The sequence below is a fragment of the Suncus etruscus genome, chromosome 10 (assembly GCF_024139225.1).
Source record: "Suncus etruscus isolate mSunEtr1 chromosome 10, mSunEtr1.pri.cur, whole genome shotgun sequence".
Taxonomy (NCBI): Eukaryota; Metazoa; Chordata; class Mammalia; order Eulipotyphla; family Soricidae; genus Suncus; species Suncus etruscus.
In genome coordinates, this window is record NC_064857.1 from 103,256,511 (window position 1) to 103,327,744 (window position 71,234).

The 71,234-nt window shown below is 42.3% G+C and overlaps 3 protein-coding genes across 7 annotated transcripts; 2 read left to right on the forward strand and 1 right to left on the reverse strand.

Moving 5' to 3' along the window:
- The first annotated feature begins 14,027 nt into the window (after positions 1 to 14,027).
- DBNL (drebrin like) lies at positions 14,028 to 28,537 on the forward strand. 5 transcript variants are annotated; one of them, XM_049781878.1, is made up of 13 exons: positions 14,034 to 14,153; positions 18,985 to 19,040; positions 20,779 to 20,891; positions 21,773 to 21,847; positions 23,195 to 23,341; positions 24,241 to 24,318; positions 25,096 to 25,247; positions 25,345 to 25,393; positions 25,774 to 25,867; positions 26,449 to 26,544; positions 26,650 to 26,762; positions 27,068 to 27,158; positions 27,565 to 28,537. In XM_049781878.1, exons 1-13 carry the CDS (start codon positions 14,071 to 14,073, stop codon positions 27,702 to 27,704), a joined length of 1,287 nt encoding a protein of 428 aa, XP_049637835.1. In that variant the 5' UTR covers positions 14,034 to 14,070; the 3' UTR covers positions 27,705 to 28,537. The 5 variants fall into 5 exon arrangements, with proteins under 5 accessions (XP_049637838.1, XP_049637840.1, XP_049637835.1 ...); XM_049781879.1 differs by having other exon boundaries at positions 25,348 to 25,393; XM_049781881.1 differs by lacking the exon at positions 20,779 to 20,891 and having other exon boundaries at positions 14,028 to 14,153.
- An 898-nt stretch (positions 28,538 to 29,435) lies between these two features.
- Positions 29,436 to 31,558, reverse strand: PGAM2 (phosphoglycerate mutase 2). Its single transcript, XM_049781891.1, has 3 exons — positions 31,142 to 31,558; positions 30,876 to 31,056; positions 29,436 to 29,637 (listed from the first exon to the last, which is right to left on the reverse strand). Exons 1-3 carry the CDS (start codon positions 31,553 to 31,555, stop codon positions 29,471 to 29,473), a joined length of 762 nt encoding a protein of 253 aa, XP_049637848.1. The 5' UTR covers positions 31,556 to 31,558; the 3' UTR covers positions 29,436 to 29,470.
- A 10,916-nt stretch (positions 31,559 to 42,474) lies between these two features.
- Positions 42,475 to 44,104, forward strand: LOC126020287 (40S ribosomal protein S15a-like). The gene is made up of 2 exons (XM_049781727.1): positions 42,475 to 42,838; positions 44,070 to 44,104. Exons 1-2 carry the CDS (start codon positions 42,475 to 42,477, stop codon positions 44,102 to 44,104), a joined length of 399 nt encoding a protein of 132 aa, XP_049637684.1.
- Positions 44,105 to 71,234: the final 27,130 nt, after the last annotated feature.

Genomic DNA, 71,234 nt, shown 5'->3' on the forward strand with positions numbered 1-71,234 from the left:
GGAGTAAGCCCTGAGCACTGTCAGTTGTGGCCCTCAAACAAATACAAACAAACAGCACATCTTTTAACTCTAAGTAAGGAGGGGCTAAAAGCAATTGATCCTCTGGATTAGCTTCAGTGACGGAACTCTAAAACATCATTAATAAACCATGCCCTTGAGGCTAGAAAAAGTAGTAGTTAGCCAAGAATAGATTTAGAGCAAGATTTCTGGGTTAAATTCTAAGATTTATCTCATAAGACACAGACATGTGTGCTTAAATACACCTGAGGTGGGGCGATGACAGACGTGGCAGGAAACGCAATTGTGGTCAATTTGCCAATTGAGGCTCAGAAGTCAACAGTGTGTTAAAATTTTATTAGCATAAGTACTGACTGTTACTCTGTTTAAATATTGATGAGTAGAATCAGAATTAGAGAAATTTGACTCATTTGTCCAGCACAACTGATAAGCTAAGCATGGGATTATGTTTGTGGTTGGTGAAAGCAGATAAGGCAAAAGACTCACCTCTGTATTGAAAGCACTTGAGAAAGCACCAGGGCCAATGCCCCAAATTAGTAAAAAGCAGTGGCCCTTCTCAGAATGGCTGGGGATAGATCCCTCTTTCCATTTTTTGTTATTGTTGGTTTTTTTGGGCCACACCCAGTGATGCTCAGGGGTTATTACTGGTTATGTCCTCAGAAATCGTTCCTGTCTTGGGGGATCATATGTACGGTGGGGATCAAGCGGTGGTCTGTCCAGGATTAGTTGCATACAAGGCAAACCACTATGATTGCGCCATCCATCCGGCTCTAGATTCCTCTTTCTGCATTAAACCAGAGCATCTTAGTGCCATGCCTTATACCAGGCATCCTCAAATGTTTTAAAAAGGGGGCCAATTCACTGTCCTTCAGACTATTGGAGAGCCAAACTAAATTAAAAAAAAACAAAAAAAACTAAAAACAAATTCCTATGCACACAGCTCATGTCTTATTTTGAAGTAAACAAAGAAACAAAATGGAAAAACAATATTTAAAATAAAGAACAAGTAAAGTTAAATCAACAAATTTTCCAGTATTTCAGAGGGAATTATGGACCTGCTTTTGGCTAATGAGGCAGTCAATGTCCAGTTCCATATTTGTCACTGCTAGTCATAACAAGTGATGCGAGTATGCATCAATTACTCTAGACTGGTTGGAGATTTCATATGTTTAATTCTGGGAAAAGTATGCTCACAGATAAAAAGATAGTTGCCTTTTTTTTTTTTTTTTTTTTTTTTTTAGTTTTTGGGCCACACCCAGCAGTCCTCAGGGGTTACTCCTGGCTGTCTGCTCAGAAATAGCTCCTGGTAGGCACGGGGGACCATATGGGACACTGGGATTCGAACCAACCACCTTTGGTCCTGTATCGGCTGCTTGCAAGGCAAACACCACTGTGCTATCTCTCTGGGCCTGATAGTTGCCATTTTGAGTGCATGGTTCCTGAGATTGTATGGGAATGCAATCAATGGTTTTCTGCTAACAGAATTTGAGTTGTGGAGAGATGACAAAAATTTTCCTCCACTTGTTTGATGAGGAGGCCCAATTCTACTTCAAATTCTACTTCTACTTCAAATTCTACTTTCATGTGTGATGGCATGTCACAGATGAGCTTTCCCTTTCCTTGAAGTTGCACATTGAAACTGTTGAATAGCTCTGTTACATCTGTAAGAAAGTCGAGATGCCATTTCCATTCTGCATCATTGAGCTCTGGTACTTGTTTGTTTTTTGAAACCAGAAAAGCTGAAATCTGTGAATGTAAGTCATAGAAATGTTTCAAAACTCTACCTTGACTCAGCCAATGAATTTCTGTGATCAGCTTTATAGGCAACATTTTGCTTAGACAGAAACTCCTGAAATTGTCTGTGGCTTAGTGTATTAGCTCTAATAAAGTTAACACAAGATTCCACAATTTTCATGAGTTCCACGTCCAGGGATTTACTACAAGTGCTTGTTGGTGCATAAAGCAGTGCATGGCAATTGGATGAGAATGATTATGCTTGTCTATCTCTTGGATAATGTGAACAATTAATCCTTTCTTAGCCACCCCCATACTCACACACCATGCTAGGAGCACCATCAGTTGTCACACTGGCTAATTTATCCCAGTCCAGCTCCATATCATTCAGTTTGGCAAACCTTTTCATAGATATCCCCTCCTGTATTTGTTCCTTTGATGCTTTGCAGTGCAGTAAGCTCTTCTGTGTCTTCAAAATAGTCATTTGTCCTACAAATAAAAATTAGAAGTTGTACAGAATCACAAGCATCATTATTTTCATAGGTGCCAAGGAAAAGTGTGTGTGTGTTTTTTTTTTTTGAGGAGTTTTAACAATTCTGATGCAAGTTGTTCCCATTTCTTCAATTCTTTGTGTAATTGTATATAACCAGTGGCTGGATAAATGTCCTCAATGGGCCATCCTGAACCATGAAACACTTCACATTTTTATACTAGTGCCAACCCAGAAGTATCACAGGAAAACTAATGGGAAAGTTATATAGAACTCTATCAAGCTCAGTGAGCCTAACAGTAACACAAAAGGCACAACTAGCACCAACCATAGCCAGTAAATTCTTTTTTGGGGATGGGTGGGTGCACATCTGGTGATGCTCAGGGGTTACTCTTGGCTATGCACTCAGAAATTGCTCCTGGCTTGGGGGACCTTATGGAAAGCCAGCAATTGAACCACGGTCTGTCCTGGGTCAGCCAAGTGCAAAGCAAGCGCCTTACCACTGCGCTACTGCTCTGGCCCCAGCACAGCCAGTAAATTCTTAGATATTGACTTTAGTAACACCATAGAGAGATATAACAATTATTTCAAATTGATCCTTGTTGATCTAAGTTTTCACAGAATTTGCCTCAATGTTGTAACAAACAATGTGAAGTAAATTTGTGCCTGTAAGGGGGCAGAAAAAGGTGATAGTTATGAACTAAAAAAGATGTGAATGAGGGGACCGGAGAGATAGCATGGAGGCAGGGTGTTTGCCTTGCATGTAGAAGGACGGTGGTTCAAATCCCGGCATCCCATATGGTCCCCCGACATATGGTCCCCCGAGCCTGCCAGGAGTGATTTCTGAGTGTAGAGCCAGGAGTAACCCCTGAACACTGCCGGGTGTAATGCAAAAAAATATGTAAATGAATTAATTTAAATGTGGGAAGGAAATTTCATAATACTAATGTTGTTACTAATGTTGGCTCTTATGTTGTGGGGGGGTCACAGAACCCACATCTGCTTTTCCCAGTTGCAAACTGAAGTGTGAAAGTGAAACAGCATTTTCTTCACTTTATTATTTCACTTGATAATCAATAAATTGTTTGTGACTTTATATAATTAACATTTTCAGTAGTTGTTTTATTTTTATAAGCTTGATTGATTGATTGATTGATTGGTTGGTTGTTGGGCTACACCCACTGGTGCTCAAAGGTTACTCCTGGCTCTCTGTGCTCAGAAATCACCCCTGGCAGGCTGGGGGACCAAATGGGATGTCAGAAATCGAACCTGGTTCCTTCCAAGTTGGCCACATGCAAAGCAAATGCCTACTGCTGTGCTATCTCTCCTGCCCCTCAGTAGTTGTTAATGTAGGATGTAGTATACTTCAATAATGACCCAAGGACAGGATAAAGAGACAATTATTATTCACAGTTTTGGAGGAAGCACTCAAGGCTCAGGGGACTGGAGGTAGACTGGTAAGATGCAGGAGGAGCTAGTATGGAAGGTGTTGGAGTAATGCCTTTGTTAGGGTCCACTTTGAACCATTTGGAAGATCTGAGACAGCCCAAATGGTCAAATCTGTAGATGAAAAATTCTAGAGGAATGTCTTACAGAGGTGAGAATTTATAATAGAGCCAGGTGGCATTCAGAAAGTATATTTCCCCCATCAGTCTTCATTCTAGACAAGAGATACATATATAATGAGACACATACTGAGAAAACACACTGACATTCTGAGAGAACCAGGCAGTAGTCAACAATATTTTGAGGTTTTATTGTTGTTGTTTTTAGAAAACTCAGAAGTCAGTGGTAACTTTGGTACCTGTTGTTGAGGAAAGTCATCTTGTGTTTTATTCTTTGATTGTCCTTTCTCTTATAACTATAATGTGACAACTCATCATGATTCACTAGGAAATATATATTTTGAGCTGGAAAGAGCTGAGACAATTTCTATTCTTGTGTTTCTTTTCCTAACCCTCATGTATTCATGTTATAGCTCAAGAAAGGAGAAGAGATTGGCCGCATCTTTCACAGAAGATGATTTTTAGAGCCATCATGACTTACCAAGGTATAGGCTTATGACCATGAAAGGCATGTTTTTGCTCAAGATAGTATTTATTTTGTTCATTAATCAGTCCCAGATGCTTGACCAGAAGCAATAGCATTTGCAGCATTTGCTGCATTTGTTTGGTCTCTTCTGCACTGAAATGAAGTGGCCATTGCTTTGAGGGAGATTGTTCCATTGTAAGACACAGATGTCATATGTCTTTACTGGAGCTATGTGTATGAGAAGTTAGGTCTCCACTAAAAGTGAGATACTCAGAGCATTATCTCATTTTATTTATTTTTTTTCTTTGGTTTCTGGGCCACACCCGGTGACACTCAGGAGTTACTCCTGAGCACTCAGAAATCTCTATGCACTCAGAAATCACTCTTGGCTTGGGGAACCATATGGGATGCCAAGCAATGGTACCTTGGTCCATCCTAGGTTACTACATGCAAGGCAAATCCCTACTGCTTGTGTCACCACTCCAGCCCCTCATTTGATATTTTTTGTTGTTTTGTTTTTGAGCCACAATTAGTAGGGCTCAGGTTTATTCCTGACTATGCACTCAGAAGTAACTCCCTATGGTTTTGGTGGACCATATCGGATACTAGGGATTGAACCCAGGTCTGCAATATGCAAGGCAAGCCCCCTACCTGCTTATTATATTTCTGATCTTGTATCATCTCATTTAAGAACTTGGCTCATAGTTTTCTTTACTCAACTCTTGGCCTCCATGACAATATAATGTCACATCTTTGATGCCTAGTCAGAAATCATTGTTATCTAGGAATACAAAAATACAATACAAAAATCTCTTCCTCACACTTATATTCATTGCAGCACTATTTACAATAGCCAGACTCTGGAAACAACCAAGATGTCCTTCAACAGATGAATGGCTAAAGAAACTGTGGTACATATACACAATGGAATATTATACATCAGTCAGGAGACATGAAGTCATGAAATTTTCCTATACATGGATGTACATGGAATCTATTATGCTGAGTGAAGTAAGTCAGAGGGAGAGAGATAGACACAGAACAGTCTTATTCATCTATGGGTTTTAAGAAAAATAAAAGACATTCTTACAATAATTTTTAGAGACAAAAGAGAGGAGGGCTAGAAGTTCCAGCTCACTACATGAAACTCACCACAAAGAGTGGTGAGTGCATTAAATAACTACATTGAGAACTATCATAACAATGTGAATGAATGAGGGAAGTAGAAAGCCTGTCTAGAGCACAGGCGGGGGTGGGGTGGGGAGGAGGAAGATTTGGAACATTGGTGATGGGAATGTTGCACTGGTGAAGGAGATGTTTTTTTTTTACGTGACTAAACCCCAACCACAATCATGTTTGTAATCAAGGTGTTTAAATAAAGATATTAAAAAAAAGAAATCATTGTTATGATCTACAACCTTCCTTGCTACTCTGGACTAGATCATTATGCCCAACTCAGTGCTCAATCTGGGGGCAAGGGAGGCAATCTAAGTTACCCCCCCCACAACTGTACTCATTCAGAATAGCATCTCTCTCACTGTGACCCCCATCAGGGGCTTCAGCCTGACTCTTCCATCTTATGTTTGATTTTAGAACTCAGTGTCATCATCATGGAAGCCCAGGGCAGGCTTCTTCACATTCTATTAGTAACTTCTGAGATGCTTCCAAAAATTGAAAACTTGACTCTGGAAAGCAGAGGCCTTTTCCAACTGCTCCTATCAAAAGTATAAAAGTAACTCAACTAAATGAAAACTATGATGATAACTGCTCCTATCAGTCTTTATCTATAGATTTATATATTGATACTACCCTGCAACATCAGAGGCAGCATGTGGAATGTTAGATATAAAGCACTTAATACCCTACAAGAGATGACTGTATCTTTAGGAACAAAGCAAGATTTTAATTATGGAGAGATTTGGGTTATGCTTTTCTGTGTTGAAATTTTGCACTCTGCCTATGTCCTCATTAAGCCCAAGTCTGAGTCATCTACAGACAAGGGCGAGGACATTTATATGTAAATCTAAAAAGTAATTCCCTCACAATTCTAAATGATAACATTTAAGAGTACTTTATTGTTTCAGGCAGAAGAGAAAAAAGTTTCTTCAGAACTTTGTTAGAATAATCTTTGGGTGAATGAATCCTCTCCTAGATTAATGATTCAGCACATTTTTATGATTGCCCAGAGAAATTAGAACTTTAAGTTTGGTTAAACTAGAAAAGGGATTATCTTAGTTAAGCCTATAAGAACAGTGTGAAATGAAAGATTCTTGAAATTCCTAAAGTGAAAATTGATCTGGTCATAGGTATTGTTTGTTTGTTTTGTTTTGGGGCCTTTCCTGGCAGTGCCAGATGTTACTACTGGCTCTGCACATAGAAATTACTCCTAGCAGGCGTGGGGGACCATATGGGTTGCTTTTTCCTGGATTCTCTTCCCCAGGAAACTTGACTTCTTCAGTCAAAAACCTTACATTAAGGTAAACTATGGTGCCAATAGCTCCTGTTCAGGAAGCTATTGCTCCTCATCAGCAACCAGATCCTAAGAGCCAATTGCTGGTGTTGAGAGAGCAAAGCAAAAAGATTCTTGTCTTGCAAGCAACCAACATGAATTTAATCTCCAGCACCTCATCTGATATCCTGTACCCTGCCAGGAATGATTTCTGAGCATAGGCAGGTGTGGCATTAACTCTCTTAAAAAAAAAAAAAGAGTCATTTGTGTTGTGGTGTGTTTTCTTTTTGTGGGCTAGAACCATTAGCAAGATATGTTCTTGTTAGTAACAGCTATACCATGAACAACTCTTTTTAGTTTTTTGTTTTGTTTTGTTTTGTTTTTGGGCCACACCCGGTGGTGCTCAGGGGTTACTCCTGGCTGTCTGCTCAGAAATAGCTCCTGGCAGGCACGGGGGACCCTATGGGACACTGAGATTCGAACCAACCACCTTTGGTCCTGGATTGGCTGCTTGCAAGGCAAACGCTGCTGTGCTATCTCTCCGGGCCCTAGTTTGTTTTCTTTTTATGGGCCACCACGATGGTGCTTAAGGGTTACTCCTGGCTGTAGTTGAGGACCATATGGAACGCTAGGATTGAACCTTAGTAGACTGCATGCAAGGCAAATGCCCTATTTGCCTTGTTATCACTCCAGCCCAACCATGAAGTGACCCAGAGCTTAATGTTTTTTTCCAAATAAGTAAAATATCCTAACAAAGGATAAATCTCCTAACAAGGGATAAAGTTTCAAAGGCCTGACAGCTCACATGCTACTGCATTTCACACTATTAATGAGACCCAACTACAGATTTCTATACAGAAAAGTAGGCCCTGAGATAAGTATGAACCATTTTATCTCTTTTCCTTGCCAGGCCTTCCTTCTTGTGTCTCAGTTATGACTGTGATATTGTCTGAGATATAGAGGACATAACTGTCAATGCCCCAGTCAGATGCACGGTGCCCCACAGGTATGGAATCTCATTTTCTTACCTACTGGTCTCCCTGTCTAATCTGTTTACCTCTTTCTCTCCACCATCTGGGTTTCTACCTTTGATAGATTTTTATTTGTAACAAAACCAAAATGCTATAAAGAACCTGCAAGATCCCCTATCACACCAATAATAGTTTGCTAATTTCCCTAAATATTACCTTCTTCCTACCCTGTCTCCAAAACTCCTTCTCCCCACCCTTTAGACAAGCTTCTTAAATTTGTATTCTACTTCCCTCAACAAGATGATCTTCAGTTGAAAGGGCTTGTCATACTCCAGGTGACAGCAGAGTTATAGGGTAAAAACCTGCTTCTCATACCACTAAGGTCTCAGGACACCCCCTGAGAATTGTTGGAGCACCTAAAATGTGTAATGGGGGTGGGCAGGGGAAGAGAATTGTGCAACAGAGAAATGATGTCACTGCCCCCTGGGATCCCACTGGAGTGATGTAAAAGCAGAGTTGCAAGGCTATTTAGGGCAGGAGAGAACAGAACTAAATTAAGGCTGAGAGGAGTTCTTTAGAAAAGCATAGGTAGAGAGACCTCAGAGAGGCAGGACTAGAGTGGGTTTGTAGATGCATGCATGTATGTAAGTATGGGCAGTGGGTGGAGAGGAGGATGGTCCTAAAGACAGAGTGAGACTTCAAGAAAGTATTGGGCTCTGGGAAAAGAACAGCATGTTCTAGAAGGTGACTGTGAATGAGAGAACACTCCCTCCTCTGATCTTTTCCAAAGAATCCCCTTCTGGGAGACATAAGATCACTGGGTAAATGAAAGATATCATTGATATCATTGAAGGTGGAAGAGAGGCATTGCCATATCTATTATGTTAATTGCCATATTAACATTGCTGTATCATATACTAGACTCTGAATCAAGCACTATTACTAGATAATATATCTTTTTACTGACATGGACACAAGTACAAAACTGCTTCTATCCTTCTTTCCAGGTGAGAAATGGAAAGATGTTTAATTATGCCTGGGCCTACCCTTACCTCAGAGTTTGTTCTCAGGAACAATAATGAGGGCTATGTTGATCCATAGCTCCAAAATCAGGAATGGAGTAGAGGCAGTGCTGGAACAACGGCAGAGTAAAGAGGTATAAGGCTGGCTATGCTTTTGAGGAAAGTTGGTCATTAACACATTTAGTACCCAATGTATCACAGTATAGTCTTCGAATGCTTTCATCCAGAAATAGGGGAGGCTGACAGAATCTGCCAAAATCCTTGGGTTAAAATGTTTGCAACATGGTGGTGAAACTCTAAAATTCTCGTTTATATCCCTCATTGCCTTTAAATATTGAAGAACTTTGGTTGGCTCATTTGTGAGGGTCTCATGTCTATACTGGGAACTTGGCTAATGTATGTTTCTAGGTCAGAAGGGAACCCTCTCTTTTTTTTTTTATTTAAACACCTTGATTACATACATGATTGTGTTTGGGTTTCAGTCAGAAGGGAACCCTCTTGACTGGAATTAGTGCCCTTATAAAACAGACCACACTGAACACCTCAATACTTTCTCACAAATAGGGCATGAACTAGTAAAAGTTCATCAAATAATGATGCTATGATTTTGAAATTCCAGCCTCCAGAACTGTGTAAAATAAAACATGGTTTATGTATCTCCTGATCTGTGATATTTTATTACAGCAGCCTAATTGTACTGAAATACTGGCTGTGTTGTGCTGGTCAGAGGGTTCTTTTATTTAATGCTCTTGATTTTTAGATGGTGGGCCCCAGAGAAAATGCAAAATAACTCCCCCAACACTTCAACTTGGATGCCATTAGGACATAACCAACCGTACTTAGACTTTGGGAGACACTTAACACTCAGGGATGTTGTTTGTACCTTGGCACCATTTTATATATTCATTTTCATAGTGGTTTACAGTATATTCTGGAGGGTGCAGCAATGTTTGAGGGCAGGAGGATAGCTTAGGGTACAATTACAGGGTACTTCTCACTTAATTAAAGAAAGCAGATTTCAAGGGTGGCATTGAGTAATTTATTTTTTCTAAAAAGGTCAAATAAGTATGAGAACCTCTGCATCCATCATAAAATTATCAGAAACAAAACATCTGAGTTTTTTTTTTACCTATAAAAAGGTCTGAAGACTTGAGAACATGCCAAAGAAGTGAATTAAGAGAGAAATCTCACACATTCTCACACCAAGATCAGCTAATGAGAGGAACAGAGAAAGGGAGGAGAGAGACAGAGAGACAGAGAAGGAGAGGAAAAGAGAGAGGGAGAAAGAGAGACAATTGATCACAAGAAAACAGAACAAGGGGCTGGAGAGATAGCATAAAGGTAGGGCATTTGACTTGCATTCAGAAGGACAGCGGTTAGAATCCCGGCATCCCATAATGTCCCCCTGAGCCTGCCAGGAGTGATTTCTGAGTGCAGAGCCAGGAGTAACCCCTGAGCACTGCCGGGTGTGACCAAAAACGAACAAATGAAACAGAAACAAGTGAAAAGCAGTGATAAACAGGAATAAGGCATGCAAACTGCATGGTAGCCATAGGAATCTTTGTAAAATATTATCAGGTTGAGTTGAATAGAATATGTGCTTTCCTTGCAGGTATCCTACCCTGTTTTATTTTTGGCACCAAATATGGTCCCCCAACTACTACCAGTAAGCCCCTAAGCACAGAGCTAGGAGTAAGTTCTGTAAGCTACTGGGTATGGCACAAAAAACCCACAATCCCCTCAAATAAAGGATACCAGATTATATCCTTTGTGAAGTCCACTAGGGTTCTATTACACTTAGAATAAAGCCCAGTAGATGTTTTCAACAGGCCAGCTCCACAGACTCTCTTCTCAAAAGAGATGCAAACCAAGCCATGAAAAATCATGGGTAAACCAGCCACACAGCAATCTCAGGAAGAGAGATCAGGCCATGTCCACACCCTGATGAAGCCACACCTGCTGCTTCTATCACTCACAATCACTACTTTGCCTATGGCCCTGCTTCACAACTTCTCTATGATTCTCAGAGACACCAATCTGACCAAACTCCACATATGCTGGTATTTGGGCTGATATCAAAGAGACTTTTTTTTTGGAATAACTGCAGGTACCCTCATGAGCCCCCTGCTTGTCTCCACATTGCCCTATTTCTTTTCAAATTCTGGACCGCACAGCTGCATTTGTGGCCACACGACAACTCCATTTATTTGATGCTGTCACTCCCATAGGAACACACCAATTTAGATGCAATGTGTAGCTGAGGTCACTTAATGTTTAGAAACAAATAACAAAATGGTCAGTTAGCAATAAGAGCTTACTGAACTTTCTGCCAATGTCTCAGGGACTTCATTGGCAGTACAATAATTTTTTACAAATTTTCTTGTCACTGTACTTATTTTTCTTTTTAATGCTTTTTTTTTGGGGGGGGGTTTGGGTCACATCTGGAAGTGCTCAGGGGTTACTCCTGGCTCTACGCTCAGAAATCATTCCTGGTAGGCTTGGGAGACCATATGGGATGCTGGGATTCGAACCACCATCCTTCTACATGCAAGACAAATGCTTTACCTCCATGCTATCTCTCTGGTCCTCTTTTTAATTCTTAAATTTTCTTTCTTCTATTTCATTTTCATTTATATTTCTGTTTTAAATATTTTTTCTCTCATTTATCTGGACATAAATGTATTACAGTCAATTAGTATGTGATGCATGTTCTTTAAATAAAGTAAATTTAAAATAAAAACAGCCGGGCCCGGAGAGATAGCACAGCGGCGTTTGCCTTGCAAGCAGCCGATCCAGGACCAAAGGTGGTTGGTTCGAATCCCGGTGTCCCATATGGTCCCCCGTGCCTGCCAGGAGCTATTTCTGAGCAGACAGCCAGGAGTAACCCCTGAGCACCGCCGGGTGTGACCCAAAAAAAAAAAAGCAAAAAAATAAAAACAGCCATTCTCTTTGCCCATGGGATACAGTCTTCTTTTTCCTTGGGTCACTTGCTTTGCATGTGACCAATTCTTTTTTAATCACTGTACCACATATGGCCTCCTGAGCACTTCTAGAAGTGATCACTGAGCACATTGCCAAGAGTAAGGCATGAGTACTCTTGAGTGTGACACCCTCCCAAAAAAACAACAACCAAAAAAACAATTTTCCCTCTGCTTCCATTGATCCCTAATACACTGTATTCTTCTGCCCAGGTTCTCAAAATTTATCTCTCCTAGTCCTGGGCCTCATATTAATACATGCTTCATTCCTTACCTGTAGACCTATACAAATTAGGGGTTAGGTTTTTTGAGAGTCAAGTAGAGAACAACTTTCCTTATTGTTAGGCTTTGGAGGATTACTTTTCTAGCGTCCTTTTTGTTTTATTTTGGGACCATACTTAGTTGTGCTCAGAGTTTACTCTTGGCTCTGTACTAAGGGATACCTTCTGGCAGAATTTAGGAGATCATATGTATCATAGAAGATTAAATCCAGGTCAGCCAGGTGCCAGGCAAACTCCTTATATTTTCCAGCTGTTTCCTGGTTTCTAATATTGAATTCGGCTCTTAATTTCTTTGGACTGGGTTAAAATTCATGGACATTGCAACAACAATAAAGGGAAAGGAAAGACTGATGGTGGTGGTGGAGGGTAAGGTAATTTCCTTGCGATTCAGGGACCCTGGAATGGGGACTGGCAGCTAAGTAGATGAATGAATGTGGTTAACTAGGTGTTTAAATAGGAACGTTTCCAGTGAAGAGAAAGCTTACCCATTGGTCCAAACAAAATCAAGTAGAAGCATGGAAGGCTGAATTCCTCCAAGATAGTAAGTCACTTGAGCATCAGGTCTGAGGGAAAAAAGAAAACAAAGGAGAGAGAGAGAGAGAGAGAGAGAGAGAGAGAGAGAGAGAGAGCGAGAGAGAGAGAGAGAGAGAGAGAGAGAGAGAGAGAGAGAGAGAGAGAGAGAGAGAGAGAGAGTGAGAGAGAGAGAGAGAGAGAGAGGAAATGTTAGTGAAGACAAAAACAGTATCTTAAAATTGGCATAGTTGGGAGACCCCATTTACTAGTTTATTTTTCTGATACATAGTAGGAAATTAAAGTGGTAAAGTGGTGAGAATTGCCTATTGTAGAAGAAAAGACCCAGAGTTGAATGGAGGGGAGAGAAGAAGGCTATAAACCAGAGTAGTTAAATTGTCTAGTGTTTGCCCAGGACTTAACCTTTGAGGCCACATCCATCAGAGAGAAGTTAACTTCTGCCTTGAAAGACAAGCAAGGACAGGAAACAACATGAGAACAGACATAGTAAGTGAAAAGGGCTTATGCTCATAGAAAGCTCGTGAGCCATTATCTGCCTCAACCAGATCCACTCCACCGCAAGACTTTGGCAATAAAGTACTGATCTGAAGTGCCATGTGACCACTTAATCTTGCTGTCATCTTCAGATTTTTCACCTCACAGGATTCCCTTCCTAGAATCTTCCTAGATTTTCACACACAGCACTGCAGAAAAAGAAATGTGTGATTGCCAGATGCTATTCTAAATCCTGTAAGGGAGAGGAGCTAGCTTGAGAATACTCCTCTGCACTGGGGAAGATGGAGGTCTGGGGCAGCTGCCTTCAACCTAGCCACTCTTTTCTTCCTTGGCTTCCTCCAGCTACCAGAGCTACACATGCAGGCAAATGGTTTCCATGAAGGACAGGTTGTCCCCATGTGCGGGTTCGAATGGTGACACAGCCAAGGCCCTGCAAGGGAGCTAGCTGACTGGGAAACAACCTATAAAAATGAAGATGCGCCAAGCTAGGTGAGGTCTTGGAGAAATGCTCACTTTGGTAGCTTTGACTTCAAAAGTTAGAGTGTTGTTCACAAACTCAAATAAAGTGTCTTAACTAAAAAGAATGAGAAAACAACAGCAACAGCAACAACAAAACACCCAGCCAACGACCAGGAGACACCAGGTACACGGAGGGAGGCCTAGGCTTCCATCCGGGTCATTAGCCACCTCAGGCAGCCGCTCAAGCTGCCCGACTGGGGGCGTGGCCTGCCCCATCCCGCCCCCGACCGTGCGGCTTCCGTCGCGGGGCGGGGCGGGGCTTCCGCCGCCTGCAGCCCAACTGGGGACTCGGCCTACTTCGTCCCGCCCCGACCGTGGGGCTTCCGTCGTCGCGGGGCGGGGCTTTAGTAAAGGGGCGGGGTTTCCGCCGGCTGCAGCCCAGTTGAGGGCGTGGCCTTCCCCGCCCCGCATCTCCCCGCGGCTCCTGTCGCCACAGGGCGGGGCTTCCGTCGTCAGGGCGGGGCTTCAAAGTGGGCGGGGCTTCCGCTGGTCGGGCGGGCTCGGCTTCCGGCCGTCGAGGCTCGCAGTGCCCGGAAGCGACTGGAGCTGTCATGGCTGTGAACCTGAGCCGGAACGGGACGGCCCTGCAGGAGGCCTACGCGCGGGTCGTCCGCGAGAAGTCCCCGACCGACTGGTGGGCGCCGAGGCGGGCCTCTGGGCGGGCTCGGGAGTGGGTTCGAGGGCCGCTGAGGAGCGGGCGGCGGTGCTTCTGATGCTGCCGGGGACCCCGGCGGGTCCGGGCGCGAGCTTCCATGCTGGCTCGGGGAGGCGGCGCAGCTGCTCCCGGGCCTCCCGTTCCCGGGGCGCCCTCGCTGGAGGAGCCCGCAGTGCCGCCCACATCCTGATGCTGCTCCAGCCTTGGACTCTGAGCCGGGCCTGCTCAGAGGCATCTGATGAGGAGCTCCGGGTTTAGGATGCTCTTGGTTCCCACTGCCCAAGAATGGCCCACCCTAACCTGACATGCTGGCCCCCCAAGTTGGAAGAAGTGCCCATCGCAGCTTTACCCTGGGACCCCGGGTTTGGCCACGTTTGAGTCAGGCAGTTTGATGGCTGACACTATTCTGGACCTCTGGGATTGCTCTCTCTGTTCTGCACTCACCGCATGCATGCCTTGCAAGCATGCTCTGTCACTCTCTCCCTGGGCTGACCCGTCTTACACTCCCAATTTTCAGATGTTGAACAGGTGGACTAAGGTGACCAAGGTTTAGGTCTTTGACCATTGCCAGGAGGCAGGGCCTGCTGTTATCGATGGGATATTAGAGGAAATTAGAAAATGAATTAGAATTATAGGGCCGGAGCAATAGTATAGAGGGCCTGACTTGCTGGCTGCCGACCCGAATTAGAATTAGATTCCTGGCATCCCATAAGGTCCCCCAGAATCTCCGGAGTGATCCCTGAGCACCGCAGGCTGTGGCTCCAAAGACACAAAGAAGAAAAATGATCTCCCAACTTTCCTTGGACCCCTATACTCTCTACCCAGAGGTTCCCAAACCGGCCAGTGTCTTTCTTCCCCCCAGAAAAGTCCCTTCTTGAAACAGGAAGCGACTCCCCGATTGCATCTGCTGCTACCCTCTCCCCATGGTCCCAGTGCCTCCTGGCAGGTGGCACTGCCCACTTTGAGAATGATTGTTGAGAATGTTTCTTGGCTGCTTTCTTCTTATTTCGCATCCATATGAAACTGCTTGACTGGAAACCAGAATGACTTTCAGCCCTCTCAATTTCTGACTAGTTACGTTCTATTTTCTTTTATGTTTGTCTGTTTGTTTGGGGGCCACACAGGTTACTTCTAACACTGACCATATGGGGGGATGCTGAGGATCAAGCCTGGTCGACTGTGTGCAAGGCATATGCCCTACCTGCTGTGTGCCGTGCTATCACTCTAGCCTTTGGTGGTTCTATTTTATTAATCACTTGATTTATTAATCTGTTTTATTAATCATTTAATTATTAGTCCTTGCTGCCTTCTCATGGGCCTCCTAATGAGTCCTCTTACAGGTTTCATCATCCTGTCTACTCAGAAACTGGTTTGGGGTTGAAGCCTGATATTCCAGTGACACAGCGACTTCTTTCATCAGGACTCAAGTCTTATTGTCTTTTTCCTAGGCTTTGTAGCAGAGCTTTCCCTCTCTTTAAGAAAAATGTTGGTCTGCCTTTTTCCTTTCAGGACCCACCCATTTCTCTGTCACCATATCCATTCCTAGGCTACTTTATTTTTAGTTTTAGGTCACATCTGACTGCGACCATGCAGAGCTAGAGATGAACCTAGATCTTCTGCATATGAAGCTCTGGCTCAGCCCTTTGAACTGTCTCCTCAAGACCCTCTCAGGATTCTGGACCCTTGCTGCCTTATTGTTTAGCCCTTCACATGCCTTTACCAGTTGTCTCTTTTTTTAACCATGAAGCATTTCAACAAATTCTGTTGGCAGTTGTATTTGTTAGCTGAGAAATGGTTTCTAGACCGTATTACTTCCCTGCAGCAGCTTCCCATTGCATCATTAAATATAGCTCAGACATCTTACCACAATGTCCTGCTGCCCTTTTGTTTACTGTACTCTGACCACACCTGCTTACCATCATGCTAACCTTTCTCTTCCTCAAACCTGGTAGCTAGTTCCTTAGAGTTGCTTGAGAGTCCTTGCTACTTCCTCTGCCAGGAGTAATCTACATTATTCCCAGAGTTCACCCAACTTTTATCTCTCAAGCCTGAGGTTGCCTTCTTGAAGACCATTGTTGATTCCTAACTCCCTGAATGTAGTCACATTTTCCAGTCCCTTTATTTGATTTCCTTTGGACATGTTGCCAGAAACCCTTTAGGATTTCTCGTCTTTCTTCACAGAATGGGTGGGGCAGGTTCTGTCTCTGATGCAGCTTATTAGACTTGTGGATACTCAGATGGAAGGATGGACTAAGAGATACTGAAAAGGTGAGGGACATTATGAGAGTGGGAAGTAGTTTTCGATTTGGTGTGTTTGGAAAGGTTTTATCTAAGCAGACCCTGAAGCCAGGTGTGATGTGGAACAACCACAACATCAGTTCCCAGGCTTGGGTCTTTGTCTTGACTCCTCTATGAGCTTTTAACCTTAAATCATGACATTTAGGCCCAGTCCACTGTCTGACAGAAGTTGTTCTTGTCTTGTAGGTAAGTTCCCTGGCTAACTCCTTTAAGGAATTATTTGTTCCATCACCACCAAGAAGCAGGTTCTTAGCATGTTTTGCGGAAAAGAATTCATGAATTATAAGGTTCACAGAGCCTTAGACTGCCAGGCATAACACACCATTTTTTTTAACCTGGTTTAAAAGAAGAATAGAACTTGACTGGGTATGGAAATGAGCCTCTGAACAGGGAAGTTCCAGAAAATGGACAGGGATGTTGGGGGGTGGGGTGGGTGGCAGGCTCAGAGCTTGGTTCTGGTTTGGTGCAGGACTCATTGGCAGTGCTAGATGGAGTGGCCATTTCTGTTGCATGCTGCTTGTCCAGTGTCTTCATCTTACATACCTAGGGCTTTGTAGATGTCAAAAGGAATGGACTTATATCCTCCGAGGGGTCAGGACAGGACCCTGATCACCACCACAAACTGATTGGCTACCATCTCCAAACTCTTCCCTTGTCCCCCACCTCCCTTCTAATTTTTTTTTTTTTTTGATTTTTGGTTTTTGGGTTATACCCGGCATCTCTCAGGGGTTACTCCTGGCTCTATGGTCAGAAATCGCTCCGGCAGGCTCGGGGGACCAAATGGGATGCCGGGATTTGAACCAATGACCTTCTGCATGAAACGCAAATGCCTCACCCTCCATGCTATCTTTCCGGCCCCTCCCTTCTCATACTTTATGAAGTTTTTTTTTTTCCCCAGTATTTCTCTTCCTTGAGGTCTCTTTTCCCAGGAAGCAATGTTCATTACTGGTGAACTGTTTTCCCTTATAGCCAGCTCTGCTGGTCTTGGATATTGTTTTCTTTTGGGGGCTATTTTCTTTCTGGATATACTTGGTTTTGGCAAGACCTTGGGAAAGCTGTTTCTGTCAACCTTTATCACAGGAACACCTGCCTAGTCAGTTGTGACTGGCCTCTGCTCTGGAATGTGGACCAACTTTGACTTTGCCTTGTTTGATTTGCCATAATGGGTCAGAACTTCCCTCTTTGCTGCCTGTAGCAGAGTTGGGGCAATACAGGTTCCATGCAGATGACTGGAAAGACAGCTTTTAAGATAGTTTTCCTGGGGCTGGCAAGGTGGCGCTAGAGGTAAGGTGTCTGCCTTGCAAGCGCTAGCCAAAGAAGGACTGTAGTTTGATCCCCCGGCGTCTCATATGGTCCCCCCAAGCCAGGGGCAATTTCTGAGCACTTGGCCAGGAGTAACCCCTGAGCATCAAACGGGTATGGCCCAAAAAACCAAAAAAAAAAAAAAAAAAAAAAAGTTTTCCTTAGTTCTGGTCAGGGAACCTTTTGAGGTCCATATTTAATAAAACTTGGTGTATTTTTCTTTCTTTTTTTGGGGGGTGGTGGGGTGGGGGGTCCACACTTGGTGGGTCTCAGGGGTTACTCCTGGAGAAATTGCCCCTGGCAGGCACAGAGGACCTTATGGGATGCCTTGGGTTGGCTGCATGCAAATGCCCTATTGCTGTGCTATCTTTCCAGCCCCAAAACTTGGTGTATTTCTCCAGTACCTCTGGGGTTACAAATTTATTAGCTTATTTTTGCAGAGGTTTTATAGATAATAAAAGAAGACATGAATAGTCTCACAGTCCTCTGTGTAGGCTAATTTTTTTGGAAGGGATGGTGAGGGAACTCGGAAAAAAGGTTTTCTTACTCCTAGGTAATCTGTGGATTGACTTGGAGTCAGTCACATGCAAGGCCTTAATCTTATGCCACATGGTATAGATAATCTAAAGCTCTGCTAGATAAACTTGTTAAACAAAGGAGCCTGTTTTTAGAGGGACATGGTTACATGTCAGATCATGTCTCCAGTAGTTTCTGTTACACTGTACATGCCCTACTAAAGTCCCAAGTTTGCCAGAGTCTGTTTCTGAGAGACCCGTTCCTGTGACATTCCATTAACTTTCTGGTCAAAGCAACAGATCTGCATATGGGTATTGGTGTGCCTGTTGTGCACGTTTCTCTTTTCCTCTGGCTGTGCCTTGGGTTCAGGAAATGTGTGAGTTTCTTTTGCCTTTTCAGATGCACATGCCTGTCTTCTGTACATGCGTAAGTGTGTTGAAACTTGCCATAAAGCTTGAACATTTACTTTTTTTTTTTTAGAGATATGTTCCTCCTAAATCCCTGTGTTAAGATAGGCCAGCATTGTTTCGTTTTATTCTGAGGATTATTCTGGGGCATTCCCCTGGACCACGTGTGGGGCCAGCAGTGCTACTCTCATACTCTGGTGATTAGCTCTCTGGGGTCCAGCATGAAGCCTTGGTGTCATGAGGGACCTAAGGCTGACCCTATAGGTCATTTGTAATATGTTTTCCAGGGCTCTCTTTACCTATGAAGGCAACAGCAATGACATCCGTGTGGCTGGCACTGGGGGTGAGTATGACCAAGTTGGGTTTTGGGGATATCAGAAGGTTGAAGATGGGGAAGAAGGGTAAAGTATATGAAAGAGAGGAACATCAGAGTCTCTGCAGGTGGTACAACTATTGAGACATCTCTGCTGGCTGAGAGTGGACCCACCTACATCATTAGTGTCCATGTTGGAAAATTACTTGATTCCTTCCTGAGGGCATTACTTGGTTCCTTCCACAGGCACATTGGCTGCAGCTGGTCAAGGCTAGAGGGACTCAACCAAGCATTGGGGTTGAGTGGGTAGAAGGAGCACTCAGGATAACCTTTGGGATTAGATCTAAGTAAAAATACTTATGTCTTTTCTTAACACCTGTATTGTAGTTGGGAGTAGCTGAGATGGGGCACAGACTCACTTCCTAGCAGGTAGACAGCCCAGCGTCTGGCTCACACTGCATTCTTAGTTGAGTTGCTGTTGGCAGGATGACAATGACAAATCCATAGAGCTGAGTATTGATGAAGGAGGAGAAGGTTTCTCTTGGTGCACTGAGTGTGCGGAAGTAGCATTGGTGTGCACAGTCAGTGGGGGCAGGAGTATCTCAAAAAGTACTGCTTAAATATGTCATGACAGGAAGTCTGCAGGAAGGGCTGTTTGAGCCGCACCAGGCAGAGACTTTTGTCGTTGATTGAACCAGAAGTAATGGTGGGATGTAAACTGCTTGACTCTAAGCTGATCCCCATTACTCTTCTCATGCGCAAGGTCCGCTCTTGGGGTTCAAGCCAGGCACTGCTTCATGACTCAGTGACTCAGCGACCTAAAGTTCCTTACTCTTAACAGTAGGAGTCATCAGCAACAGGATTGCAGAGCTCAGCAACCAGAGTTTCCCTACCATTATTCCCAGTTGCCTGTATAGAGCTCTGCTGTGAGTATCCAGACTAGGGTCTCAGGACTGCCCCTGTTTTTATGGACTCCTATAGCAGAAACATATGGTCCTCTTCCTCACAAACTGGAAAGGTGTGTGAAGACTTTGATGAAATGTAAAAGCTGGGGTAATGCCGGGGTCCATAGACTGTAATTGGAGAAAGCATGATGGTCTTACTTTCTTTCCCTCTTACACAGTTTAAGAGAAAAGCAAATACACAACTAGAACATTCTTGTCGATATAGAACAGGAATAGATGGGAGACTCCAGAGTCCTGAGCAGACACATAGATAACTCAGCAGGCCCTGTTATTCTAGGGTCCTTTCTGGGATCTGTGTCACTAATAGTATCAGAGTGGTTGTCTTTTTAGAATGGTACTTGGTTAATAGCAGAAAGAACATTTTTATTTCAAGGATTATGCATGATTTTAAACTAGTATAGATTTTTAAAATTCACCTGAGATAGTTGAAGATGCATATTCTAAGTACTTACAAACCTTCTTAGTGGAGGTGGGCCCAGGAATCTGATTTTTTGTTTTGTTTTGTTTTTGGGTCACACCTGGTTGTGCTCAGGGCTTACTCCTGTCTCTGTGCTCAGAAGTCTCCCCTGGCAGGCTCTGGGTGCCATACGGGATGTCGGGAATCAAATTGGGGTCCATTCCAGATTGGCTGTGTGCAAGGCAAATAAATGCCCTACCACTGTGCTATCATTTTGGCCTCAGGAATCTGATTTTAATGCAGGTAGAATGAGAACCTTGATGTAGACAGTTTCTGTTCTTGGACCAGGTGCTTAGGTGGGTAAGGGGTACTGGGTCATCTTTGATCCTCCTTGTGACTGCTACAGAAGGGGGCTTGGAGGAGATGGTGGAGGAGCTCAATAGCGGGAAGGTGATGTACGCCTTCTGCAGGGTGAAGGACCCCAACTCTGGCCTGCCTAAGTTCGTGCTTATCAACTGGGTATGTATAACTGTAGGACATTGAATTTTCATCTATATATGATATAGAACACATCCCTCCCTCCCTTTCTTATTTTCTTTCCCCCTCCATCTTTTTCCTCCTCTCTCACCTTCCCCCTATTCTTCTCCCTTCCCTCCTTTTTCTCTTTTCTCCTTTCCCTCTCCTCTTATTTCCCCACTTCCCTTCCTCTCTCCTTTCCTTTCTTCCCCTTTTGTGGTTGAAGCAGTGGGAGTCTTAAGGCTTGTGAAGGAACAATGCCTTCAGTAGATAAACTTACTATGGCCCAAAATATTCTTTTTTTTTTTTTTTTTGTGGTTTTTGGGTCACACCCGGCAGTGCTCAGGGGTTATTCCTGGCTCCATGCTCAGAAATTGCTCCTGGCAGGCATGGGGGACCATATGGGACGCTGGGATTCGAACTGATGACCTCCTGCATGAAAGGCAAACACCTTAACTCCATGCTATCTCTCCAGCCCCAAGCCCAAAATATTCTTAGTATAGAATTTACTCCTCAAGCACAAATAGACAGTAACTTCAAGAAATTCCTGTGCCCCCCCCCCCTTTTTTTCCTGCAGGGTAGTTTATTCTCGGGGACAGAGGGCATAGACAAGAGTAGGGTTCTATTCTAACCAAGTGCTTAGTGAGGACCAGGGGAATCTGAGGTAACTCTCCTTAGTGGGAGCTCTCTTGTAGTTTTTACTGCCACAGGAACCTTTCTGAGCTTGGAAGCGAGGGATCTTTCCTTCTTAGTTCGGGTTTCTGTCTGTCCTCTTCTAGGACATAGGAAAACTGCAAGGTTCATGGGGGAGGAAGTGGCTTTGTGGGGTACTTGGGTTATGCTGGGATGTTGCATGGAGGCTCATTTTATATATTATTACGCAGACTGGTGAAGGTGTGAATGACGCACGGAAGGGAGTATGTGCTAACCACGTCAGCACCATGGCCAGTTTTCTGAAGGTAAGGGCCACCTAATCCTGTCTGCTCCATAAAGGTTCTCACAGTCCCAAGTTTCCTAAGTGTGAGTGATTGGGAATTATACCCAAGATAGAAGTGTGTTCTGGATTCTATTGCTGAGTCTAGAATTTGTGCTGCCCCTCTTATTCTACAAATCTGGGGTAGTCAGGATACAGACAGAGTCTTCTGTAGGCTGTTCTTTGTGTCCTTTTTGACTGCATGGAACTCTGGGTTACTTTTATTAGCACCATGAATATATTCAGTTTTGTTTTTGTATCACACCAGCAGTGCTGGGAGGGACTACAATCAACTCCATGCTCTGGGGACCGTGTAGTGCAGGGATCAAACCTGGGCTCCTAGGTGCAAAGCCTTTGCTCTAAGCCTTTGAGTTGTCTCGCCCAGATACTGTTTCCCTGTCAGAAATTGGAAGAAAGTTGCTTGCCAGATTATGCACATTCACTTTGATGCATTTTATTTTGGGCCATATCTATGGTGGTCATCACATAATGAGCCATTCTTAGTTTCAAAGCATTTTATCAAAAAGCACTCCTTCACTTCCAGTTAATTTTCATTTTTTAACTGTCAAGTAAACTTAAGCCTTTGATTTCCTGTTCTGCCACCACTTCTTTAGCTATGCTTCAGTTTGGCCTTGTAAGCACTAAGAGAAAAGGCCTCATGTTTATTGGGATGTCTAATAACAGTGAGGGAGATCATGGTTTTGGTTTTAAAGGAAAAAATTGGGGGTTTACATTTGTATAAAGTATATTCATTTCCAGGTTTATTTAAAGTTATTTGGGAGGCCTGGAAGGAGTAGATAGTGTTTGCTGATAGGCCTGGCAGTGCTCAGGGCTTCCTGGCTTTGTGCTGAGGGATCACTCTTGGCTATGCTCGGGACCATATGGAGTGCTGGGGATTGGCTGTGGTAGGCTGTGTGTAAGGTGGCTGTATCATTTCTCTGATACCCCTTTAGGTTAATTTTCATTGATAGAACCATTTATTTCCTATGTGGCACCAGGTATGAAACCCAGGTCTTCACACATAAAATGCAAGTACTCTATGACTCAAGCAACATCTGCAGCCCCAGAATGAGGCCTTTTAACAGCTTTTCAAATGCCTGAGCTGTTCACTAAACTATAACAGGGAAGATACAGTGTCATAGAACAAGCCGGAGCACTGTAGAGCTTTGGGGCTTTGCACATGAGCTGGGACAAGGATGGAAATTCTCCTTAGTGTGGTTTGAGCTTTTCAGGAGACTTTGACCCTCAGTTCCTCACCCAAGAGCTGGGCAGCAGTGTTTAGTAATCTGCAGACTTGTGTGCAGCCTTTCATCAATGGTTGCTTCTGCTTTAGGGGGCCCATGTGACCATCAATGCGAGGGCTGAGGAGGATGTGGAACCCGAGTGCATCATGGAGAAGGTAGCCAGAGCCTCAGGTGCCAACTACACCTTCCACAAGGAAAGCAGCCGCTTTCAGGATACGGGCCCCCAGGCCCCAGTGGTGAGTGCTTCAGCAGGAATGAATGCAGTTTCCAGTGTCAAGAATTGGGAACCTTAGGCAGTTTGAGCAGTAGCACAGCACACATTGCCTTGCACATGCCAGCACAGGTTCAATTTCTGGTATCCCATATGGTCTCCCAAGCCTACCAGGAGTGATTCCTGAGTGCAGAGCCAGGAATAATCCCTGAGCATTGCCAGGTGTGGCTGCAAAAGAAAAATCTGGGAACCTTCCCTCTCTATGTTAGTCCCCAGAGGCTTGGGCTGGCTTCCCTGGCTTCCATTCCCTCAGCCGTATCCAGGCACCGCTGGCCCTGGGCCTAACATTGGCAATTGTTTTGTTGAGACAGGTAATAGGTACTTAATGAGCCTGAGGAGTGGTCTTTGACTTTGTCTCTTGTTCAGCTATGGAGTGGCTTAAATCAATGCTGTGTAGTTACAGGCCCATTGCAGGGCCGAGTGCTGCAAGGTCTCAGCATTGTGCTGAGAATTGTGGCCTGTGTTTACCCTAATCCCAGGTTGGGAGCCAGGTCCTCTTGAGTACATCTGTAGTGTGTGAAGAGTCCGTGAGCACTTCAATGGTGCTCTGTGATGGTAGTCCGTCCTCCTGAGTAAAACTCAACTCCTTTTGGACTTTTGGCTTCCAGGAACTTCATGGTCCTCAATAGAGGTCCTGTTTGCCCTGGCTTTGTACAGAGGGGCCTGATGCAGCTAGAGGCCCTCCAGTGTTGTCTGGAGGTGAGTGTTCCCCCTTTGCAGTTACTCAGGCCTTTCTAGACTCTGGCTTAGATAATAAGGATTAATTGGTCACACTACCTTCTAGCAGGAGTTGTGCAGTAGCAGTTCTAGATCTTGCTCTTCACTGCTCTTGATGACTCAACAGTGAATTCTCTGTTACTGCAGGGCTCTGTGTACCAGAAAACAAATGCTGTGTCTGAGATCAAAAGGGTTGGCAAAGACAGCTTTTGGGCCAAAGCTGAGGTGAGTGCTTCTCTGAATATAATAGTAATGATTGATATTTAAGGAGTGAATAATTTGCATCTTTATCTTATGTCTGAGGTACACAATGAGTATTTTACTTGTCCTCAGTTTATCTCACTCTTAAGTTTATGGAACAAATGTTCTTCTTTTTTGGGGGGGGGGGAGCCACACCTTGTGGCGCTCAAGGGTTACTCCTGGCTGTCTGCTCAGAAATAGCTCCTGGCTGGCACGGGGGACCATATGGGACACCGGGATTCGAACCAACCACCTTTGGTCCTGGATTGCCTGCTTGCAAGGCAAACGCTGCTGTGCTATCTCTCCGGGCCCCAAATGTTCTTCTTTTTTTTTTTTTTTTTTTTGGTTTTTGGGCCACACCCGGTGATGCTCAGGGGTTACTCCTGGCTATGCGCTCAGAAGTCGCTCCTGGCTTGGGGGACCATATGGGACGCTGGGGGATTGAACCGCGGTCCGTCCTAGGCTAGCGCAGGCAAGGCAGGCACCTTACCTCCAGCGCCACCGCCCGGCCCCCCCAAATGTTCTTCTTAACATCAAACTCAGATTTAGAGATTCAGGGGGTCAAGTAACACAGCTACTATCAGTATGTCAGCCACCAAACATCAGTCCCTGTGTCAGCTGTAGCTCCCCAGGTGGTTTATAATGCGGTACTGTTTGCTGAAGGCACCACTCACTAAGTTTATTTTGGGTGGGATTAAGAGGACTTTACCTTTCCAATAAGTGTGGGGCTGATCTTGGAGAACTGGTGATGGCTCTTGGCAGAAGGAAGAAGAGAACCGGAGACTGGAGGAGAAGCAGCGCTTAGAGGAGGAGAGGCAGCGCCTGGAGGAGGAGTGGCGGGAGCGGGAGCTGCGGGAGGCTGCCAGGCGGGAGCAGCACTACGAGGATCAGGGCAGGAAGGCTGCTTCACAGAGGTGAGCTTAGAGCAGGTGGGGCTGCCCCTGTTTCAAGGAAGCAGGTGGAGTCTTGAGTGAACTGGGCTCTAACTCTTTTCTTATCTCTTTACCCAAGCAGGAATTGTGGCCAGCAAGAAGTGGTCTCAAGGAACAGAGAAAACCAGGTCAGATTTGGTAGTATGAGGGTGTCCTCAATTGCTGAGGTCTTTTCCTGAAGTGTGGAGACTTCCTGCTGCAAAGCATGGGGGATGTGTGTATTGCATTTTGCAGACCTAGACTGCTTGATGTGGCCCACAGAGCTTAGGAGGGGGCTGAGGAGGATTCTGCTAGGGCAGATGAGAACCTGGGGCACCAGGTATGCCACTAATAGTGGAGAGAAGAGCAGATACCCTGGTGTGTACCTTAGCCTAGTCCCAGAAGATGCCCTGTGAGCCCTTCTACTGTGTATTTGACTTCCTAATGCCCGACACAGCTGTTATTAACTGGGAAGACCTGTGGGCTCCTGGATACTTATTCATGGCAGGCTCAATGTGTGCCCTTTCAGGAGCCTCTTTGCCAGCAGGCAGTGCACCCACGGGAGATTTTCAAGCAGAAGGAGAGGGCTATTTCCTCCTCATCTGTCTCCACTTCTCAGCCAGGTAAGACATTCCTCTAGGTCTAGCCATGAGACCCACGCAGAGTCTGGGCCCCTGTCCAGTGCTCCCTCAAAGTAGCAAAGGCATGACAGGTATGGGAGTGAGCATGAACCTGCATTTATAAAGGCTGGTTCTAGGAGAGATCATGCACCCACATAACCCCTTTAGCCTTTAGCTATGTCCTTTTGAGACATGGGGTTGGGGAGGAAGGAATGAGGGAGTAAGGAGGGGAGGATGTGGGGGAGAAAGAGAGAGGAGAGAAAGGAGAGAGAGAGGAGAGAGAGATCTAGGTAGGTGGGTGTCTGCCGCAAACACTGTTCTGTGCGTGTGCCTGGCAACCAACTCACCCATGTTTCTGGTGACTGAACAGTGCAAGTGTGTATTTGTGCATGTGTGTTGATTGCCCACCAGTTTGAGTTTTTGTGGTTTCCACCTGCCATGTAGCATGCTGTTGACTGTGCTCTCGTAGTCACCAGCCTAACCCAGGTCAGTCCTCTGCAGTGCAGGGCGTAGAAAAGGTGGCAAGCCAATAGGAACCCTCATCAGCTGTGATGCCGTTTGTGTTCTTCATTGTCGATTTGCAGGCAAGCTGAGGAGTCCCTTCCTTCAGCAGCAGCTCACTGAACCTGAGATCTCACTCAATAGAGAGCCCGCTCAGGCTGTTTCGAGGCTCAGGACAGGTAAGCTCATGGCAGCTATGGGGAGGACAGGGTTTGGAAATGTGTGGATGGAGATGGGGTGCCATCTTCCTCCCCTGGATTAGAGCAGATTGTTCTCCCTTGTAGATCTTCCTGAAGAGCCAGTGCCTAGCCCTGCTCAGAGTCTGGTGCAGGCAGAAGAGGAAGCCACGTACGAAGAACCCCCAGAACAGGAGGGATTCTATGAGGAGCCCCCATTGGTAGGTTCCCCACAGTGGGAGCAGGATTGGAAAGGGGTGTTGCCCCCTATACAACTTTCTTAGCCTTTTGGAGGTGGAACCCCTGACTTATGGGGATTATCTTGTTTATTGGGAAGAAGTTGTGTGCTCTTACGTTGTCTGGTATGACATTGGGGAAGGTGTGCTGAGAGGTGGCGTTGAAGGGCGGAAGTAAAAGAACTGTAACCATTGTCCTCTATATGCCAGTCCCTCTCCCCAAGCCCTACCTGACCCCAGGTCAGGACCTAGTCAGACATGCCCAGGACCTCTTTCTCACCCCTGAACAGGTACAGCAGCAGGATGTGGGTGCTGAGCAGGTCGATCACTACCTGAGCGGAAAAGGACTCTGTGCCCGTGCCCTTTATGACTACCAGGCAGGTATGTGCTGAGTCCTGGCCCCGTCAAATGAAAGAGCATCAGGAGAGGAGGTTTTAGGACCCTTTTGGGGACTAGCCCCTGAGGGATTGAAAGAGAGGAAACAGTGGATGAACAGAATGGGATGGAAACTCAGAATAAGAGGTGTCTTGCAGGGACTAGGCTTCCACTTACACTATCTCCTAGAACGAATTCCAGTTAACTTTGTTCTGGGCCAGAGCTGAATAGCAGGGCTTCGGCCCCCAGGGCAAAGGCCTCAGAAAGCACGCTCCCTGTAGCTGAGCACTCAGCCTAGAGTGAGGCTGTGTAGAAGGGGTGTAATAGGTAATTGTACTTACACAGAACACAGTCAGGACATGTGTCCAAGTCCCCTCAACCTCTAACAGCATCTGGACTGGACTCTTTGCAGCTGATGAGACAGAGATCTCCTTTGACCCTGAGAACCTCATCACTGGCATTGAGGTGATTGATGAAGGCTGGTGGCGTGGCTATGGGCCAGATGGCCACTTTGGCATGTTTCCTGCAAACTACGTGGAGCTCATTGAGTGAGGACCCCTCGCTGCTATTCAAGGCTGAGGTCCGCTCTTCCCTTCCTCACCCAGGCTTGGGTTCCTTACTGCTGGAAAAAGAGGTTTCGTAGATAAGGATGGCATTCTCCATGAGCGGGACCCAGATGAAGACAGACTTTGGACTCTATCTGGCTTGGACTCTATTACCTCAGATGCAGCAGCAGTAACTTGGTGATTCCTAAACATGCTTTTGGTTACTACTCAGATCTCCAGACCAGCCCTTCGATGGTTTTTATCCAAGGAGAATGGTGGTCCAGTTTTGAGCCTTGGCAGAGGCCTCTGCTCTAGCCCCTGCATTTGCCTTTTTTTTTTTTCCTTTTTCTCTTGGCTTCTAAGGGGTCACAACTGCAGATACTTAGTGACCTTGGGAACAGTAAACCTAGAGATTGATCACTAAAGTTATGCCAGTTTTGCAGCAATAGATTGTCTCTCTGGATCCTGCTGTTTCCCTTTGCTGTGTTCCACTGCTGGGGCAGTGGACAGAGGACCAAACCCCCACTTAAATGTGAAGGAAGGTGAAAACATAGACATGACTGGTCTTTCGTGTGCTTTACCTTTGTCTGCTTCCCTGGTGTGCACTTCCTGATTGAATCAAGTTCTGGAAAAGAAACCAGCGTGACCTTGGACTGCTTTTCTGGCCCATCTCTCTGCCTTTGGATGAAGAATTGCTCCACACTGGCCCCAGCTCTGATCCCTCATTGTAGCCTGTATGTCCTTGCGTGGAAACACCTTCCTAGTATTTTGGGTGCATACATGTGAGCTCACTCACTGTTAGGCATCTGGAAGAGGCATAAATGTTAAGATGCAAGTAAACTTCAGCATCCTGCATTTCAGTTCTTTCTGCTTCTGTCATGGGGAACCTCCACTTGTCTGTTCATAACATCTGTCTGTGCGTGTGGCACCCACCTCACTGTTACACCCTAGGATGTGCTAGGTACATACATCTTAGGGTGAAGGCTGCCCTGAGGATACTGCTTTCCTCTGCTATTGAAGCCCAATGCTTCCTCTGCCTGGTGGCATATTGCCTGTCTACCCTTTTGTCCAGGCATACCCTTGTTGAGGAGACCCTATGAATTTAATGTTTCTCATTTGGCATCTGGTTTGGACTTTGCTGATTCTCAGGGCTGGAATCTAAGGTACCTCCTTCCTGGAGATTGAGGAGATAAGCCCTTGGAGAGGAATCTGTGCAGCAGTGGCCTAGACCACTCCATCATTTACCCAAGCTCCTGATCTTAGAGCATATGATTAGTGAATTTGATGAGACTAGAGGATTCTTTTTTTTTTTGGCTGGGGTTGGGGTAGCTCACACCCAGCAGTGCTTAGGAGTTACTCCTGGCTCTGCACTCAGAAATCGCTCCTGGCAGGCTCGGGGATACCAGAGGTTGAATGCATGTCTGTCCTGGGTTGGCAGCATGCAAGGCAAATGCCCTATTGCTGTGCTAGCACTCCGGCCTTGAGACTAGAGGATTCTAAGAAGTTTAACTAGGTTAACTCTCCCTTGTTCCTCATATCTAATGTGCCTGGGCTGTGTGGGCAACCTGAGTCAGCGCCCCTGCCACTCCTCCTCCCAGCAGCACTACTGATGGGAACTTGGACTCCAGGAGTGGAGCCAGCCATGACAAGTTGTGGTGGGTACATGCTGGGGTGGGGAGAATCTACACCTGTTAGTTCACGAGCCAACCCTGCCCTGGCCAGACGTTTTCAAAGCAGCGGGAGGAGGTGTCTTTATTTGCCAAAACCCACCGGTCACTTGGCCTTGCCCTGGGCAGCAACAGCCTCCATGGCCTTCCGCACAGTTTCCTCATCACCGAGGAACCGCATGGGTTGGGTGGGCTTCAGATTCTGGTCCAGCTCATACACGATGGGGATCCCCGTGGGCAGGTTCAGCTCCATGATGGCGGCGTCTGACATTCCTGGACCAGATGGATGAGATCCTTAGCCCTTCCTGAGTGTTGACCGGGCAGCTGTGTGCTGACCCACAAGCTCTCTCTGCCCCCTACAGGCCTTAGAGCTGATCTACTGACTATGCAGCAAGACTCCTGCCCTTGCTAAGGCAGCGGAAAGAAATGTGGCTAGGGAAGGTAAGCAGAAATACAGCAGCTTGCAGGGAAAGCCAATGACAAATAGGTCCTTGGCTCTGCCCTGGATAACTGGCCTGGGGAAGTGCCATTGGATTCTCTGGCCTAGTGGCTGAAGCAGCAGATCCTTAGGCGCTATAATTCTAATTATAGCCATCCTGGTAGAAAAGGGATGGATGCCCCGAGAAGCTCTCGAGAGCAAGAATGCTTCTGTGCAAGGCGGACAAGGCAGCTGTACCAGATGGAAAGGGTGTTCTCTGGAAACCCAACTCTGCTGGCCTCAAGCCCCTGACTGGAATAGCAGCTCAACCTTTGGTATTTACAAAACTCCATCCTCATGGGACCTGGAAGCTTATTGTAACACATTATCTGTGCTTTGGACTATCTCCTAGATATGCAGGACTGAGGCACATGGGCTGCAGGAAAGGCCCCTGGAAGAGAGTGGGCAGAAAGTGGTCTCCTGTCTGCAGGGCTCAGCCTCGGTACAAGGCATCAGAGTAGATGGATTCTGGGGAGGTTAGAAGGGCTGACAAGGCCTCAGAAGCTTATGTTCTGCCAGACTGCCAGCTCATCCCTCAGGGATAAATTTGGTGTCCACCACTTTCTTCCTTGATCTCATTAAGCTTGAAGGCCATTTTAGGCACCCAAACAGCAGAGATAATCGAGGCCCAGTGAGTAAAGTGACCTGCCTTACTTCACTTGCAAGCTGACAGGGAGCCAGGCCGCCCTGCCTTCTGACTAGGTGACCTGGGCAAGATGCCAACAGCCACTTCTCTACTTCAGTGCTGTGTGTGTGAGAAGCCTGACTAGCCTGGGATCCTGGGTCAGCGTTGGCAGACATTTTCCCCAACAGTTTTCAGGATGGTTCATTTTATGGTGTTCTCAGAACATAGAAATGAAACATTTGATAAAGCTGTGTCTGTAAATAGTTTTCCAGTCTTCCCCCTTTCAGTGCAGCTTGAGGCCCCCCACCTCCATGCTGGATGCAAAGGCCCCACACATTGGCCACTTTAAGAAGTTTGTGACTGAATCAAGGGCAAATCACTGCCACCCCTGGGAGGGCCAGGCCTTACCTTCCAGGTGCTTGACAATGCCTCGGAGACTGTTTCCGTGGGCAGCAATGAGCACTCTCTTGCCAGCCTTGATCTGGGGGACAATCTCCTCATTCCAGAAGGGCAGGGCTCTGGCGATGGTGTCCTTGAGGCTCTCACAAGCAGGCAGCTCTCCCGGCTTCAGGCCTGCATAGCGGCGCTCCTGGAAGCACCAGGGCTGCTGTTTTCCCCACCCAGGCTCCCACTGAGGCCTCCACCCAAGCCTGTCTGCCCCTCACAGAACTCACCTTACTGATGGAATTGTAGTAGGGGTGCTGGTCGTCCATCGGGGGTGGCGGGATGTCAAAGGAACGCCTCCAGATCTTCACTTGCTCCTCCCCATGCTTTGCTGCTGTCTCTGCCTTGTTAAGACCCGTGAGACCACCGTAGTGTCTCTCGTTGAGGCGCCAGGTGCGGATTACAGGCAGCCACATCTGATCTGTACCGTCCAGGATGGTCCAAAGGGTGCGGATGGCCCGCTTGAGCACTGAAGTGTAGCAGATGTCAAACTCCATCTTGGCGTCCTTAATGGCCTTGGCCCCTCTCTTTGCTTCCTCTGTCCCCTTCTCACTCAGTTCTGCATCGAACCAGCCACAAAAGCGATTCTCTTGGTTCCAGGTGCTCTCTCCATGCCGAACCATCACAAGGCGGTAGGTGGACATGCTGGTGGCAGTGAGGCAGGCTCCTCCGGCAGGGCAAGGACAGATGCCACCCCGAGGCCCGGACTTTATAACAGTCTGTTTCCAGCCCCCCACACAGCCAACTGCCAATCAGCATTCTAGCCCTGACAGACAGGCAGCAGGTGGCCAGTAATAAGACTTGGGGGGAGGGCAGGTCAGGAGCTGGACTTAAAATAGCAGCTGCAGCCACTATTGGCCACATTTTCAGAATGCAGGCTGTTGGGGGTGGGGGTGGGAGTGGGGATGGGGAAGCAGAGGGTTGCTAGATATGAAGGGCAGAAGCAAGCCTAAAGTGGGGAAATTGGGGAGCTGTGTGTGTGGGGGGGGGAGAGGGAGAGGGAAAGAGAAGGGGGAAAAGGAAAGGGGAGAGAGAAACAGGTAGGCGCTGCAGGGGCCCATCGGAGGCCCATCGTGCTGTCATCCTCTCCTTAATTCCCAGGGGGCTGTGCTGTCAGGCAGAGGCATGAAAAACATCCTGACTCTCCTAGTCTTTTAGTCAAGAAAGTAAATAAACTGACCAAAGTGTGTGTGTTTGTGTACATGGGTGTGTGTCCATCCCTGTCCATGTATTTGTGCAGTGTGTAACCTGTATGTGTACATCTATGTTTATATGTTGTATTGACTAACTGCATTGGTGCGTGGGAGTGTATTTGTGTGGTTCTGTTGAATGCATTTATGTGAGGCTCAAGTGAGTTGACAGGAGAGTCTTCCAATGGCTGTATCGCTTCTCAGGAGAGGAGGGCTACTTATTGGTAGGGGGCATTAGAAAATAATATCAATAACTAATACAGGAAAACACCTGCACCTGTTCAGATGACTGAAATCAATAGATAGCACAGGATTGAGAGTGTTGACTGTGAAGACATGAGCAGTTTTCAGCGTCAGAAATTAGAAATAAACAAAATGAGATTGTCTGGACCTTTGCAGGTTTTATTAGAAAAAGAAAGGAAAAAAAGGCAGGAAAGCAGTATGGAAGAGGTTCAATGAGAAGGGGAATCTCATGAGAACGGCCTGCTCTTGTATCTCTTTTGCTTTTGTTTTTATTTTTGGGCCACACCAGGTCGTGTTCAGGGTTTACTTCTGGCTCTGAGCTCAGAAATTACTCCTGGAAGCTTGGGAAAATACATTCAGGATGCTGGAGATTGAACTCAGGTCAGCTGTGTGTAAGGTAGACGCCCTACCTGATGTGCTATTGCTCTGGTCCCTCTTTGTATGTTTTTAATAAGGGAGGTAACTAGGCATATTAAGCAATTTTTTTTTACAGTCCTGAGGCAGGCAGAATGTTTTAGGTGTTGTCACTTCAGCTGTGTATCAGGTCTGTGTTTGTGACATTCTACTTATTCCATTAAGTTTCTTTTTCTAATCTTATTCTGCCTATTTTTTTTCTTAGTCCCTAGTTATTTTCTATATCAAGAGTAGAGACTTACTGTTATGGACGCATGAATTAAGCTTCCCAGGGTGTTGCTAGGGTCAAGCCTGAGGGTATGTGATTTGCAACATCAATCTTTAGGCCTGTTACACAGTCATCTTTTACGGTTACTTCAGATTATAGATTACCAGTTATCCCTTGGGGATATGCCCCCCTGAGCAACACTGGGTATAGTCCTGGAAGCTCCAAATACCTTTAAGCTTTACATGTAATATGAACACCTCCTGAATTTCCCTGAGCTCCTGAGCACTGTCAGGAATGTTCCTCCTCACCAAAATTGAATTACAAAGGCAGATGGCTAACATTTTTCAATTTCAAAACATTTTTTCAGTGTTGCATAAGCCTAAATGACCTTAGCATTTTGATTAGTATAAGAATACATCTATACTATGCATATGTTTTCAAGGTAGTAGACTTAAGAATGCATGTATTAAACCTTTTACAGTAAATTGATCTTTCATATGGTGCCAAAATAATTCACCTGGGATAGAGTAAGAGCTTTAACAGATGTTATTGAAGCAACTAGATATTGACATGGAAAACAATAAAGTTAAGACACCTTGAGAGAGACAGGGAAAAATTAATTTCTCTGTCCCAGAGACAGGCAGGGGAGAGGATGGGGTTGGGAGGGGGACACTGTAGTTATAAATGCTCACTGGTGAAGGGTATTGCACATTGTATTACAAACTCAATCATAAATACTTAGTAACTGTACCTCGTGGTGATTGACTTAAAGAATTTATAAAAAATAAAAGACATGCCCTTTACATTGGATAAAACTTTAAAATAGGTTATGGCGATAGCTCAGAGGGCTGATACTAGGCTCTAAGTCTGACTATCCACTCTTCATGGCCCCTAAAAACTACTAGGCTCTTAGTTCTGCTGGATTCAAGCAGCACTACATCTATGGGTCTGTATATCTGGACTGAGTTTCTGGATCTGGCCTCTTGATATCTGAGCACTGCTTGGGAGACTCTCCTGCCATTAAAGTAGTTGACATAAATATACAAGTTAAAGCCATAACAGTCTTATAAGAAATCATAGGGACAAACTTCTACAATTTGGAAAAAATTTTTAAGTTTGACACCAAAATTACCAACCACAGGAAAAAATTTACTGAGTATTATGCAGCAATATAATGACTTTTAGGGCTGAGTGATAGCATAATGGGTGGGGACGTTTGCCTTACAGCTGACCTGGGTTTGATCCCTGGCATCCCATATGATCCCCTAAGCCTGCTAGGAGTGATTTCTGAGTGCAGAGCCAGGAGTAACCCCTGAGTGCTATGGGGTGTGGCCCCAAAACAAAAATAAAAATAAACCAAAAAGACTTTCAATGTGCTCACAACATGGAGGACTAGACCTCAATAGGGAAAAAATCTTAAAAATAGAAATCTTACACATTTATATTAGTTTACCAGTGGGGACCTCTGATCAATCCTAATACTTACATTTTCGTAACCATCTAGGGAAGATGAAAGGAGTTCAGGGGAGGGAGGAAGTTAGTACTGCCTTAACAGAATCTTATAGCCCAATTGCTTGACTCACCTGGGTAAGTACCTGAGCTGGGAGGTGGGGTGGAGGGTGGGGAAGTGGTCAGGACTGGCAGCCATGCATGACATGGACATTAGGGTGCGATCAGCCTCACAAGAAAGCTGTCAAGGTGCATGTGAGAGATGATAGGAGGGTAAGGAGTGGGCGGGGGGGGGGGAAGAAAAGGAAAGAAAGAAATAAGGAAGAGAGAAAGAAAAGAGACGGAGGGAAGAGAGAAAGAAAAGAGACGGAGGGAAGAAAGAAGGAAGAAAGGAAAGAGGAAATGTGGAGGGAGGTGGCCTCTAGAACACAGTGTTTCTGTTTATAAGGAAGCGAGTTTTCCTGTGTTAGTGTGTTCTTGAGAATTGTATGAAATATTGTCTACAAGACTGAGAAGATAAAGAAATTAGAGTTTACTGTACAGTTCAAATAAATGCATCTGGATCTCTGTCCAATGTCCAGACCTCACCTTTTTAACGGTGTTAAAAAACAGCACATCCTGTTCTTCATACTCTTCAATCATACACTGTTTTAGTTCAGTGTTTGACATCATAAGTTCCATTCCTCACCACCTGCACACCTGTAGTGTATATTAATCTGGTCTTTTTTGTTTGTTTTGGTTTTGGATTTTTTGGGGGTGGGGGAACATACCCATAAATGCTCAGGTTACTTCCAGCTCTGCACTCAGTAATTACTTCTAGTACTGCTTGGGGATCATATAGGATACCAGGGATTAAACTTGGGTTGGTTGCATTTGATGCAAACACTATCCATTATGCTATTTTCTGCCCCTGATTACTTTGTTTTATGCCAGTGCCACTTTATCCAGAGTATGTTTTCTAGTCTGAAACATTGTTACTGGGCATCTCTTGGATCTCATCTCTCAGCCTGATATCTCAGTTTTTCTTAACCTGGTCATGGTGCATGGGCAAGATCCCTGAGTCCAGTACCTTGTCTGGGCATTCAAAAGAAAGAAAGAAAGAATGAAAGAGAGAGAGAGAGGAGAGAGAGAGAGAGAGAGAGAGAGAGAGAGAGAGAGAGAGAGAGAGAGAGAGAGAGAGAGAGAGAAGAGCTTTTCATTTGTTGTCAACTCCCACCTCCCGTCATCTCATCTTATTTTTTGGGGGGCCACACCCGTTTGATGCTCAGGGGTTACTCCTGGCTAAGTGCTCAGAAATCGCCCCTGGCTTGGGGGGACCATATGGGATGCCGGGAGATCGAACCGCGGTCCTTCTTTGGCTAGCGCTTGCAAGGCAGACACCTTACCTCTAGCGCCACCTCACCGGCCCCTCATTATCTGTTTTGACTAGTTATTTTTGATTTGTGAGATTTAAACTAAACCAGTTGATTAGTTCACCTGCTGCGCTCTACTCTTCCTCCCACTATGTCATTTTCCATCTCTCTGCTTGACCTGTAAGGACAGATGGGCACATGCCAACCTCACATTCACAGACACTGACTGAGATGCCTGGCCGGTTAGGCACTAGAAGATGCTTTAACTATGCCTTACTGCTCATATACATTGCCAGAGGTCAGGCTGAAATGGGGAAATAGAGCCTATTACCCTTCCCAGAAGAAAAGAGGCACCGGGGACTCACAGAAACTGATACTGATAGATGCCTATGGTGCCCCTAACAGACCCAAATCAACCACTCTGTCATCCATGCTTGGTATTGGTCAGGATTGCTAAAGTCTGATGAGAGAACCCACCTAGAACACATGTTTATGTCTTCTCCCCAGCTCCCTAAAGCAGCCATCAAGTTGCATATAAAGTCCACTTGCTCTTCATGGCACAGGAACGGGTCCCTCCACCCATGGTCTCAAGCACCTGTGGAATCAGGTTGGAGCAAGGAATTGCTCTTTACGGGAAAGAAAGTCAGTGTTAATCTCTCCACAGGACTTCCAGGCCCATTACTTTTCTCTTGCAGACAAGAATTTCAGAAAGAAACTGCAGCAAAGTAGCTTTAATTAATTACTTAATAAATTAATTCAATTTTTTGGTTTATGCACCACACCTGGCAGCACTCAGGGATTACTTTTTGTTCTATACTCAGAAATAACTCCTGGTGAGATCAGGACCATATGGAGTGCTGGGGATCTAAGGCATGTCAGTCACATGCAAGGCAAGTGTCCTCCCTGGTCTGCGATTACTCTGGCCCCAGTAGCTTTTATTGACATAGATTTAAATAGAAAAGTGTGAGAAGACAGAAAGTGGAAGAATATGTATGTCCAACAGAATGTGGACTTTTCCAGGGTAGAAAAACAGAGAATATAGATTTTGTGAGAAGGTTATAAATAATTTCTTTGGATTCTCTTGGCATGGAGTTCTCTGTATACATAAAAATCAGAGAGCATTATCACAGGGAAAGCCTTGGACTCTTAACAGCCGTTTCATGTTCTTTTAATTTTTAATTTAAACATCATAGATACAAAGGTCATAATGCAGTGTTGTTTTCTCCCACAGATGTTTCTTATAGCTGTTCATGATTGAGCTACAGTCATACAATGTACAACTTTCACCAGTGCACATTTCTCAACACCAATGTCAACATTTCCCTCTACCCTCCCTGATGCTTTTTATCCTCCCCTGCCTGGTTTTGGGGCAGCATTTTACCTCTCTCTCTCTCTCTCTCTCTCTCTCTCTCTCTCTCTCTCTCTCTCTCTCTCTCTCTCTCTCTCTCTCTTTCTCTCTCTCTCTCCCCCCACCCTTTTCATTTTTGACACTGTGGTTTTTACAATTGTTAATGAAGGGGTACCATGAATGGCATTTTTTATTATATAATTTTTTATTGTAAGAATTTATTCAAGAGACAAAATTGATTAACATAATGAGGTAAACTAACATAACATAATATAGTGACATAACATAACATATAATATAATTGATATAATAATAGATGTAAGTCAAAGGATGTTTCTGATTAAAAACACAATTTTTTTTCATAATGGCTTACACATCTTTCACAGTAGTATTTTAGGAACATATTAACATTGAATCAGGGGAATACCCATCACCAACTATGTCCTCCCCCCATTCCAGTTCTCTTTATACAACCCATATACCCCACCATCACCCCCCAGGCTGCTAGAGTAGATGGATCCCTCTTTGTCTGGCTTACTATTAGTGATCACATATCTCTTTGGTCCTGGAACCCTCCCTTGTTTCCCTCTCTATTTAAGAGGCAGAGCTAGAAAAATCAAGGTATGTGGTTTAGTTTGAAGGAAAGAAAAGCAATAGATTGGGGTACAAAATAAGAGGAAAAAAGAAGTCAAAAGTCAAATACGCTGAAAATGGGCAGAGTCCCTCTAGAGGCTTCCAACCTCAGTTTGAGAGTAAACGTGAAAAAGGTAATTGAGATACCACAACAATACAGAAAAAAATATCGAATTAACCGGTGAGCACTACAGCAATAAAGACAGGCACCACACAATTGTCTCACTTCTGAAATCAAATCATGCTCGAGTGCTAAAATAAAGAGAAAGACAAGACAAAATAAAATAAAATAATGGAGACATCAACTGTAGTCTCCACACCAAAATAAAGACGTCAAAAAAATTGATCAATCAAAAAATAAACATGTGGAAAAATGATTGTTTTGTGCTTTTTTTCCCTCCTTTTCTTTATCCCCCTGCATAGGCACAGTAACTATTGGAGATATTGTAGAGGGAATTCCCTTGACCTAGGAGATACAGGGTTTCTCCACCCCTGAAGTTTACTGTCATGGGATTAACTCTAGACTCCTTGCATGATCATTTACTCTCCCCTTGCTGCTTTCGTGGTGTGTGGAAGACTTCTGCTTTGTCTTGGATGGTAAAATAAGACCTCTGTTTCTAGAGATCTTGGTGGCTGTGCAGTTCAGGGAATGGAGTTTGTGAAGTCTTTCTTTGTGGTTCTAGCAGTTATGTTTCTTCAGTGTCATTTTAATCCATCTTCTGTAGTTGGTGTTCTTGATCGTTATGTTGCTCCTAGACTGGAGCCTGGGATAAAGTCTTTCATTATGTTTCTGGAAGACCCGCATGAATGCCATTTTATATCCCTTTCAGCACCCAGTTCTTGTTCAGAGTAATCAGTTTCACCTATCACTTTCATAGTAATGAACTCTTTGTAAGAACCTTCCTACCATGGACTGGTTCTCCTTATCCTCATCTCTATTGTCCCTGAATATTATTCCCACACCATCTTTTACTTTCCATATATACCACAGATGAGTGATATTATTTTATGTTTATCCCTCTTTCCCTCTAACTCATTTTACACAATATAATAAGCTCCATGTCTATTTATGAATAAGCAGTTCCATGAATTCATTTTTCTGAACAGCTGCATAGTATTCCATTATGTAGATGTACCATAGTTTCTTTAGCCTCTCACCTGTTGTCAAGCACTTGGGTTGCTTCCAGATTCTGGCTATTGTAAATAGTGCTTCAATGAATATAGAGTGCAGAAGGCATTTTTTAATTGTGTTTTTGAGTTCCTAGGACATATCTCTAGGAATGGTATTGCTGGAACATAAGGAAACTCAGTTTCCAGTGATTTCTTTTTTAAAAATCTTTATTTAAACACCATGATTACAAATATGATTGTAGTTGTATGATTTCAGTCATGTAAAGAACACCCCCTTCACCAGTGCAACATTCCCACCATCAATGTCCCAAATATCCCTCCTCCCCACCCCACCCTCACCTGTACTCAAGACAGGCTTTCTACTTCCCTCATTTATTCACATTGTTAGGTTAGTTCTCAATGTAGTTATTTATCTAACAGCACTCACCACTCTTTGTGGTGAGATTTATGTCAAGAGCTGGACCTTCCAGCCCTCCACTTTTTTGTCTCTGAGAATTATTGCAAAAATGTCTTTCATTTTTCTTAAAACCCATAGATGAGTGAGACTATTCTGAATCTCTCTCTCTCCCTCTGACTTATTTCACTCAGCATGATAGATTCCATGTACATCCATGTATAGGAAAATTTTATGACTTCATCTCTCCTAACGGCTGCATAATATTCCATTGTGTATATATGCCACAGTTTCTTTAGCCATTCATCTGTTGAAGGGCATCTTGGTTGTTTCTACAGTCTTGCTATGGTAAATAGCGCTGCAATGAATATACGTGTGAGGAAGGGATTTTTGTATTGCATTTTTGTGTTCCTTGGGTATATCCCTAGTGGTATAGCTGGATCATATGGGAGCTCAATTTCCAGTTTTTGGAGGAAACTCCATATTGCTTTCCATAAAGGTTGGACTAGATGGCATTCCCATCAGCAGTGAAAAAGAGTCTCTTTCTCTTCACATCCCCACCAACACTGCCTGTTTTCCTTCTTTGTGATGTGTGCCAATCTCAGTGCTGTGAGATGGTACCTCATAGTTGTTTCGATTTGCTTCTCCCTTATGATTAGTGATGTGGAGCATTTTTTTATATGCCTTTTGGCCATTTGCATTTTTTCTTTGACAAAGTGTCTGTTCATTTCTTCTCCCCATTTTTTTTTTGATGGGATTAGATGTGTTTTTCTTGTAAAGTTCTGTCAGTACCTTGTATATTTTGGAAATTAGCACCTTATCTGATAAGTATTGGGTGAATAGTTTCTCCCACTCAGTGGGTGGCTCTTGTATTCTGGGTACTATTTCTTTTGAGGTGCAGAAGCTTATCAGCTTAATATATTCCCATATGTTTATCTCTGCTTCCACTTGTTTGGAGAGTGCTGTTTCCTTCTTAAAGATACCTTTAGTCTCAATGTCATGGAGTGTTTTACCTACTTGTTCTGTATACCGTATGGTTTCAGATCTGATATCAAAGTCTTTAATCCATTTGGATTTTACCTTCGTAAAATGGTGTTAGCTGGGACAGTAGCTTCTTTTTTAATAATTTAAACACAATAGTTACAAGATTGTTCATAAAACAGTATTATTTCACAGATTAAGTTGTTCATTATTCAGGTACAGTCATACAATGTGTAACAACTTTAACAAGTGCACATTTCCCACCACCAATGTCATCTGCTTCCCTCTTCGCCTAGTCCATCCTCACCTATCTGCCCCTGGGAATTTAAAAAAAAGAAAGGGAAAGGATGATGTGAATACTTACTGTGGACCATGACCCCCAGGAATCTAAAACTATAGCAGAACAGTGAGGAAAGGGATATCCACTTTGCCCTGTAAGGCTAGGTGTTATGACTGTGTCCTGAATGCCAATGTTGGCAGATGGGTGTTGAAGATAGAGCTCTATTCTCATGAATGCTGAGCTTTCAAGTCAGAGCCTCAGGCTGTAGCTTCTCACCTGGCAAAGATTGGGTTCATGGAGGTTGTATTTGTTTTTAATCTAAGCAGGGATCAGGACTAGACATTGAGAACACACAATTCTTTGAGCTGTTGAGAATACACAAGTCTTTGGGACGTGAGAGGATAGACTCCTTCACAAAGAGAATTCATGGTGGCTAAGGTGGATGATCTGTGATTATAGACAAAAACCCAGTGGTTTTATTTATTTATTTATTTATTTATTTATTTATTTATTTATTTATTTAGTTTTTGGGTCACACTCAGCAGTGCTCAGAGGTTACTCCTGGCTCTGTGCTCAGAAATCGCTTCTAGCAGGCTTGGGGACCTATGGGGCATTGGGTTCATCCTGGTCTCAGCTTGCAAAGCAAACACCCTACTACTGTGCTATCCCTCTGGTCCCAGTGGTTTTTAAATAAAAATTCTTTGGGGGTCACACCCAGCAGCTCTCATGGGTTACTCTTGTCTCTGAGCTCAGAAATTGCTTCTGCCAGGCTGGGGTACCATATGGGATGCCGGGATCAAACACTAGTTGGATCTAGGTTAGCCACATTTAAAACAAATGCTCTATCTGCTGTGCTATTGCTCTGGCCCCAAATAACATTTTTTTTTGTTTTTTTTTGTTTTTTTTGGGTCACACCCGGCGGTGCTCAGGGGTTACTCCTGGCTGTCTGCTCAGAAATAGCTCCTGGCAGGCACGGGGGACCATATGGGACACCGGGATTCGAACCAACCACCTTTGGTCCTGGATCGGCTGCTTGCAAGGCAAACACCGCTGTGCTATCTCTCCGGGTCCCAAATAACATTTTTTTTTTAAATTTAGACACTGATGTACAATTTTTTTGGGGGGTTTTGGGCCACACCCGGTGACACTCAGGGGTTACTCCTGGCTATGCGCTCAGAGTCCCTCCTGGCTTGGGGGACCATATGGGACACCGGGGGATCGAACCGCGGTCCGTCCAAGGCTAGTGCAGGCAAGGCAGGCACCTTACCTCTAGCGCCACCGCCCGGCCCCTGATGTACAAATTTGTTGACTAAAATTTCAGAAGTTTTCTCAGATTTATCCCAACAACCAGTGATTGCACCCCTTCACCAATAACTCCACAGATTTCTTTACAAACTGTCACCTTTATGGACACTTTTTAAGTTTAATGACTATAATTTGGTCTCATGCTTATAAGCATATCATGCAGGAGAAACCTTTTTCCATCTAATAATCACCTACTATTAAATCTTTAGACTATAGTGAATCCACTCTGAAGCTCAGGTCTAGCTGAGTAAGATCTACTAAAGCACAGAAGTTGAGATAGAGGTCTTCTAATTAAGGTTCCTCTCTTCACTGAAAATCCAGACAAGTCTATGTCCAGAGTATGCCACAGACAATAGCTCTCTCCCGAAAACTGAAAAAAAGTTCATTGACCTCCTTAGCAAAGAGGGGTTTCTTAACCAAGTTTTCCACCCAGAGCAGCCCTTCCTCCTCCCATTCCTCCAATTTTCAAACTAAGAGTGACAGAGCCTCCTACTGGAAAAAAAAAAAAAAGCAAAGCCCAGTCATGGAGGATATCTTTAGGACACAAGATCATGAAATGTCATGAGAAGTTGGGGAGTCTAACAATAAATTGAAAATAACTATGACTCTTTCTGCGGTCCCTATATACCACCACCATGGTGCACATGAACGTCCTGGTTGATGCCCTCAAAAGCATCAACAATGTCGAGAAGCGAGGCAAGTACCAGGTACTCATCAGGCCATTCTCCAAAGTCATCGTGAGGTTCCTGATGGTGATGATGAAGCACAGTTACATCAGTGAACTTGAAATCATCGATGATCACAGAGGCAGAAAAATTGTCGTGAACTTCTCAGGCAGATTGAACAAATGTGGTGTGATCAGCCTCAGATTTGACATGCAGCTCAAAAATTTAGAGAAGTGGCAGAACAACCTACTCACATCCCATCAGTTTGATTTCATTGAACTGACAACCTCAAAGGGAATAGTGCCTAGGATACAAAGCCACATACAGAATGCGAGTAACTATTCACCCAATGTCCATCAGATAAGAGGCTAATATTAAAGATATACTAGGTACTGACAGAACTTAACAAAAAATAATTCTAACCCAGTTAAAAAATGGGGAGAAGAAATGAACAGACACTTCTTCAAAGAAGAAATACAAATGATCAAAAGGCACATGAAATATGCTTCACATCACTAATCATTAGGGAGATGCAAATCAAAACAACAATGAGGTACAACCTCATGCCACAGAGACTGACACACATCACAAAGAACAAGAACAGTCAGTGCTGGCAGGGATGTGGAGAGAAAGGAACTTTCATTGACTGCTGGTAGGAATGTCATCTAGTCCAGCCTTTATTTAAAATAATTTGGAGATTCCTCAAAAAACTGGAAGGACCGGAGCAGTGGTGCAAGTGGTAAGGTGTCTGCCTTGCATGCGCTAGCCTAGAACAGACTGTGGTTCAATTCCCCGGCATCCCATATTGTCCCCCAAACCAGGAGTGATTTCTAAGTGCATAGCCAGGAGTAACCCCTGAGCATCACTGGGTGTGGCCAAAAACCAAATATCATCCAAAAATGTTCTTAATTCTTGACTGTTTCTTTTTTTTTTTTCTTTTGTTTTTTTTGGGCCACACCCATTTGATGTTCTGGGGTTACTCCTGGCTAAGAGCTCAGGAATTGCCCCTGGCTTGGGAGGACCATATGGGACGCTGCTGGGGGAACGAACCACGAACCACAGTCCTTCCTTGGCTTGCGCTTGCAGGGCAGACACCTTACCTCTAGCGCCACTTCGCTGCCCCCTATTTCTAAGAAAAAAAATGGAATGCCCTAGATTTGGAGGATAACATTCAAATAGGTCTCTAAAATCAGTGTATATGTAGATGTGACTTCCTATACAGTGGTCCTCTCTGACTGCCCCCAAGCCTAATCCATAAACAATTAATGCCTCTCTGATATATTGCCCCTCCCCCATACCAGAGTCCCTTCTACTCCCTCATCTCCTAATCTGGATTTGTTATCTTCCCCTTAATTAACCCTTTTTACCCACAGCTCATTATTACTCCTTAACTTTCTCACCCCCAACCATCAGTACCACACATTTACTCTTTTTAACTTCAGTACTGCACAGTCCTAATCACAGACCAAAGTCGTGCATTGGATTTAACAACCCCCAACTATTTCAAAAGACATAAAATGGACACATATGTCTTTTTAATATTTTATGTGTATTTTCTTTGACAGTTATAACTCTCTTAATAAATATTCTTTTACAGTGACAATTCTACCCACTTTTTTTTTTTTTTTGGTTTTTGGGCCACACCCGGTAACGCTCAGGGGTTACTCCTGGCTATGCGCTCAGAAGTTGCTCCTGGCTTGGGGGACCATATGGGACGCCGGGGGATCGAACTGTGGTCCGTCCAAGGCTAGCGCAGGCAAGGCAGGCACCTTACCTCTTGCGCCACCGCCCGGCCCCATCTACCCACTTTTTATCTTTTCTTCTCTTTGTGAGTTGTACACTAAGGAATTTTGGTGAAAGAGTCCCTCAGTTTAATGATTATGATTGATCCATGTCATGGGGATTGTTGGACTTGTTCTTACGGCTCCCATAGGTGCAGATAACACCACATGGCATTGTTTCTTGTTTGCATAGGCACATAAAATGGGAAAATACTATACATACAAATAAGTTCTTATCTAATAGAGATTGGAACACACAAATCTTGTAGTGCAATGAGACCTTACACCCTTATGAGACCTTACCTTATGACCTGGCATAGGCCTCAGAAGAATGGGCATCCTCCATTCACCCCTGAACTAGGGAAGCTATCTACAAATCATCCAAGGTTTTTTATAACAACACCTGGAAGCAATCCTCTACCAGGGAAGACCCTACCACTGCTCTGACATCGATCTGCTCAAAAGAGACTTCCATTAGCACTAAGAAGACTTGACAACAACGACCTGCTTACAGGACTCTCTGCATTGCCCTTTAATTGAGAGGTGAAATGAGAGGACACTCCACACCATTCTGACTGCAATGTAGGATATGCAGATTGCAGGATCATTAATACAGAAACATGAGAAAACAGAGACTGTGTGAAAAATAAAACTGTATTGGCATTACAGACAATGACTTGGATTGGACAAACTAGTTTGTCTGGAGCCTAGAATTGGTCTTATGCCAGCAAACTTCAGAGGTAGGGTCTTCTTGTATTTAGGCCCAGACTTTTCCTTTCAATGTCCCTCATATTTTGGTGGGCCTATGCAAACAATAATTGCTACTCTAACACCGTTTTTACTGTACTCCTTTGACTCTATTTCTTAAGAAAAACAAGCCACTTAAACTTTTGAGGTTAACTTAAACTAATATGCATGTGCATGGAAGTGTAAAAACGTACTTTGGGGCCCAGAGAGATAGCACAGTGGTGTTTGCCTTGCAAGCAGCTGATGCAGGACCAAAGGTGGTTGGTTCGAATCCCGGTGTCCCATATGGTCCCCTGTGCCTACCAGGAGCTATTTCTGAGCAGACAGCCAGGAGTAACCCCTGAGCAGCGCCGGGTGTGGCCCAAAAACCAAAAAAAAAAAAAAAAGAAAAAGTACTTTGCCTTCAATATTTAAGGAGTTACATAAGTTTTCTGGCTTTACATTGCTTTGTGTGCTGCTAAGAAATATATATTACAATCTGTGGACTTGAGGGACAAAGTAATTATACATGGGTTCTGTTTTATTTTTCTTAATGTTTGTTGGCTGAAAGTTCAAAGTTAAGATATCAGCAAGGGGACTTCTGAGAATTCTGTTTATGGGTGGTTGTCCTTCCACTGTAACTTTACCTTGTCTTCTTACTTTGCATCTTTGTTCTCATAATTAAAAATAAAAAATTAAAAAAAACACAAACCCCTACCCCCCCAAACCAAAAAAAAAACACCCCTGGAAATTGAGCTCTCATATGATTCAGCTATACCCAGAATATACCCTAGGGATACAAAAATACAATTAAAAAATGCGTTCCTCACACCTATATTCATTGCAGCTCTATTTACAATAGCCGGACTCTGGAAACAACCAAGATGCTCTTAAACAGATAAATGACTAAATAAATTGTTACATATACACATACATACACAGAGGTATGTGTACACATCTACAAATGGATTATTATGCAACTGTCAGGAGAGATAAAGTGATGAAATTTTCCTATACATGGATGCATAGGAAACTATTATGCTTCCAAGCAAACAACACCCATAAAAAAGCTGGAGTGCCATACTAATATCAGATGATGCAAACTTTATACTCAGGAAAGTTGTAAGGGACAAAGATGGACATTATATATTAATCAAGGGGTATGTAGAGCAGGAAGAAATCACTCTCCTAAACATATGTGAACCAAATGAGGGGCCAGCAAAATATTTAATACAATTGTTGACAAATCTGAAAAATAATATCAATAACAACACAATAATTGTGGGGGACATCAACACAGCTTTGTCAACACTGGATAGGTCAACCAGACTGAAACCCAACAAGAATATACTAGACCTGAGAAGAGAAATGGAAGAAAGAGGCCTAGTAGATATGTATAATATATATATATTATACATATCTATCTATCTATCTATCTATCTATCTATCTATCTATCTATCTATCTATCTATCTATCTATCTATCTATCTATCTATCTATCTATCTAGGACACTCCATCCCCAGAAACCTGGATATACATTTTTCTCCAATGTACATGGGACACTCTCCAGGAGATACTACATGCTGGCACATAAAACATACCTCCATAATATCAAGAAGATAGAAATTTTGCAGGCTACCTTTGCTGACCACAAGGCTCTGAAATTATATGTGAATTCCAAAGGGGCACAGAACAAAAACTTTAACACCTGAAAGTAAAACAGCCTCATATTGAATAACCAGTGGGTCCGAGATGAAATCAAAGAGGAAATCAAAAATTTCCTGAAAATAAATGATAATAAAGACACAAACTATCAGAACTTATGGGACACAGCGAAAGCAGTACTGAGAGGAAAATTTATAGCTTTGCAAGCACACATCAGGAAGAAAGAAGGGGCCTACCTGAATAGCTTAATGACACAGCTCACAGATTAGAAAGTGCTCAACAAAAGGAACCAACAATAGGGAGACAGAAGGAAATAACAAAGCTGAGAGCATAAATCAATGAAGTGAAAACCCAAAAAAACAATCTGAAAGATCAAAGAAAGCAGAAGTTGGTTCTTCAAAGAAATGAACAAGATTGATAGAACACTGGCAAAACTAACAAAGAAAGAGAGAGAGAAAAACTTGATAACTTGTATTAGGAATGAAAAAGGAGAGATCACTACTGATATGGCAGAAATTCAAAGGGTAATCAGAAACTACTTTGAGAAACTCTATGCCACTAAAAATGAGAACCTGGAAGAAATGGATAAATTCTTGGATTTTTGTAGTCTTCCACGGATGAATGAATAGGATGTAGCATATCTAAACACCCCCATCACTATTGATGAAATTAAAATGGTAATCAAATATCTGCCCGAAAACAAAAGCCCAGGTCCAGATGGATTCACTAATGAATTCTTTCAAACTTTCCAAGAGGAACTATTTCCAATCCTGGCAAGACTCTTTCATGAAATCGAAAAAACGGGAACACTTCCAAATAGCTTTTATGAAGCCAACATCACCTTGATACCTAAACCAGACAGAGATGCTACCAAAAAAGAAAATTACAGACCAATATCACTGATGAATGTAGATGAAAGATCCTCAACAAAATCCTGGCAAATAGGATTCAATGCCTCATTAAGAAGATCATCCACGATGATCAAGTAGGTTTCATCCCAGGAATGCAAGGATGGTTTAACATCTGTAAATCTATCAACATAATACACAATATCAACAACAAGAAAAATAAAAATCACATGATCATTTAAATAGATGCAGAGAAAGTATTTGATAAGGTCCAACACCCATTCTTTTTTTTTCATTTTTTCATTTGTTTTATTGTTTTTGGGGGGGGCCACATCCAGAAGCGCTCTGGACCTACTCCTGGTTCTAATCTCAGAAATCTCTTCTGGGACCTATGGAATTCAGGGGATCAAACCCAAGTCCATCTTGGGTCAGCCACATGCAAAGTAAATGCCCTACTAGCACTGTGAGTCTGGCCCCCTAATAATAATAATAATAATCTTTTTTAATATATTTTTTATATTCCCATTACCAAATTGTCCTCCCTACACCTCTGTTTTTGTACTATCTTCCATATCCTCTTCCCTCACCCCCAGGGCTGCTAGAATATGTGGTCCCCTATGTACCTATCCTATTACATAGTAATCTTGCACCTGTTTGGTCTACATGCCTCCCTTAATTCCCCTTCTAATTGGGAGGCAGGACTAGCTAGTTCAATTTTCGTGGTTTTGTTTGAAGAAGAGAAAAGTAATAAACTGGGGTAAAAGTCTAATACTCCGAAAGTGGGCGGAATCCTTCTAGAGGTTCTCATCATCAATTTGAGAGGTGAAGGAGAAAAAGAAGATGAAACACTCTATCAGTACAAAAAGAAGTGTCCAATATCCAGTGAGGACTCCAACAATAACAATAAGCACCAAAAAACAAAACAAAACAAAACAAAATAAAACAAACAAAAAAAAACGCCATGGTCTTGAGGTAAGAAACATGGCATAGCACATAAAGAAAGAAAAGAAGAGAAAAAAATAGGTATAACTGGGGACAACAGCTTCAATAACCACACCCAAACAGAGAAATCGACCAAAATAGATAGGTAAGTAAAAATAATAATAATAATAATAAATGAAGGTAAAAATAATATATATAAAATAAACAATGTTTTGTGCTTTTTGTTTTTTGTTTTTTGTTTTTTTCCCTCCTGCCCTGGCACAGTAAATATTGGAGTCATTCGAAAAGGAATTCACTTGGCCTAAGAGTTATGGGGTTTCTCCGTCCTTGGAGTATATTGTCATGGGATTAACTATAGACTCTGTTCAGGAACATTTACTCTCCCTGTGGTGCTTTTGTCGTGTTTGGAAGACTTCTGTTCTGTCCTGGGTGGTACAATCAGACCTCTGTGTCTAGAGATCTCAATATCTGCACAGATCCAGGGTTGGGACTTATGATGAAGTCAGTCTTTGTGGTTCAGAAGTTCTGTTCCCTCAGTATCATTTTAATCCATCTTCTGTGGTTGGTGGTCTTGGTCTTTGCACTGTACCTAGGATGGCACCTAGGATAGCGTCTTTCTTTGTGCTTCCAGAAGCCACGTTCCGTTACAATTGTCTCTGCTAGACCTTTGGAACTGGGGATCATGGTTATTGTGCAGGTCGTAGTTCAAACCCTAGACTAGGGCTTTTTTATTGGTCCCACGATGTATACCGTCTGGTCATGGTTCTAGCAGCCAGTCATCTGTAAATCGCGATTTTGGCTTTTGGATCTACGAAAGAGTGACAAGTCTTCTGATTTTGTCTTATTGTTAGCTGGTAAGGTAGGATAACCTGCTCTTAGGTCAAGTTGTTCCCATTTTCCTCGTTGTCAGGATATCATATTAGAGCTGGCACTTGTTGGTGACCCCGCAGTATTAAGGCTGTCCCAGATGGGATTTGTTTCGTGCAGCAGTTGTGAAGAACTGTGCCATTTCTATGTCTGGGATCCAGGGTTCAAGGCTGGACAGATGGTATATAATCACCTGAGGTCTAAGTTGATTCCACATGACATATTTTCGAGGTAGGAGATATCCCTGTATTGTAAACAACTATGAGTTCCTATCTCTAGTAGATAAGAGCTCTTTTTTATATGTAAGATTTCCCCCCTTTTTTATTAGTGTGCCTTTGCAGGGGGAAATGGCACTACATTATATTGTCTGTCCCCTCTGTGGACAGAGGGGAAAACAAAAACAGGTCACATACCCAAAAAAGATTATATATATATATATATATATATATATATATATGAATAAAATTATATGTGCTCACATATGTATATGTAGGACAGACAGTTTTTTTTTAAAAATTAAAAAAACGAAATAAAGAAGTATTTAAAGGACCAAAGTTATGCAAAAGACTACCTTACATTTGGGGAAAAGCAGGTAAAGAGGTGGTGTAATACAGGTCTTATGCCTATGTTGGAAGTACAGGTTTTCACTTTGTTTTTTTGGTTTTTCTTCTAGTGTGTGGGTTCCCAGGCACCTTTCCATCACACCCCCTGACCTTCTTCAGATTGGCAAAAGGTTTGCGGCAGGGAGGTCCTGGAAGAGATCTTGCATTGAGGCTACTTTTGGGACTAAGTCCAGTTTCAAGTAACAGTCCACGTTAGGGGGATAGGGAGGGCCATGCAGCATGAGTCTGCAGGGGAGTTGGCTGCCTTTTCTTGCAGGAGACGAGGTGTGGGTTTGACTGGGTGTCTCTTCACTTGGGTGCTGGGTACTGATTCGTTGGGGTAGGAGGTCAATCTTGTTGCCTAATAGATTATGGACTGAGGGTGAAGAGTTTTAATATGGTGGGAGGTCTGGATGGGATTGAGAGGTGGAGGGATAGTTGGATTTCCGGGGGGGGGGAAAGGGTAAGGCATATGGAAGGGGTAGGAAGGGAGAAAAGAGAAATTACATTAGAAAGATAGGGAAAAGAGAAAAGAAAAAAAATAAAAAAGAAAGTGGTGAGAAGAGAGGAGAGAATAGCAAGGGAATGCTAGTTTGCTTGAATGTGTTCGATGAATAGAACCTGTAGTTTAAGTCTGTATGTCGCAGTTACTGCTTTGGTGGTCTGACTGGTCCCGTGCTTCAATTCCTAAAAGAAGGTATAACCTAGAGATAAAGTGTATGTTAAAGAGTGTTCTCGGGGACATCTCGTAGTGCAAGCTAGGTATGGTATCTCGTGTGGTATCCCGAGCTGCCATCTTAGCTTGTCAGCCCTTTGTATCCAAGAACGCCTGTGGACAGAAAAGCTAAGAGGTTATTTTAAATATAGTAAGATAAAGGCATTAATACGTAGTGTTATGGGATGTTTCCATTGGAGTCAGTGATTTCCTGTGGTATTCTTTACCTGTGTTCCTGTATATGATCTCTAAGGGATTATTGTGGGCCTTTGTTGTAGAAGGCTGATTACATAACTGTTCTCTCTATGCTGCTGTTTCTGGTGTTGCTGTTTTCTTTGTGGTATAATGTGTAGTTAAGAGTTTGCATTGTTCCTTTTTCATGTATTTTGGGCACTGTTCCCAAGTATATGTTGACTATTACAGTGTTTGGAGTTTCTACCCTGTTAGACCCTGTTATTTGTTTGTTAAGTATTAGTTGTGTTTGAGATGTATGTTCTAGGTGCTTCAGAATAGTGCTACCATTCTCTATTTATCTTTTGTCTTCTGACTTACTTCGTTTAACATAACATGATCTAGGTCCATCCACGTTGCCGCAAAGTCTGTGATTGTATCGTTTCTGACTGCCATGTAATATTCCATTGTGTATAGATACCACATCTTAATGATCCATTCATCTGTTGTTGGACATCGAGGTTGGTTCCAAGACTTGGCTATTATACTGAGTGCTGCGATAAATAGTGGGGTGCACACGTATTTTGGAATGAATGTTCTTCCAACTTGGGGGTATATACCTAGGAGAGCAATTTCAGGGTCAAATGGCAGCTCAATTCTGAGTTCTTTGAGCACTCTCCAGACTGTTCTCCATAGGTGTTAGACTAGGGGGCATTCCCACCAGCAGTGGATGAGAGTTTCTTTCATACCGCATCCCCGCCAACAAAGATTGTTCTCAGTATTTTTGATGTGAGCCATTCTCACTGGTGTAAGGTGGTATCTCATTGTTGTCTTGATTTGGATCTCTCTGATGATGAGTGAAGATGAGCATGTTTTCATGTGTTTGTTGGCCATCCTTCTGTCTTCTTCAGAGAAGTGTCTATTCATTTCATCTCCCCATTTTTCTATGGCTTTATTTGATTTTGGGGGGCTCAGCTTTCTGAGTGCTTTGTATGTTCTAGATATCAGCCCTTTATCTGATATGTTGAGTGAAAAGATTTTTTCCCATTCTGTTAACTGTCTTCTTGCTTTAAGTAGGGTTTCTTTCGACATGTAGAAGCTTTTTAGTTTGATGTAGTCCCATTTGTTTATGTTTGATGCTAAAGTTCTTGCCATTGGTGCTCCATTCTCGAAGACCTTTTTGATATATAGGTCTTCGAGTGTTCTGCCTATTTTATTCTCGATAAACTTTATAGATTCGGGTCTGATTTCAAGGTCTTTGATCCATTTTGAGTTGACTTTTGTATAAGGAGTGAGGTATGGGTGGATTTTCACTTTTGTACATGTGGTTTTCCAGTTATACCAACACCATTTGTTGAATAGGCTTTCTTTGTTCCATTTCAGGTTCTTGCCTCTTTTATCAAATATTAGTTGGCTGTATATCTGGGGGTTTATATCTGGGAATTCTGTTCTGACCCATGCTGTTTTGATTACTATGGCTTTATAGTATAGTTTCAAGTTAGGTAAGGAGATGCCACCCAGCTTCTTGTTTTTTAGTATGTGTTTGGCTATCCTGAGTCTTTTGTGGTTCCAGGTGAATTTTGTGATTGATTGTTCTATTTCTTTAAAGAATTGTGTCTGGGTTTGGATAGGGATTGCATGAAATCTATATAGTAGTTTGAGTAGGATAGTCATTTTGACTATGTTAATTCTACCTATCCATGAGCATGGGATGTTCTTCCATTTCTTTAGATTGTCTTCAATTTCTTTCTGAAGTGTTTTGAAGTTTCCCTGGTATAGGTCTTTCACTTCTCTTATAAGGTTGATTCCTAGATACTTGATATTTTTTGATACTATCTTAAATGGAATTGTATTTTTAATCTCTCTCTCCTCATCTTCATTGTTTGTATATAGAAATGCTACTGTCTTTTGTGTATTGACTTTGTATCCAGCCACTTTGCTGTATTGGTTAATTGTTTCTAGGAGTTTTACTGTGGACTCTTTAGGGTTTTTGATGTATATCATCATATCATCTAAAAATAAAGATAGCTTGTTTTCTTCTTTCCAAATTTGAATTTCTTTGATTCCCTTCTCTTGTCGGATTGCTATTGCTAGGACTTCTAAGTTATATTGAATAAGAGTGGAGAGAGTGGACAGCCTTGCCTAGTTCCTGACCTTAGTGGGAATGCTTCTAGTTTCTCGCCATTAAGTATAATGTTGGCTGTAGGCTTTTCATAGATAGGTGTAACTATCTTGAGTAAGGTTCCTTCTAACCCTATTTTGCTGAGTGTCTTTAACATGAAAGGATGTTGGATTTTGTCAAACACCTTCTCTGCATCGATTGATATGATCATGTGGTTTTTGTCATGTTGTTGATGTGATGTATAATGTTGATTGATTTGCATATGTTGAACCAACCTTGTATTTCTGGTATAAATCCCACTTGGTCATGATGTATGATCTTTTTGATGAAGTGCTGGATTCGGTTTGCTAAGATTTTGTTGAGTATATTTGCATCTATGTTCATTAGTGAGATTGGTCTATAGTTTTCTTTCTTGGTGGTGTCTTTGCCTTTTTTGGAAATGAGTGTGATAATATCCTCATAAAAGGAGTTGGGGAGGATTCCTTTTTTTTCTATGGTTTGGAAAGGCCTATGGAATAGTGGCAGTAAGTCTTCTTGGAATGTTTGATAGAATTCACCTGTAAATCCATCTGGGCCTAGGCTTTTGTTCTTAGGGAGTTTTTTAATTACATCTTCAATTTCCTCTCTGGTGATTGGTCTGTTTAGGCTTTCTAGTTCTTCCTTGTCCAGTCTTGGAAGAGGGTGTTTTTCCAAGTATCTGTTGATTTCTACTGGGTTCTCTAGCCTAGGTGAGTATAGTTGTTCATAATATGATCTCATGATATGTTGTATTTCTTGGGGTTCTGTTGTAATCTCTTCCCTTTTATTTGTTATCCTACTGATTTGAGTGTTTTCCCTCTTTTTTTGGTGAGTTTTGCCTGCGTTTTGTCTATCTTGTTTATTTTTTTGAAAAACCAACTCCTGGTCTCATTGATTTTTTGTATTGTTTTCTTAGTTTCTATGTTGTTTATTTCTGCTCTGGTTTTTATTATTTCTTGCCTTCTGGTTGTGGTTGGATTTCTCTGTTGCTGTTGTTCCAATTCTTTGAGGTGATCTTTTAAACTGTTGGTTTTGTTATTTTCCTGTTTCTTGGCTTTTATTGCTATGAGCTTCCCCCTAATTACTGCTTTTGTTGTGTCCCACAAATTTTGACATATTCTCTCTTTATTATCATTTGTCTCAAGGAAACTCTTTATTTATTCCTTGAGTTGTTCTTTGATCAGCTGTTGTTGAGCAGTATGTTGTTTAATCTCTAGGTGTTAGTTTTTCTCCATTGCTTCTTCTTGACGTCAATTTTGACCTCTGTTTCATAGTGATCTGAAAGGGTACTTCTAATGATCCTTACCTTTGTGGTCTTATATAGGTTGGCTTTGTATCCTAAGACATGGTCTATTCTGGAGAAGGTTCCATGTGGGTTTGAGAAAAATGTGTATTCTGCTTTCTGGGGATGGAGGGCTCTATATAAGTCTACTAGCCCTAAATCTTCTAGTTTTTCATTTAGAGCTCTTATTTCTTTGCTATTTTTCTGTTTGGTGGATCTGTACAGTGGTGATAGTGGAGTATTGAGGTCCCCTACTATTATCACATTTCCCTTCATGTGTTTCTTCAGGTTTGCAAGCAGTTGCCTCACATATTTTGCTGACTCTACATTAGGTGCATAGATATTGACCAGGGTTAGTGTTTCTTGATCTAATGTTCCCCTGATCAGTAAGTAGTGACCCTCTTTGTCTCTGATCACTTTCTTGAGGTTGAATTCAATTTGGTCTGATATAAGAATGGCTGTCCCTGCTCTTTTTTGTTTTTCATTGGCCTGAATAATTACTTTCCATCCTTTTATTCTAAGCCTGTGCTTATCCTGTAGCTGTAGGTGTGTTTTTTGCAGACAGCAGAAGTCCGGTTTATTTTTCCTAATCCAGTTCTCTACTATGTGTCTTTTAATTGGAGAGTTTAGTCCATTAACATTTAGGGAGATTATTGAGAGAGAAGATTGTTGTGCAGTTGTGTTGTGTAGGGTGGTTTTTCTTACAATCGGGGATTTAGATTGTGTAATTTGTCTCTGAGTCGGTTGTTTAGGATCAGTTTTGTTTGCACAAATAGTTCACGTTTGTTCTTGTTTGAGAATGTATTTAGTCTGTCCTCCCATATGAATGAAAGTTTTGCTGAGTATTGGACCCTAGGGTGGAAATTTATTTCATTCAGTCGTTTAAATATGTCATTCTACTGTCTTCCTGCTTGAATTATTTCGAATGGGAGATCTGGTTTGATTCTTATGTCCCTACTTTTGTACTTGAGGTTTTTTTTCTCCCTTATTGCTTTAAGGAGTTCCTCTTTCTCTCTCCCTCTCTCTTTTTTTTTTTTTTTTGCCAATTGGATTACTGTTAAACTTTTTTTTTTGTTTTTGTTTTGGGGGCACACCCAGCGGTGCTCAGCAGTTACTCCTGGCTGTCTGCTCAGAAATAGCTCCTGGCAGGCACGGGGGACCATATGGGACACCGGGATTCAAACCAACCACCTTTGATCCTGGATCGGCTGCTTGCAAGGCAAACGCCACTGTGCTATCTCTCTGGGCCTGCCAATTGGATTACTGTATGTCTTGCTGTTGGTTTATTAGGGTCTATTTTATTAGGGACTCTTTTTACTTCCTGTATTAGCATTGAAGTTTCTTTCCAGAGGGTGGGGAAGTTCTCTGCTATTATCTCTCTGACTACTTGTTCTTCCCCTTTCCCTATTTCCTCTCCTTCTGGTATACCCACAATTCTTAGATTGTTTCTTTTGTCCTTGTTCATTAGATACTGGACTTTTCCTTCCAGTGCTTTGCCTTTTATTTCTTTGTTGGTTTCTTGATCATTTTTTGTTTGCAGTTTTCCTTTGAGTTCTTCAATGTGCTTCTCCAACTCTGTGTTTCTGCTTGTAAGGCTTGTTACTTTGTCTTTTAATTCCTTCACTTCTTTTTGTATGGAATCTCTCATGTTCTTTAACATTTCTTCTTTAATTTGGCTGATTCATTCATCCATAGATTTCTTATACTCGGTAGCTAGGGTTTCTTTCATTTCTTTTATTAATTCTTGCATTTCCTTTCTCATGGCTACTTTTAGGTCTTCTTCCCATGGATCTGTGCCTTTTGGTGGACTTGGAAACTTGCTAGGGTTTGTCTCCATATCTCCAGCTATTGGGATTCTCCTTGATTTACCCATATTTCTTTGTATTTATTGGTGTGCTTTAGAGTGCTGTGCCTTCTAAATTCCGCCTGTTTTGATCTCCTATAGTGTGGGAATGGGTCCCCTCCCTGAGGGTGGTTCTAGAGGGACTGTTGGGTGAGCTCGCTGAGGTCTGGCTCCTCCTGTGCTCTTTATGTGGCCTGATTCGTTGCTTTGCCCTTTTGTTGGCAGCTAGTGCTGGTCCTCTTCTGGCCACAATGGTGGAGGGCACTGTTGAGCTTAGATCTTTCTCCCCTCCTCTACTACTTGGAAGTCAGCCTTCCTTCAGTGGGTCTGGTCAATTTCCTTCTTTTTATTTCTGTCAGCCGGTGCAGTTCTGCTCCTGGCCACACTGGTTGCAGGCACTGTTGAGTCTAGCTCTCTGTTCCCTCCCCTATCTGGGAGTCAATGAAGCTCTGCTCCCTCCGAGTTTCTGCAGAATAAATTCCCCCCAGTCAAGCCCACCCGGTAGCTGCCCTCAGCCCTTGGGGGGGGTCTCAGGTCCACTCTGGGGCTCAGGGGGCTAGGTTGCTCTAGGTTACCTAAAGGTCCAGGTGGCAGGCCCAAGCTCATCCAGTCTATTGGTCCCAGCCTGTCCCAGTGGCGCAGGTGACTCTGGCCAGCTAAGTACTAGGGAACTGCCCTCCTCTGTCTAAGCTCAGGTTGGGTGGTGTGATCTCTGGGGCCCGGAAAGTGAGGCGGCGGGTGGTGGGTCTCTGTGCCAGCAGGCTGGCATGTGCAGAGGTCTCTGGTGCCCACGTGGAAGGGCCCCAGGGGAATGCACTCACCCTGGGCACCGGCGTGGGGGTCGCGGGCGCGGGGGTTCCTACGCCCCAGGTGGAGCAGCTTCAGGGCACTGCAGTCACTCTGGGGAGGGGCACGCAGGCTGGCGGGCACGGAGGTCTCCGAGCGCCCACGTGGGAGGGCCCTAGGGGAATGCCCCATTCTTTTTAAGTAAAATGATCATAGTTGGGTTACAGTCATAACCAGAACACCCCCCTTCACCAGTGTAATATTACCCCTCCCCCTTTCTCATCCCCTACCTGAATTTGAGATAGGCATTCTACTACAGTTGTTTTTAAGTTCAGTTAGTTGTATTTTTTTTTCCTTAAAGGATAAGATTAAAAAATATATAGTAAAGGTGTGGTAGTGGTAATCGCCGTTTGCATAGGTCCAGGAAAATGAGAAAATGGAAAAAAAAAACTTTGACCTGATTACAAAAAGGCCTCACCCCAGAAGTTTATTGGCATAAGACCGACTGTGGGTTCCAGGCATACCAGTTTGTCCAACTCGAGTCATTCTCAAGATCCCGGTGGAACTTTTCCACACTTTAGCTATTGTTGATATCAGATTCTTATATTTAAAGACTCAATTTTGTGCATTTCTTTCATTGATGTCAGGCTGATTGGAGCATCCTCTAGTTTCAGCATACCATTAAATGCGGAGCCATCTGCCCTGCATGCAGACTGTTGCTGAGTCCTCTGGGTGTTGGGAGCACTGTTTGGAGTAAGTCAATGCCAAAGCAGTGGTAGGTCTTCCTGGTAGAGGCTTGGATCCTGGTAATGTTATAGAAAATTGTGGTTGTTTCCATAGATGGTATCCATTGTTCAGGTGTCCAACACCCATTTTGGGGGGGGCACACCCGGCGGTGCTCAGGGGTTACTCCTGTCTGTCTACTCACAAATAGCTCCTGGCAGGCACGGGGGACCATATGGGACACCGGGATTTGAACCAAACACCTTAGGTTCTGGATTGGTTGATTGCAAGGCAAACACTCCTGGCCCCCAACACCCATTCTTGATCAAAACTCTCAGCAAGATGGGAATGAAAGGAAACTTTCTCAATATAGTTAAGGCCATCTACCACAAGCAAGGGGCAAATATTATCCTCAATGGAGAAAAACTAAAACCTTTCCTCTAAATTTTGGCACAAGACAAGGCTGTCCTCTCTTAGCACTCCTATTCAATATAGCACTGGAAGTACTTGCTATAGCGATCGGGCAAGAAAAAGATATCAAGGGAATCCAGATAGGAAAGGAAGAAGTCAAGCTCTCATTGTTTGCAGACAACATGATACTCTACTTAGAAAACCCTAAAGACTACCAAAAAGTTCTAGAAACAATAGATTCATATAGCAAGGAGGCAGGCTACAAAATCAACCTACAGAAATCAATGGCCTTTTCATACACCAATAATGATAGGGAAGAGATGGAAGTCAGGAAGCCAATCCCATTCACAATAGTGCCACACAAACTCAAATATCTTGGAGTCAACTTGACCAAAGACGTGAAGGACCTATACAAAGAAAACTATGAAGCCCTGCTCCAAGAAATAAGAGAGGACACACAGAAATATAGCAAGGTGGCAGGCTACAAAATTAACACACAAAAATCAATGGCCTTTCTATACACCAATAGTAATAAGGAAGATATGGACATTAAGAAAACAACCCCATTCACAATAGTGCCACACAAACTCAAATATCTTGGAATCAACTTGACGAAAAATGTGAAGGACCTATACAAAGAAAACTATAAAACTCTGCTCCAAGAAATAAGAGAGGACACACGGAAACACATACCTTGCTCATGGATTGGCAGGATTAATATCATCAAAATGGCAATACTCCCCAAAGTATTGTACAGATTTAATGTGATCCCTCTAAAGATACCCATGACATTCTTCAAAGAAGTGGATCAGGCACTTTTGAAATTTATTTGAAATAATAAACACCCTAGAATAGCTAAAGCAATCATTGGGAAAAAGAATATGGGAGAAATTACTTTTCCCAACTTTAAACTTTACTACAAAGCAATAGTTATCAAAACAGCATGGTATTGGAATAAAGAGAAGCCCTCAGATCAGTGGAATAGACTTGAATACTCAGAGAAAGTTCCCCAGACATACAATCACCTAATTTTTGATAAAGGAGCAAGAAATCCTAAATGGAGCAAAGAAAGCCTCTTCAACAATTGTTGTTGGCACAACTGGCTAGCCACTTGCATAAAATTGAACTTAGACCCCCAGTTAGTATCATGTATGAAGGTAAAATCCAAATGGATTAAAGACCTCGATATCAGACCCAAAACCATAAGATATATAGAACAGCATGTAGGCAAAACACTCCAGGACATTGAGACTACAGGCATCTTCAAGGAGGAAACTGCACTCTCCAAGCAAGTGAAAGCAGAGATTAACAGATGGAAATATATTAAGCTGAGAAGCTTCTGCACTTCAAAGGATATAAAGCCCAGGATACAAATACCACCCACTATGTGGGAGAAACTATTCACCCAATACTCTTCAGATAAGGGTCTAATCTCCAAAATATACAAGGCACTGACAGAACTTTACAAGAAAAAAACATCTAATCTCATCAAAAATTGGGGAGAAGAAATGGACAGACACTTTGACAAAGAAGAAATACAAATGGCCAAAAGGCACATGAAAAGATGCTCCATATCACTAATCATCAGGGAGATACAAATAAAAACAACTATGAGGTACCACCTCACACCACAGAGATTGGCACACATCACAAAGAATGAGAACAGTGTTGGCAGGGATGTGGAGAGAAAGTAAGTCTTATCCACTGGTGGTAGGAATGCTGTCAAGTTCAACCTTTATGGAAAGTGATATGGAGATTCCTCCAAAAACTGGAAATCAAGCTTCCATACAATTCAGCTATACTACTCCTAGAAATATACCCTAGGAACACAAGAATACAATACAAAAATCCCTTCCATACACCTATATTCATTGCAGCACTATTTACCATAGCAAGACTCTGGAAACAACCAAGATGCCCTTCAACAGACAAATGGCTAAAGAAACTGTGGTACATATACACAATGGAATATTATGTAGCTGTCAGAAAATTTTCCTATACATGGATGTACATGGAATCTATTATGCTGAGTGAAATAAGTCAGAGAGAGAGAGAGAGAAAAAATAATGCAGAATAGTCTCACTCATCTATGGGTTTTAAGAAAAATTAAAGACATTCTTGCAATAATAATTTTCAGACACAAAAGAGAGAAGAGCTAGAAGTTACAGTTCATCACATGAAGCTCACCACAAATAGGAATGAGTTCAGCTAGAGAAATAACTACATTTTGAGCTATCCTAATAATGAGAATGTATGAGGGTGATAGAAAGCCTGTCTAGAGTACAGGCGGGGGTTGGGTGGGGAGGAGGGAGATTTGGGACATTGGTGATGGGAATGTTGCACTGGTGATAGTTGGTGCTCTTTACATGACTGAAACTCAAACAGAATCATTTATGTAATCAAGGTGTTTAAATAAAATATATATAAAAAGAAAAAAAACCGAAACTATTATGCTAAAAAAAGTAAAAAAATAAAGTATTATGCTGAGTGAAATAAGTCAGAGGAAGAGAGATACATACACAGAATAGTCTCACTCATCTATGGGTTTTAAGAAAAATAAAAGAAATTATTGTAATAATGCCCAGAGATGAGGGCCGGAAAGACTGGCTCATGATATGAAGCTCAACACAAAGAGTGGTGAGTGCAGTTAGAGAAATAAGTACACTAACAATTACCATGACAATGTTAATGAGTGAAAGCAGTAGAATACCTGTCTTGAATACAGGCAGGGGGTGGGGGAGGAGGGAAATGGGGAGCATTGTGGTGGAAATGTTGCACTGGTGATGGGGGTGTTCTTTTTTTTTTTTTTTAATAACTGAAACCCAACTACAATCATGTTTGTAATCACGGTGTTTAAATAAAGATTAAAAAATATTAGTTAAAAAAAGATTTAGAACTGATAGCTTTTGAGACATATTAATTAGAAAACACCATTATTAGGATAATGGGATACCAGACGATGAAGGGAAGAACGATAAACAGTTTCTAGTTTGATAATAGCTGAGAATTTTCTAAGAGTAAATCTTTCAAGTAGCTAAGAGAACACCCAAATTTCTCAATGCCAAAGGACATACAGCAAAGCTACTCATTTTAAAGTATTAAAAATCAACAATAAATACTGCCAAGTTGTTTCACTCATATAAAATATAAATAATTAAAGCAAAATAAAACTGGCAAGGAATTATAAAAGTAATTCAACTGAATGAAAACTATGATGATAACTATAGGGAAAGGGAGGGAGGAATGAGAAGAGGGTCATTTGATGATAGGAGTAATAACAGCTATACACTTACAAAGGGATGAACCTAAAACAATAAGATTCTATAATGTTAAAACAATTCAATTAAAATTAAAATTTTTATGTAGCTATAAAATAATTATATGGATGATAGAAATAAAAGGTCAACAATAAAGCCCAGTGTTGTGGTTCAGTGGTAAAGTTTTCATGCATAAAGCCATGAATTTGATCGTGATCACTGTCCTACATTGCTGAGTGCAATTCTGACAGTGCTGCCATTGTGATACCTGGTGCTACAAATGTGTGATCTTTAGCATACTACAACCAAGTATTTGATACCTGGTGAGAACTGCAGCCAATGTATTCAAGTAATGCATTCCATAATGTGACCCTTGAATAGCACAATAATGGAACAACAAAGGAAAAGGAAGAAAGCCAATGACAAAGAAAAATTATTAATGGTCTCTAGGGTAAAATAATACAAAGGCATCCTGCTTGGGCTTTCATTAGATTTCTTAGCAGAAACCCACCAGACTTTGGGTAGAATATAGATGGACAAATGAAATGTTTTTCCACATAAAAGCTAATGGAATTTGCCTCTACCAGACCTACTTTACCAGAAATGCTGAAAGAAATATTTCTACAAGACAAGAAAAGTCAACATGAAGGCTTGAATATGGTGATAAATCATAAGCAAGAATAAAATGAGACCATGACAAAACATCAAAGGGGTTTGGGGAAAGGCCCAATAACTTGTTTAGTTTAAGGATGACTGATCACTACCACATAAGAGCAATTATTACAGATTATTATAGTACTCATGGTTACCACAAAAATAAGTACAAACAGAAAAATAATGAAATTAGAATGATCACTAGGGAAAATCATTCAAATGTAAAGGTAGAAACAGTGAAAAAAGAAAAATTAAAAATAGAAGACATAAAAATAAAACAACAAAATAGAATGCTCATAAACTTTGATCCACTAATAACAAAACAGTGATTAAGTTTTTTGATTTTTTATGTTTGTTTGTTTGTTTGGTTTGATTTAGTTTGGTTAGGGGCCACACCCAGTGGTGCTCAGGGGTTACTCCTGGCTGTATGCACAGAAATCACTCCTGCAAGCTTGAGGGACCATATGGAATGCTGGGGATTGAACCTGGTCAACCTCATACAAGGCAGACACACTGCCCACTGTGCTAACACTTCTCTGCCATTGATTCTAGATTCCCTCCCATCTTAACTTCTCCTCTTACAACCTAACTTCTTGACAGTTACATTTTTTTTGGAGTGGTGCTCAAGAATTATTTTTGGCTCCATGTTCAGGAATTACTTTTGGCAATATTCAGGCTCAGGGTGGCATATGTGGTGCTGGGCATGAAACTCACATTGGCCACATGCAAGGCAAGCACCTAATCCTCTATACTATCTCTCTAGCTTCAACAATAATATTTTAAAGTTTAATTGCTATAGTTTGAGTCACATGATTATGATAGTGTTGGATCTAGTGGTTCATATAAATATAGGCACCACAGAGGGGTCCAAAGAAACAGGCCTATCCCTTTGCCCCTATGTTACTTTCAGACCATCTCTATTTTTTTATTTTTAATTATGTGAACAATGATGCAAAGAAAGAGGACAAGCTATATTACAGTGGAAGGACAATCACTCAAAAACAGAGTTCTCAGAAGAAATCCCCCTGCTGACACCTTAATTTTGAACGTATAGTCAAAGAACATTAAGAAAAATAAAGCAGAACCCATGGACAATTACGTTGTAACTCACGACCCCAGATTGTAGTACATTATAACATTTCTTAGCGGTACACAAAGCAATCTAAAGCCATAAAATTTATGTAACTCCTTAAACTTGAAGACATAGTAGTTTTTTTACATTTTCATGTACATGCATATTAGTTTAAGTTAACCTCAAAAGTTTAAGTGGTTTTTTTTTTAAGGTTTAGAGCAGGGGTCTCAAACTCAATTTACCTGGGGGCTGCAGGAGGCAAAGTCGGGGTGAGGCAAGGCCGCATAAGGGATTTCACACAAAAAAAGTCCTCAAACGTCATTATTAACAGTTTTAAATATTTCTTCTGAACATGAATAGAACATTAAGTGAAGATCATGAACAGTTCTTCTGAACATGGCATCTTTTGCCTATTCCTTGCTGCCAGAGATTTGACAGCGCTTCTTCTCACAAATCTGAACCACATTTGGCTTTAGAGAGGAAGCAGTGGAAACCCTCAGTATGGCTTGAAAATGATCATCATTAAGTCTAGACTTACTTTGACTTATTGAAGTTTAATGTGGAGAATAACTTTTCACACAAATATGTGCTCCCAAAAAGGCACATGGTGCGCTTGAACATTCGGGAAAGCTCAGGGAAGCTGGGGGGCAATTCTCTCAAAAATTGCCCAGGCATGTCTGCTTTTCCACTAATCTCCCTGAACTTGGCTTTGAGATCAGGGTTGCATTGCAGGTCAATGAGCTCCATTTGAAGCACAGGAGGGGCATCTTGCACATCAAAGGAAAAGGGGTCCACAAAAATTTGGAAAGTGGCTCTGTGCCTTTTAAAGCCTGCAAATCTGTGATAGCATCAACATATTTCTCACCACTGAATGGTATGCCTGCATCCACAAGTTCCTTGCATGCTGGGAAATGGCAAAGGTTTGTCTGAGAGACCTGGGATTTTCATAACACATGTTTTGTGGAGAATGCTCTCACGTTGTCATAGGCAGCACTGATAAGCTGCCCTGGAGCCTTGTAACATCTTGTTTAGTACATTCAGCTTATGAGTGATGTCAACAAGAAAAGCTAAGTTCATGAGCCATTTGTGATCACTCAACTCAGAAACAGCATTCCCATCCTTCTCCATGAAGGCTTTCACTTCTTCTCTCAACTCAAAAAATCTTTTCAGGACATTTCCCCTGCTGAACCAATGCACCTCGGTGAAATAGAGCACATTTCCATATTCTGACTCCATTTCCTCTAAAAAAGGATCAGAACCTCCTGTGCTTTAAGCCCCTGGATCTGATTTGGTTGATGCATTTTACAACAACAGACATCACATTGTCACACGGCAGGCATTTATTGCAAAGGGCCTGCTGATGGATAATGCAGTAAAGAACAATGGCCTTCTCTACACCCTCCTCTTCAAGTTTTCTTTTTGAACAAGTGCCACCAGTCATTTTTTTCTCCCTGTCATCCATGGCGCTCCATCGGTTATTATTCCAACAAACCTCTTCCATGGCAAACCTGCATTCTCAATGGCATCACACAGATGCCGCAATATCTCATTAGCAGTGGTCTGGCCATGCATTGAATTATTGTGAGCAGCTCCTCTGTCAATTCAAAATTGCAATCAACACCACAGACATAAATTGTGAGCTGCGCAGTGTCTGTTATATCTGTGCCCTCGTCAAGAGCAACTGAGTATGCATCAAAACATTTGGCTTTCTTACACAGTTGATGAGAAATGCCACTTGACATGTCAGAAATGTGCTCTGCCACAGTGTTGGCAGAAAGACTGATTTTGCTAAACTGACCTTTCTTTTCTGGACAGATAATACTTGCAGCCTGTAACATGCATTTTTTTAAAACAAACTTTCCTTCTGTGAATGGTTTCCCTGCCTTAGCAATCATTTCACAAACATTCTCTTTGGTTGCTTTTTTTTTTGCTTTGCAGAAAATACAACTTCTTATTTCATTAATTATTTCATACACAAGGCATTCTTCACTATACCAAAAATTTTATTTTGTTTCCAAATGGTAAAATTGGATGTTTAAGATGACATTCAGATCTTCTTTGTAATCATTACCCAATATTTAAAGGTTGACTCAATGCCATCTAATAAGCCTATCCAGCAGCTGATCTTTATGAAATATCTTTTACTTATATTATAAAGCAGAGAATCCAAAGATAAGAAGAAATAAAATAGATCCCAGTGATTCAGAGGTGTCATTGTTTTTCATGTCATTTGTGAAACACAAATTCATTCTCTATGATATAAAACACCACACTAGGATCTTAGTCTAATTTATTTTCTACAGTTGCCTGATAGGAATTATTATTCCAGTTCTAGAATAAAGAAATTGAGGCTAGGAATGTTAAATAACATTTCCAAGATCAGTCATCTGGGACGTTGCATGCATGGCTATCTGAAAACTCTATACTCAATGCAGTGCAGAAACTTAGTTTAATATAGACAGTTAGGAAAACCTATTAAATTGGAATAAGTGATCAGTAGCTGTCAAAAAGCTGAAAATATATTGAGGAGAGTGAAGGTTGACAAAACTCCTAGATTCTGAATTCTAAAGTTTGTTTAAAAAATGCATGTTACAGGCTGCAAGTATTATCTGTCCAGAAATGAAAGGTCAGTTTAGCAAAATCAGCCTTTCTGCCAACACTGTGGCAGAGCACATTTCTGAAATGTCAAGTGGCATGACTTTGATTTAACACATTAATCTGAGCATTGAAGATTAAAGTAAAAGGAGGAAGAAGCAAAGAGAATTGATACTTATTTTCTGTCATCATTGGCCCATGCCTTTTATTTCTTATCTCATTTAAGAAAAAAGAGAGAAGAAAGAAAAAAGAAAGAAAGAAAGAAAGGAAGGAAGGAAGGAAGAAAGAAAGAAAAAAGAAAGAAAGAAATGAAGGAAGGAAGAAAAAGAAAGAAAAAAAGAAAGGAAGGAAGAAAGGAAGGAAGGAAGAAAGAAAAAAAAGAAAGGGAGGAAGGAAGAAATGTTGAAAGAAAGGAAGAAAAAAAAGAAACTAACAAATATGGGGCCGGAGAGACAACATGGAGGTAAGGCATTTGCCCTTCATGCAGGAGGTCATCGGTTCGAATCCCGGTGCCCCATAAGGTTCCCCGTGCCTGCCAGGAGCAATTTCTGAGCCTGGAGCCAGGAATAACCCCTGAGCACTGCCGGGTGTGACCAAAAACAACACACACACACACACACACACACACACACACACACACACACACAAAGAAACTAACAAATATAATTCTGGCAAAATTGATTACCCACATCCAAAGAAATGTATTAAACACATTGTATAATATGTTATATTACAACAAAAACAGACCAAAAATTTAAAAGTAGGGCAAATTTATAGCCAAAACTTCCTCAACTAGGACATACTTTCATCCAGCTAACAGGCACATAAAATAGCATCATTATCCCTAATTATCAGGGAAATGCATATCAAAGCAACAATGAGGCATCACTTTACCACAGACCTAAAGGTCTGACTGGAATAAGGGAAAATGTTCTTTCATTCAGTGTTGGTGAAAATGGTGTATTTTTTGGGGGGTCGACACACACAGTGATGTTCAAAAGGTTTTTCTGATTCTATGATCAAGAATCCTGACAGCTTTCTAGGGATTATATGAAGTATCAGGGATCAAACAGGGAAATGTGCAAGGCAATCACACTAACTGCTATACTCCCTCTCTGGTTCCAACTTTTTAAATTGTTGACATTAAAACCAGCTACCAGTAGAGAACTCAGAACCAAGGTCATTGTACCCTTTTCTATCATTCTTTCCCCAATGCTGAATTTCTCTTTTTTTATTTTATTTTTTATTTAAACATCTTGATTACATAAATGATTGTGATTAGGTTTCAGTCATATAAAGAACACCCCCTTCACCAGTGCAACATTCCCACCACCAATGTCCCAAATCTCCCTCCATCCCACCCCACCCCCACCTGTACTGCAGACAGGCTTTCCAGTTCCCTCATTCATTCACATGATTATGGTAGTTCTCTATGTAGTTATTTCTATAGCTGCACTCACCACTCTTTGTGGTGAGCTTCATGAAGTGAGCTGGAAGTTTCAGCCCTCCTCTCATTGTCTCTGAGGATTGTTGCAGAAATGACTTTTATTTTTCTTAAAACCCATAGATGAGTGAGACTATTCTGTGTCTCTCTTCCTCTGACTTATTTCACTCAGCATGATAGATTCCATGTACATCATGTATAGGAAAATTTCATGACTTCATCTCTCCTAATGGCTGCATAATATTCCATTGTGTATATGTACCACAGTTTCTTTAGCCATTCGTCTGTTGAAGAGCATCATGGTTGTTTCCAGAGCCTGGCTATTGTGAATAGTGCTGCAATAAATATAGGTGTGAGAATGGGGTTTTTGTATTGTATTCTTGTGTTCTTAGGGTATATCCCTAGGAGTGGAATAGCTGGGTCGAATGGGAGCTCAATTTCCATATTTTGAAGGAACCTCCATATCGCTTTCCATAGAGGTTGGACTAGACGGCATTCCCACCAACAGTGGATAAGAGTTTCTTTTTCTGGACATCCCCGCCAGCACTGATTGTTCTCATTCTTTGTGATGTGCGCCAATCTCTGTGGTGTGAGGTGGTATCTCATCGTTGTTTTGATTTGCATCTCCCTGATGATTAGTGAGGAGGAGCTTTTTTTTTTTCATGTGCCTTTTGGCCATTTGTATTTCTTTTTTTTTTTTTTTATCAAAGTGTCTGTTCATTTCTTCTCCCCATTTTTTGATGGGATTAGATGTTTTTTTCTTGTAAAGTTCTGTCAGTGTCCTGTATATTTTGAATATTAGCCCTTATCTGATGGGTGTTAGGTGAATAGTTTCTCCCACTCGGTGGGTGACTCTTGTATCCTGGGCACTATTTCTTTTGAGGTTCCGAAGCTTCTCAGTTTAATGTATTCCCATCTGTTGATCTCTGCTGAAGTCCTCAGAGTGAACCTTTGGTTGCTTTCTTGAAGAAATCTTGTTGTCTCATTAGACATGCTTTAAGACTGGCAACCCACTTGGCTCTCTCATTTCCTTGATATTTTGCACATTCCTCAGCATGTTTAGTTGAATAATGCCGTTTCAAGTTGAATTCCACGTGCACTGCAACTGTGTCTGAGCAAATAAGACATGTGGGGATGCCCCTGTGCTCAACGAAGAAATACTGCGTCTCCCATTTTTCCTGAAATTGTCTGTGCTTGTCATCAATCTTTCTCTTCACTGAAGGATTTGATGAAGTCATGATGAAGGTATGACAAAATCTAATTCTTTAATAAACTTCTCTTCTTCTTAGGCCTCTGATAATGCAAGAGACAGCAGGCAGGAGCAGCGGAAATGACGTCTGTGCTATGCGCAAAGTATTCACAATTATTCGCTTACCAAATATTCGCAATAAAAACATCTCATTAGTAAAAAAAAAAAATTGCGGGCCTGGAGAGATAGCACAGCGGCATTTGCCTTGCAAGCAGCCGATCCAGGACCAAAGGTGGTTGGTTCGAATCCCGGTGTCCCATATAGTCCCCCGTGCCTGCCAGGAGCTATTTCTGAGCAGATAGCCAGGAGTAACCCCTGAGCACTGCCGGGTGTGGCCCAAAAACCAAAAACCAAACAAAAATAAAAAATAAAAAAAATAGCAAAAAATCACATTAAACATTTGCATACCCCAAACGGAACTGCTTGGGAGTATGCGAATGTTTAATGCGATTTTTTTCTTGCTAATGCGATTTTTATTGCGATTATTCCGTAAGTGAATAATCGCGAATACTGCGATATTTGAAGGCCGGCTGTGGGCCACAAAATGTTGTACGGAGGGCCACAAACGGCCCGCAGGCCAAGAGTTTGAGACCCTTGGTTTAGAGTCAAAGGAGCACAGTAAAAACGGAGTTAGAGTGCAGACCATCTCTTATTGCTTCCCTACCTCTGTTTCTTTCTGTTCTTTTCTCTGTTTCTTTCTTTGTTTTGTTTCTACAATTTAGAATCTCTGCCACCACTATTTCCAGACAAATCTTGGGTCTGGAGTGTTAGCACAGTGGGTAGTGTGTTTGCCTTTCATGAGGCCGACTAGGTTCAATCCCCAGCATTTCCTATGGTCCCTCAAGCTTGCAGGAGTGATTTCTGAGCACACAGCCAGGAGTAACCCCTGAGCACCACTGGGTTTGGCTCCTAAACCAAACCAAATCAAACCAACCAACCAACCAACCAACCAACCAAACAAACAAACAAACAAACAAACAAACAAACAAAAACCCTCAGCTTAACTCTAAAAATAAAATATAAGCTTAAATCTATAACTGTTAACTTTAGTGTTAATCCTAACACTAATTCTGAGCAAAACTGTAACCGTCACATTATACACAATGGTAATACTAATACTAAACTAACCATAATAGTGCTTCAAACCCTCAACGAGTCATTAATTTTTCACAACAAACGTAAAATGAGCACTATAAATCAACCATAACCCTATGACTGCCTATAACATTAATCATGCAGAGACTCTAAGCATTATTCTATACCTCATTGTAATCTTAATCCTAAATGTAACTAAATATGACTTCATCCTAATTTATATCTTAACCCTAAGCATAATTCTAAATCTAAATAAAACCCAAATCCTAAGCACATTGAGCCCTAATCCTAACCTTAAGCAAAAAGTGCATCCTAATCTTAATCAACCTTAAGGAAATTCTAGCCCTATACTTAAGTCAAACCCTAAAAATCTCTCTAAACCTAACATAACATAAATGTAACCCCAAACTTTATCCTAACCCAATCTAAAGTATTACTGAGTCACTGTGATTTGCAATGTTATTCATGATTGAGTTTCAGGCATAGTGTTGCACACCAATTCCTTTCCCATCACCAGTGTTAATTTCCCTTCACCCATATACCCAGCTTTTCTTTCACCACCCCCTCATATCAACCTGCTTCTATGACAGGTGCTTAACAATTTTTCTTTTACCTTAGGAATCATGATTTATAATATATTTTCGGATAAGATTTTTTTTTTTGGGTCACACCCAGCAGCACTCAGGGTTTGCTCCTGGCTCTACAATCAGAAATTGCTCCTGGAAGGCTTGGGGACCATTTGGGTTGCTGGGATTAGAACTACTGTCCTTCTGCATGCAAGGGAAACACTCTACCTCCATGCTATCTCTATTTTTTTTTGCATAACACATTTCAGAACCACATCATCCACCACAGTGAGATTTCTAAATTCTGCCCCATTTCCAGAAAAAAATATTACATGTTGACCTCTTGGAAATCTATCTCTTCAAATTAATAAATAGGAAGTGTTCCCCTAATCTAGGAGGATATTATCATCCCCAGAATCCTTCTAGCACCCTTCCCCTGAGGTGTGATATTCTCTACTTTGAGAAACATTGCTGCACCAAACTTAAAACCTAATCATAAAACTAAACAAAACATGAATCCTAATATTAGCTTTAAACATATATATATATATATATAAATGAAAAGCTAATTAAAAGCTCAAGTTGAAATAAAAATCAAATACTAAGCCTAATCCTATAAAATAAGTATAAACTTAACTTTTACCTGATCACATACTCCACATATCTCTAATCTTAATCTTAAAATTACTCTAATTTAGAAATAGAATTTTCTACTCTGAAGCATGACACTAACCCTAACCCTATAAATAAATCTATCCCTAACCCTAAGAATAGCTATGAATCATATTGTTACCTTAATCATAAAAATAGTTTTAAATATATTCCTAACCTTAAATTTAACATAAATATAATGTTTATAACTAGAACACTTTGCATAATTTAAACTGTAAATTTAACTGAAACCCTGGCATAATAATAAACTTAAATCTAACTCTAGATGTATGTATAACTCTAATTTCTATTCTAACCCTTTCACTAAAGCACACATAGTCCATAAAGTTAAATATAATTCTACACATAGTTTTAGTTTACCCTATCCTAAAACTAGTCCTAAACTTAACTCTAACCCCAATTCTCAACATACTGTAAATCTAATGGTACATCCAACTATAACTCTAACCATACTTCAAATTGTAACCATAAAAACTATAATTCTCACTTTAATACTTATTACAATGATAGAAAACACAAACCTGTATCCTAACAACCTAACTGTGGTCTAACACTAAATATATAACCATAGTCTTAATCCTAAGAAAAGGCATACAACCTAAAACTAATCCTAAAAATAAACA

What these genes read in the sequence shown, in the direction of transcription:
- DBNL (XM_049781878.1), top strand. Translation starts at nt 14,071, where the DNA reads ATGGCTGTGAACCTGAGCCGGAACGGGACGGCCCTGCAGGAGGCCTAC. An exon ending in CCGTGTGGCTGGCACTGGGG is followed by an intron (nt 19,041 to 20,778) that starts GTGAGTATGACC and finishes TGACTGCTACAG; the next exon opens with AAGGGGGCTTGGAGGAGATG. An exon ending in GCTTTTGGGCCAAAGCTGAG is followed by an intron (nt 24,319 to 25,095) that starts GTGAGTGCTTCT and finishes GGCTCTTGGCAG; the next exon opens with AAGGAAGAAGAGAACCGGAG.
- PGAM2 (XM_049781891.1), bottom strand. Translation starts at nt 31,555, where the DNA reads ATGTCCACCTACCGCCTTGTGATGGTTCGGCATGGAGAGAGCACCTGG. An exon ending in ACTACAATTCCATCAGTAAG is followed by an intron (nt 31,057 to 31,141) that starts GTGAGTTCTGTG and finishes TGGTGCTTCCAG; the next exon opens with GAGCGCCGCTATGCAGGCCT. An exon ending in CATTGTCAAGCACCTGGAAG is followed by an intron (nt 29,638 to 30,875) that starts GTAAGGCCTGGC and finishes CATCTGGTCCAG; the next exon opens with GAATGTCAGACGCCGCCATC.
- LOC126020287 (XM_049781727.1), top strand. Translation starts at nt 42,475, where the DNA reads ATGGTGCACATGAACGTCCTGGTTGATGCCCTCAAAAGCATCAACAAT. An exon ending in AAGCCACATACAGAATGCGA is followed by an intron (nt 42,839 to 44,069) that starts GTAACTATTCAC and finishes TTTCTTTGACAG; the next exon opens with TTATAACTCTCTTAATAAAT.